The sequence below is a fragment of the Mytilus edulis genome, chromosome 13 (genome assembly GCF_963676685.1).
Source record: "Mytilus edulis chromosome 13, xbMytEdul2.2, whole genome shotgun sequence".
Taxonomy (NCBI): domain Eukaryota; kingdom Metazoa; phylum Mollusca; class Bivalvia; order Mytilida; family Mytilidae; genus Mytilus; species Mytilus edulis.
This window is the reverse complement of record NC_092356.1, coordinates 31,371,146-31,443,234: the sequence shown is the minus strand read 5'-3', so window position 1 is coordinate 31,443,234 and position 72,089 is coordinate 31,371,146. Positions and strand designations below refer to the sequence as shown.

The following is a 72,089-nucleotide window of genomic DNA, read 5'->3' as shown; positions in this document are numbered from 1 at the left end:
CAAGTTAGTGACTTTATTATGTTTGCAGTCTAAATGGAACGTGTTACTTTCAGTCCGGATACCATCAGTCTTCCGAAGTAGAAGATTCTTTATCTGCAAGCCGTAAATTATTTCTTTAATACGGCACGAGGCAGACAATCGTTTTCCCTATACAACGAATGCAATTAAAAAATGTAGATGACTTCAACTTTGACAATTACTTTATAATAAACTGTTCCTGTATTTAATGTTTAACGTTTTGATAGATTGATAAAAATATCAATGAATAATCGAAATACCCTGAAAAATGTTATTATATTTTGTAGTGAAAAGGTTTAGTTCAACCCAATAGTTCCAAGCATTGCAAGAAATGCTCCTATGCTAGCAACGTCGTTCTATAACGTTAGTTATAGTTCCCGCCAAAAATCGACAATAAGATTGTTTCCGTTTTAGCGGATTTAAAACATCGGTGACCCCCCATTTTTATTTATGGTTTTAAAATCTCCCCTGAAGCTGCAACTTATGCAGAAGTTTGAAGGAAAAAACATTAGTAGATTTTTTTTATTTCAAGAAAAATCTATAAGAAATCGGAATTAAAAACGGCGGGAAATGTTCAAAGGCCTTGAAAAACAACGAAACTGAGAAAAATAAATGTGTATAAGGTAAAAGTTACAATTGACTGTTTTAGTTTTACCAGTAAAACATCTTTTTTTCAATAATTTTGCCTTCAAATAGCAACTTAGAGCGCTATTTCTATTTTTCGGTATAACGCGATTCTTTACTTTTTGATGACGTCATATCTCGAAAATAACATCGGTGACACCAATTTGTTTTTCGCCTAAAATATTGTAATAAGTGTGATATGTCTACATGCAAAATTTCAATGATTTAGTATTAGTAGTATAAATAGTATGCTAATTTATTGCAAAAATTAAAACCCTGACTATACTGATAATGCAAAGGAATATAAATAATGCAGAATAATATACGAATGATTAAACAGTTTAATAGCATAATACACCATATTTGATGTTTATGAAAATAAGGAGATGTGGCATATTTGCCAATGAGACAACTAAGATTGAACTATATATATATATATATATAGGCGTAAAAAATAATTTTCACATGTGCAGATATATATATATTCATTAAATAAAATAATAAAATAAGTAAAAAGTAAAGGATGAAATCGATAGAATGGAACTGTTAACTTTTTACTTATTCTATTATTTTATTTAATGAATATATATATATATATATATATATTTACAGATCTAACATTGTTGGGTTGATGTTTAGACGAGTTGTATATATACATTATGTACACAGCCATGTATCACCATCATTGATGGCGATCCGATGGATACATCTGTTGTAGGGTTGTCACTGACTCAGACGTACTTATATATATATATATATATATATACATATATCCATCAAAATTCAGATGAAGTGGATTTAAGTTATAGGCAACCGTACAGAACGTCCTTCAACCATGAGAAAACCCCTATACCGTATAGTCGGCTACAATAAGCCCCGACATACAAACTATGAAACAATTAAATTGAGAAAACCAAAAGCCTTATTTCTTAATAACCCCAAAATTGTTAAATTATGTACGAGGAAAATAGGAATTTGCAATGTAAAAGAAGTTATATGATAATGGAAAGGGGAGTAAAGAATTAGTATCAACTTCTTGAAATTTGACCCAAACATAGTCTTTTTTAATAAATGATTTATTAGCCGATATATCCAACCTCAGATTGAATAACTGTTGTCTCAAATGTCTGCACAAAAGTAATGTATAGTAACTTTTCTCGTTATCCGATAATTCAGTGAACAAATGCAAAGACGAAAAAAGAATAGAATAACTTGAATATAAAATTAATGCTATATTTTGCAAATTTGCTTTAAACCACTCCTAACTATATGTATACTATAAAAATAACTCTCATTAAGGATGGGGTCAATTGTAATTTAACTAGACTTTAAATTTCCAAAAAACATAACAAATTAAATTCTCATAAATTAGAAGTAGAAAATATTTTAAATTCGAGTTATTCGTTCTTCAATTCCAACTAAAAAACTTTTTATAAATTCTGATAAACTTGAAATATATTGTATTGTAAATTTACTTCAATGTGAATTAATTTTCAAATCGAATCAATTCAGTATTTTCTGACAAACTTGTAGTATAATTTGCCTTAAATTTCAAGTATATTTCTAAACTTCAGTAGAAAGAAATTTATTGAAAAATTAAATATTAGTAAACGCATGCGTTCATGCAGTGTGTTACCTTTGAAAAAAAAAATTTGGGGTGTTTGTTTCCTACGTCAATAATTCATTTTCATGTGTGTTCATGTTTCTTGATTAACCTTCATTAGGTATCGATAAATCCCTGTTATGTGATGTTGTCATTATAGTGTTATATTTAATATTGCCATAAAAGCGCAAGGTTTTGCTAGCCACAAAACAAGGGTCAATCCACCATTTTGTCTCAAAATGTCCTGCACTAAGCCATGCAAACAGCAGTTGTTTCTGATAGTTAGTTTCTATGTGTGTTGCATTGTTGTTTTGTTTTTTGTTGCACTTCAATGTTTCGTTGTTTCATAGTTGATATGTTCACTCAGTTTTAGTTTGTAACGCGAATATGTTTGCTTTCAATCAATTAATGACCTTTTTTAACAGCGGTATCCTACTGTTGCCTTTATTTAGTCGATGTTGGTACGCAAACACGGATAATAACTTCTATGTCTACAAACACGATTCTGAATAAATGCACATGTAAACAAAATATTACATGGTTTTCCCTTATACATGTACTTTCTAAAACGTAAATTATATAATCATTTAGAGTTGTATTCATCGTGTTTTCCTATAAGATTGACAAGGTTTAATTACCTTCTATAGTATCCTGTAGGCTTTACTTCCTTATCACAGCATATGTAAATAACGGGAACGCATGTCATACTCGACAGGACATCCAGAGACAATCAAGGTAAATCAAATGTATTTCTGCCTTTTTGCAATTTTGAATTTGGTGGATGGAACATGAAATTAGAACTAAGAACAGATCTCATTTAGATAACACTATCAATTTTGTGACTTAATAATAAAATACTAAACCGATAAACAAAAACATAATAAGATAACATTCAGTTATTATTTCCGAATTATCTTTATGATTGAGGTTGTGAGACGAAATTTAAGAACACATGATCTATTTCTTATTTCTGGTTTTGAATGCTTTGAGAAGAGCTAAGTCTTTAATAGATTGTTGAAAAATATTCAATAAGGGACCAACAAAAGACAGTTATTGTTTTATTCCATATTCCGAGAGAAGAAAATGTATTTAATGACAAGCATATATCGAAACAAATTTTACATGAAACATTTTACCATAACGTTGCATGTAAAAACGCGTGACGTTTACCGCGCTGAATAACACTTAATCAGGTGAATATGCGTTTTTATTCAAAATCCAATTGATGTAGAGAAACCTACTAAAATAATACCAATCTTGTATTTTCTTCTTTAAAAAAATCAAATGAAGAAGCAAAAAATAACTTTTCCAAGAAATCAAAGATCGAAAAAATATTTAACTAAAGGCAAATGAATGAAAAATAAAGAATAACTCTTCCGAGAAATCAAATATCGAATAGTATTCCATATTGGTATTATTATTATGTCGGCCTCAGTGAATATAATTTTTCAAAAGTCAATAAACCGCATATTAATTTCATCAAAAGACAGTAATTGTATAATATTTGATTTTTCGGAAGAGTTATTCTTTTTTTTCATTTATTTGTTTTTAGTTGAATATTTTTCAATCTTTGATTTCTTGGAAGAGTTATTTTTTGTTTCTTCATTTGATTTTTAATCAGAAGATTTTTGATCAGAAGAAACAACCACAAAACTTAATTTTTAACTTTTAACTTAAATATTAATTAGTATTATAATTTTCACTGTTATTAATATATGTTAGATGAGTCATACAAATCTAATCTTGAATTTCATCCTAATTCTCTTAATTTTCGGACCACGTTTTAAAAATTTATATGTGACGTCACTTTGGGCGGTGCATTGCCTATGGCTTAGAGGGCTGTGATTTTGTAATGTATTCGTTTTTTATCCTATAGCTAGTCACCACTTCAGTTCAATCAGGTATATCTATGATATAGTCATTTTATAAAATATACTGTTTGCAAAACTATGTATTGTTCTTGATAATAATGATATTTTTGTCCCAGGCGGATAACCCTGGCCTCCCAACTTTTTTGGAACTTTTGGTCCTCGGCGATCTTCAACTTGGTAGTTGTTATGGTTTACAAACTTTTTACACCTGAGCATAGTTTTGTGTGGACGTAGCGCACGTCTGGTGTATAAACATATTTTTTAACCTGTTACCTTTGGATGGCTATTATTCGTTTGTTTTCCTCGTCCTATATTTTCTCCTATTAATCTGTTTATTTATTGTAACCCTGTCGTGTAATGTTGTCATTTTAATGTTATAATTAACACTGTCATTAAAGCAGGAGGTTTGGCATGCCACAAAAACAGGTCCAACTCACCATTTTTTCATAAAATGCCCTATACCAAGTCAGTAAAATGGCCATTGTTACATTAAAGTTCGTTTCTGTGTGTGTTACGTTTCGGTGTTGTGTCGTATTTCTCTTATATTTGATACGTTTCCCTCAGTTTTAGTTTGTAACCCGGATTTGTTTTTTCTCTATCGATTTATGAATTTTGAACAGCGGTATACTACTGTTGCCTTTTTTTTTTTATTCATTTGATTTTTTTAAAGAAGAAAATACAAGACAAATTTATCTTCATTCTCAAGACTAATGGGGTTTTTTTGGTGATAGAAAATTTTAAATTGTGTCAAAAAAGTTACACAAATTTAGTTGTACCGACAATCACAGAATTGCTTTGCGAAGAACATAATATCTATTTTTTTAATAGTTTAATTTTTAGATTTATGTTAATGCAATGTCACAAAAACGAAAAATAAATGCAAAGTTACGACTTTACGTGTGTATTTTTAGTGAAGTAAACATTTATCTATTTTGAATGGTCTTTATCTTGCATTGTATTGTATAAGTACTTTGTTTTGTAAATAGATGGAGCATTTCAAACTAGCCATCCTTGTCATAACCGTTTTCATTGGATTAACACATGGTCCTGTTAATGTAAGTGGTTTTGCTGGTGGTGAGGAAGTTATAGTTGTCGAAGACGATGGTGGTGGATTTGGCGGTGGTGGTGGATTTGGCGGTGGCGGTGGCATGATGGGTGGTCTTGGTGGTGCGCTAGGTGCCCTGTTAGCATTACCCCTCCTTTGTAAGTACTAGTAAACAAAAAAGTAAAATCACAAAAATACTGAACTCCTAGAAAAATTCAAAATGGAAAGTCCCTAATCAAATGGTAAAATCAAAAGCTCAAACACATCAAACAAATGGATAACAACTGCCATATTCCTGAATTGGTACAGAAAACATTTACTACTTATTGTTTTACGTTCGTTGATACTTTTTAATAAATTATGTTATAGCTAAACTCTGCAATGAAAGTTTTATCATGAAGACATGTTCTGTTTAACTATTGGTAGAATTGTATGCTGGAAAACATTTATACGGATTGATATTTTATTATTTTTGTTTGAAAAGTACATGATGAATAAAATTGAGAATTGAAATTGGGAATGTGTCAAAGAAAAAACAACCAAAAAAACCAGGAAACAGCCGAAGGCCTCAAATGGGTCTTCAACACTGCGAGAAAATCCCGCACCCGGAAGCGTGATTCAGCTGGATATAAAATTGTCCACTAATTTCTGTTATTGTTTTACAATCACAATAATGTTAATTCGCCTTTTCAGAATCTAATGCATTCTGGGTAATATTTTCAAAAACGTACACCAACTATTGTGATTGGTTTAAAACATTCCAAACAATGGAAATTAAACCAATGCATTAACGTTATTTTCATCTTGGGGTACGAACAATGAGATTACCCATAGTCCTTTAGATTCTGAAAAGGCGAATTGACTTTCTAATTGATGGTTTCAACAGAACTTGATAATGATTATCATGATGTCTACTGTCATACCATTTTATCATCTATGTTCTAAACTTTTAATGGATAATAAAACCATGTATAAAATGTGTAATATTCTGGTTGATGAAAACTGATCTTTGATATGTTGTTCATACGAAAAAAATACTTTTATTTTTTATTACTTAAAAACAATTAGATAAAAGCATAAAATGATAATAATAATAATGATTATAATATAAACAAAAATATTTATACAGTTTGTAGTCACTCAAAAGTTTTTAAACGCCTTCATTTTTGGTTAGTGTTAATGTTTAAACATATCTTCTCCCAAATATTCAAAAGGAAAAATATCAGTTTCTACTTTAAAATTTCTACTATTTATTACTTTGTTATCGAAGGAAACTTGCGAATATTGACACAGGTTTGCAACAAGAACGGGAATGTGAACAATGCACTAGAAATTAAGAAAACCATCAGGTTTATAAAATTTCGATATTTTTAATATTCTTTGATACCTAAAAAATGCTTTTCTCTGGAGTAGCAAGAACAGAAAGAAAATTACCAAAATTGGCTTAGTTCAGCTTCTGATTTAAAAAAAAACAAATTACTGAATTAAAAAGTTTACGTCTGTTTCAAAAGGATATATAACTAGCTATATTTTAATCATAGTATACGCTAAAAACTTTCCCCAAAGTAATAAATTTTGACTGCCTCTATCAAGGCTGATAGTAAAACAATACTTGAGATACAAAAAGCATATTTTTAGTAACCTTAGGATTGTTAAGAACATATCAATTAAAGTTTCAATTAATTTTTATTATTTTCAGTTAAACATTAAATGAAAATATCACCGTTTTTAAAATTAGTTTACAATCATCGTCGGACATTTTCACCTCTATGCTATTGTAAACTATGGTCAATCGGTTCAATAAATTTTAATGTTGAATGGTTTTATGTGATATTCGTTTGACGTGGCTCGGTACTTATACATCTCGTCAATGTGTTTGTATTGTCTTTCATTTTTTAGTGGTGTTTTTTGTATGATATTGTTTTATTTTATGTTATTATGATATATTTCTTTTATGAATTACAATATACGTTGAACCACAAACGTCAAAATCATTCAACCGCGTAGTGAAATTAACTATTTGTGGATTCTAATAAATTCTATATATAACTTTTGGACTAGTTTAAATCTCAGTCTATTTCTGAAATTTATTATTACATACTTTTGATTTTTTAACCCTGTATGCTAACATTGCCTAGGTAAATTTTAAAATTGTTTGTATGCACATTGAACGACAAATCTATGTGACGTATAAAATTTTCTGACGTCAGACACACAAATCAATGAATGTGTTTGTAGATAGATGTTTTTGTGTTCTGTTATTAAAATTGTTCCTTTTAAAATTGTTATACGATGATGACGGATGTACCCATATTCTGACTATTTTATTTATTGTGTCTGTTTAGTTAACGCATCAATGTAAATATTGATGAGACTGTCATCAAAGTGAGAGGGTTAACGCTATAAAACCAGGTTTAATCCACCATTTTCTACATTTGAAAATGCCTGTACCAAGTTAGGAATATGACAGTTTGATGCGTTTTGTTATTTGATTTTGCCATGTGATTATGGAATTTCCGAATTGATTTTCCTCTAAGTTCAGTATTTTTGTGATTTTACTTTTTTCAATACTTGCCTAACCTTGTCCTACGAGAGCTCTATTCTAGCCCTGGATTGGAATCTTATTTAAAACAAATTAATATAACGAAACTATAAACATATGTTAAACAACTAGGAGGTTTGGATAGGTATAAAACCAGACTTAACATATCATTAAAATAAAATACCTGTACTAAGACAAGAATATGGCAGTTGTTTTACACTTGTTCCGTTGATTTTTAGCGTTGTATTTTGTTATTCCTCTTTTTCTAATTTGCTTTGTATTGCATTATTTTGCCATAGTAGTATATCAAACATATTTATTATTTTATTGCAGTAGCGGCTTTGAGCGCAGCACAAGCACCACCAGCAGCAGCAGCAGCAGCAGCACCAGCACCACCAGCAGCAGCAGCAGCAGGTACATATTATACTTATTTGAAAACACTTGAAATGTGCTATCAAAATCTTTGCAAAGAATTTATTTTTTATTTGTTTGGACAATTCGTGTGACAAATGTACATTTTTTCCAAAACAAGGAGAACATCATACAACATCCTTGTAAAAATAAGGAGATGTGGGATTATTATTAAAGAGACAACTATCCACCTAAGTCCAAATGGAGTGCAATTATAGGCAACCGCACAGACTTCAACAATTACTATATCGTATATCGTATAGTCAGCTATAAAACGCCCAACAGGAAACATATGAAACAATGCAATTGAGAAAACTAACCACCTAATTTATAGAAAAACAATTTAAGAAAAAGAAATACATGAACCAACGTCAACTACAGGCTCCTGACAACCCGGTTCAGATGCAGGCAAACAGACCTGCGAAATACAGTATTTGATTCAATATTGGCCGTTCTGCATACAACAGGTTCGTATGCAGGCAGACCTGAAAAATAAAATGTATACATTAAATGTAGACTTTAGCACACACCATGTTCGTATGCTGACATAAAGAATTGTTTTACATTATCATATCGGGGCCTTTCATAGCTGACTATGCGGTATGGGCTTTGCTCATTGTGGAAGACCGAACGGTGACCTATAGTTGTTAATGTATGTGTCATTTTGGTCTCTTGTGGATAGTTGTCTCATTGGCTATCATACCACATCTTCTTTTTTATATTACTGATATTTTGCAATTTATGAATTGGTTTTCTATTTCAGCTCCTGCTCAGCAGATTGTTGTTCAGGTTCCTGTCCTTGTCACGACTACCACACCTGCACCTGTGCCGCCTCCTGGCGGCAATGGCGTTGGCCGCCGCTAATCTTAGATGTGTATATGCAAAAAGACATGTTGTGTGGACCAATCATGTGCTTTTGTATGTTAATATAAATCAATAAAGATGTGTTTATTATTGCCTTGTTTTTCTGCCAAAATAAAATGACATAGTGTAAGTATTAGGCTACTGACTTTAACTGTTAACAAAACTTTAAACTTTTGAAAAACTAAGGCTTTTCTACCTCAGTAATAGATAACCTCAGCTGTATTTGGCAATTTTCTTTTTTTTAGAAATATGTGGTCCACAATACTCTCCAACTTCGTACTATATTTGGTATTTTAACATTTTTTGATTCGAACGTTACTAATGAGACTTTTATAGACGAAACGCGCGTACGGCGTTAATAAAGCAATCCTTGTATCTATGATGAGTTTATTATGGCACCCTCAACGGAGTTGGGGTGACGTATTGTTATTCTACGTTTCTTTTTTTCTTATTATTATTTTTATTTTTCTTCCACGCTTTTTGTCCAGGCCATATCTTGGCACTGTATGATGGAATGGTCATGGAACTATACCATAATGTTACCCAGCATATGAACTTTTGCAAACAGGGTATGGCATCATCAAGATGGCTGCTGTTGCCATGGAAACTGATAAAATGTGAAAAAAAATGCAAATTCTAAATCTTTCATTATAAGACCTAGCTGGATGAAACTTTATGGTAATGTTCCTTGGTATGTCTAGATGTTGTTACAATATTAGGAAATTCCAAAATGGCCGCCATTGTCATGGAAACAGGGCGAAAGTTTAACATTGGCCCTATGGGAAAACACATTGAAGCTGCATTTCCTGCAACAATATAAGTATCAAACCTTCTACAACTTCATGGATATGTAACATGGCATGTCCCAAAGTGGCACCTGTCTTTGGAATTTTGGAAATGGTACCCGTTACCATGGAAATAGCAAAAATTTCAAAAAAATCAAAATGCTCCAAAATTGATGAAACTTTACAAGAATATTGATAGACAACTGTAGATGAGCTCTTTGACTTTGGAATTTTCAAAATGGCTGCCGCTCACCTGGCAATGGGGAAAGGGTGCCATCCGCTATTGCTTGCAATGGCAAATCTAGTTTAGTTTATTTTTGTGAAGCAATTTTCTATGCATATAAATGTTGACTTTCTATCAAATCCGGTAACAAACAACTGATTTTTTGTAAATTCATAAATTATTGCGTGCATTTACTATTGCGATTTTGACATTGTGTACTAAAATGCGATTTTTTTTTGCGATATTGTAAAAAATCCTGTTTAATTCGTATAATTTTTTTTAAATGCCAGTAAAAATTATTGCGATTATAGCCCTATCGCATTTTTTTGCGATAATTAAAACATCGCATTATTTTTTTAAATAACAGTAAGTTAACCCTGTGTATAAATGGGATTCAATTATATTATGCAAACCATACGCTAATGAGGTAGAAGGGTGAAAAACGTAAGCTTTGAGAATAAGGGTCAGTATTAAGGAAGGTTGGAATTGTCACTCGGTAAGTATTTTTGTCTTTTATTCTCATTTCTGTCTAATCATTCTCATTTCTGTCCAATCATTCTCATTTCTGTCCAATCATTCTCATTTCTGTCAAATCATTCTCATTTCTGTCTAATCATTCTCATTTCTGTCTAATCATTCTCATTTCTGTCTAATCATTCTCATTAATCAATCTCATTTCTGTATAATCATTCTCATTAATCATTCTCATTTCTGTATAATCATTCTCATATCTGTCTAATCATTCTCATATCTGTCTAATCATTCTCATATCTGTCTAATCATTCTCATATCTGTCTAATCATTCTCATATCTGTTCCATATGTGCTTAGCAATACTTCACTTTATATGCCATATTGAGTGTAGTTTTACATTGTATAGAACAACGGACCGAATGTTTATTGACAGTCAAAGACTGTAGTGAATGAAGCGATGTCTTAATGAGATGCCAGAAGAAACTGAATGACTACTGTAACCCAACTTATTTTTGCAAGTGATTTATTTCCCTAACTTACGAGAGGAGAAAAATACCGCGAATATAAATCATCTCGAATTGGTAAAACTTTTGATTTTTCTCTATCTTACGGCATCAAGTAAATTTGAAAATCAGGAAATTAAATCGCAGTTAAGTGTACTAAAAGGGTTAAGGCAAAATAAACTATTGACGAAATAAGTTGGTTTACAGTTTATGTTACTTTGTATGACTATGTATGTCCATGAACAAACTAGTAGCTTGTTTCCTAAACGTTCCTTTATGAAGATTTGGAAACAGGCAATGCAAAGCTTTTTTTCGAAATATATATAAACTAAGGGAATTAAATGACAAATACGCCTTTTTACTTTTTGGAATTTTGGATCCTCAATGCTCTTCAACTTTGTATTTATTTGGCTTTTTAACTATTTCGATCTGAGCGTCACTGATGAGTCTTATGTAGACGAAACGCGCGTCTGGCGTATAAAATTATAATCCTGGTACTTTTGATAACTATTTTAACAGTTGATACCAACGAGAACAACTGAACTAAATGCTACGACGTTTGACAGCAACTGATAAAATAATACGTTACTTGAACGCCCGATAAATGCACATGTAAGCTTCTCATACGCTCGTTGTGAACACGATACATATATGATTAACGATTTGAATGCGTCCAAAATTATTAATGCATTGGCAGCGTACATGGATTTTGACCACGCTTGGCGTACGTCGCTGCTATACGCTGATGTGTGACGCAGGTATAAATCGAGAATCGTATCTTTTTAAAAAGACCAAATAAAGTAAAACGTTTTATAGCATTGAGTACAAAAAATTCCGAAGGGTTTTGCCTTTTATAACTATAAAAATATATCAGTGAATCGAGAATATTTCTGTTTGAAAAAAACTCCAAAAACATGTATGAATAATTGTGGTCCATTCATTAATAATAAATTTTAATTAAAAAAATCATAAAAAGTTCCTAAAAACAAGATTTTTTTATTTTTTGGTTAAAAAAAACCCGTTGCCATGGCAACAAAAAGCCAAAAATATCCTTTTTCCGGGTCCACCGTTTTTGTAAAAAACTGTGAACTTTAGGATTTTTAAAACTATTTGCATTATAATGAGCTAATAAAATTGGTATGTCCCCGAACTCGTTTTTACGGAAATGGGCGTTATGTGTTCATGTTGTCATTTTTGTAAAACACAAAAATATTTTGTTTGTTGATCACCAAAGGAGAAAGTCATCTTTAATAGCATCTTTTTACAAAGAATCATTTTGTCTTGTAACACTTTGGGACTGACCATAGTCAATGAGAGAAAACAGTGATCAACTTAGGGATGACATCAAAAGATCAATGTAGGATAAAAAAAAACTGAATTCAAATAGTTTGGGGTGGGGGGGGGGGGGGGGTGGGGGGGGATAAAAGTTGCTGCAAGTTTTTATTAATTTGACATCGATTTTACATATATCCATATTGGTCAATCAAATTTTTCCCAAATTAAGTTAAAAGGGAGGAGGGGGTCAGTGAACAAACTATGTGAATTAAGTTTTTTTTTTTTATCCTACATTGAACTTTTGATGTCGTCTTTTAACTTTTATGCCCACAACTATCAGTCGGAAGGGGAGGTGTTTAAATTTGGTCATACTTGTGTACTAATACATGTACAAGACTCTGAGTTTGAATGAATGTGTCCATGGGACATTGATGATGCCCCCTCTTGCATAAATATAAACCATTATAAAGCATTACGTATAAATTTTATAACATTTGGTTGAAGCAAACTAAAGGTAGAGAACAGAAACGAAAAATTCAGAAAACGACCTCATAAAAATACTCCGAGCGTCGTCACTACTTTATTATGATCTCTTATATATATACGGAGAAAGACTAAAAACTAACTATTTCCCGGATTTTATAGTGAGTCCGTGCATGTGTAGAATCACCTGTTACCATTGACTGATATGCATAGAAGTTTGTTTGATTAGGGGTTGTAAAATGTCCGGTGGCAAATACTTCAGGTATGTTCAGGACGACACAATACAATAGGTGTGTCTGAAAGACACATTTTTAATGCATCCATAAAAAAAAATACGATTAGAAACATTCCGTCAGTTGTAAAAGTGATTGATAAAATAACATATATTTCGAATGATGTAAACGTGTGGGTTGTGTGCGTATTTGCGGATAAACCTTGCAAACTGTACATTTGAAAGACCAAGTCAACATTCTGTCATTCGTAAAAATTATGCAATAAAAATATCTGAGAATATATATATATATGCATCCTCTATAAGTAAAACACATCAGTGGCGCATTATATATATTCCAACCATTTTAAACGAAATTGACTAAAAGTGTCACAAAAGATGTGCCGTTTTTCACTCAATCCTGCGTTTCTATGATTTGTATTAATTTATACTTTATCAAAAATCGGAAACGGCGTGCATCAGACTTACAAATTCAATGAAAGAGACAGCTTAACAGTCAGTGAAAAAATTATCGGGGTTCTTGAAGCAGAATAAACAACACTTCTGTCTTGTGAAAGGACAGGACGGGGACAAGCCATCAAAACACAAGATAATAGATCGATTTCTGTTGAAATGAGCTTCCCATACATTAGTTTTTTTTTAAGGTTTTACGGCGGGTGACAAGAGAAAAGGGACGGGAGAAAGGAGAAATGTGTACCCAGTCCGACCCCTCATAAATCTAGAACTGTTAAAGTGACGACATCAAAATTCAAATTTATTCTGTGTTTTTGTGGTAAAAAGCATTATGCATAAGTTTTATATATCAGTTGGTTGAGGCAAACTAAAGTTAGAGAACGGTAACCAATTTTGTAAAAACGGACGTACATTCGGATGGACGTACAAACAGACAAGGATAAAACTCAATACCCCCTTGATACGGCGGGGGCATGAAAATGTACATTTATGAAATAAAATAAAATTCCGCGAAACTTTATGAATGGTTTTTTGCACAAAGACGTTACGTGACGTCATATAAAAGAAAAATAACAAACTGAAGGTCATAACGTTACTTGTACGATTCAAATTTTGATAAAATTACATCAAAACGGCGATTTTGAGGTAGGTGTTGTTTTATTTTCGATAATATTGTAGTTATCGAACATTAGTTAATCGAAGCAATTCAAAATGGCGGATCCCTCCTTTTTTCAATTATTTGAATTCGAGTTATCTCCCTGTGTACGCAAACCTTACCTTAAGCCTTCACATGGCTTAACAGATATTTTTTCCCGACTTTTCAGATGATGTTAATATCAAAATGATCACTGATGACTAAAATACATTTACTAGTGACAAAAACATGAATGTTAGTACTGATAAAACTATACAAATTAACTTAATTTACGTTTTTTGATTGAGTTAAACCTTCCAAATGATATTCAATCGTGTGTTTTTCTATGTTGTGATGTTATACTATTGTTTCGGAAAAATGGAGAAAGTTTTGTACCATTTGAACGTTTAATCCCGCTGCAAATGCTTGCACCTGTCCTAATTCAGGAATCTGATGTACAGTAGTTGTCGTTTGTTTATGTAATTTATACGTATTTCTCATTTTTCGTTTTTTATATAGATTAGACCGTTGGTTTTCCGTTTGAATGGTTTTACACTAGTAATTTTTGGGCCCTTTAAAGCTTGTTGTTCGGTGTGAGCCAAGGCTCCGTGTTGAAGGCCGTACATTGACCTATAATGGTTTACTTTTTTAAATTGTTATTTGGATGGAGAGTTGTCTCATTGACACTCAAACCACATCTTTCTATATATATTTAGGGATGTACTTAGGTTAGATTACTTAATCAAGAATATAATAGTGATACAATAAACTGGAAGAGCATTAGACTCACTCGGAAATTCACCTTATATTTACATTTGTATTGTCAACGTCTTCAACCAAAAGAAAGCGAATCAAGATTCTGCTCAAATTTTGTGTTATTTGGCTAAATATTTTACCTTGTATCGTAGGGAAAGAAAACAAGAAGTTCGAACAGCGGACAAACATTCCATAACCTCACTCATAAAAAATAAGTTGGATTGACAGGTTTAAAAGAGGGACGAAGGTTAACAGAGGGAGAGTAAAACTCATAGATAGAAAAGAGACTGACAAAGTAATAGATAAAAATAGAAAGACAAGCAGACAAATGATAGTACAGAAGACACAACATAAAAAACTAAAGACTAAGCAAACAAACTCCACCAAACCCTGGTTGTGATTTAGTTTTTATTTTTATAAAACGTCAATCTTTTCTTGTGTAGACGAAACGCGCGTCTGGCATATTAAATTATAATCCTGGTTCCTTTGATTTACACCACTGGGACGTACATCTGCTGGTTGACGTGACGTCCCCGAGTGTATCACCAGCCCAGTAGTCAGCACTTCGGTGTTGACATGAATATCTATTATATGGTCATTTTTATAAATTTCCTGTTACAAAACTTTGAATTGGTTCGAAAAACTAAGGATTTTCTTTAACCAGGAATAGATTCCCTTTGCCGTATTTGGAATTTTGGGTCCTCAATGCTCTTCAACTTTGTACTTGTGTAGCTTTACGACTATTTTGATCTGATGATGAGTCTTATGTAGACGAAACGCGCGTCTGGCGTATTAAATTATAATCCTGGTTCCTTTGATTTACATCACTGGGTCGTACAACTGCTGGTTGACGTGACGTCCCCGAGTGTATCACCAGCCCAGTAGTCAGCACTTCGGTGTTGACATGAATATCTATTATATGGTCATTTTTATAAATTTCCTGTTACAAAACTTTGAATTGGTTCGAAAAACGAAGGATTTTTTCTTTTACCAGGAATAGATTCCCTTTGCCGTATTTGGAATTTTGGGTGCTCAATGCTCTTCAACTTTGTACTTGTGTAGCTTTACAACTATTTTGATCTGATGATGAGTATTATGAAGACGAAACGCGCGTCTGGCGTATTAAATTATAATCCTCGTACCTTTGATAACTATTTTCATGAGATTTTTGTAAAATTACAAATAACCTTTACATTTTATATATAAACCCTGTCTGTATATCATCTTATTATCAACCAACTTTCAAACCTAGCATATCATATAATTTTTGTTATATTTTTACAAACACATATAAACTTATAAATAAATGATACGTGTTTTTTTTTCAACCATTCACTCTTTTGAAAGTTCTTTCGAACAGAAAACAGACTAGGTTTGTTTTCTAATACAGTACCACATTGGTGACTGTTTGAAACCACATGTCTCACTGTTTATTTGTGTTTAAAAAAAGAAGAAGATATGGTATGGTTGTCAATAATACAAATCTTCTAAAAATACGCAGAATATATCGGTCACTGCGCGGCGTTTATCAATGCGAAAATCTCGTAACATATAACAAGCTATCAAAAGCCGATAAATGGCAGATGTAAAAAAAATCAAATGATAAAACTAACGTCCTGATTTAAAGAAATATTATATACAGAAACAAATGACAACCACTGAATTTCACGAGTTCTGATTTGGGACAGGCAAACATAATCTGGAGGGGTTGAACATGTTTGCTGACTCCAAACCATCATCCTAACATGATACAGTGGTATAAAAGCACAACATCAAAGCCAGTCTACAAATTGATCAACTCATCAGATTAATAGAAATAAAAATGCATCCAACTAGAGAATTCGCCGTTTCAGAATTAATGAATTCTGGGAAATATTTTCACAGTGTACACCAAAACGTCTTGATTGGTTGAAAACGTCCAAAAACAATGAAAATTCAACCAATGCTGTGACGTTATTTTCATTTTGGGGTGCGAACAATAAATTTCCCATAGTCCTTTAGATTCTGAAACGGCCAATTAAAACAACAGACATAAAGAACAGAACTTAGAGTACCTGCAATTACTGAAAGCTTGTTAATCATAGATCTCCGACAAACATATAAATCAGGGCACATCTAATATCCAATGATTGTTTTTATAGATACGTCACTTAAAAGTATAAAAAATCATATGATATATGTGTAGTTATGTAAATGTAGGACCGTGAATATTCGAAGGAAAATAGCAAAATAGCAATACCTATAAAACAATATTCAAACATCTAATTGCAGTATTTGATTGGTAACGTTTAAAAAAGACAACTATTTGAAGGATTAATTTGTTTACCTGGACAGTATTTACATAGACGTGCTCGATAAACAGCATCATAAAAAATCATTTTATGCTATCCGTTTGTTATAAGTTTTCTTCAAATACTGCAAACTTTTGTGTATCTACGAAATCTTTTTGTAAAGGTTTGATATTATTTGTAGTAACGAAATCCTTGATTAATTTCATCGAATCCCAAAGACTTTACTACAGATACTTGGAACACAAACGAGTTAAAAAATATACACTGTAAGGAGGATAAGAGAAAATTTTAGGTCAACAATGAAAATTAACAATAGAAAAATGCCAACTTCCAATGTGTCACCTTTAGATAAGAAATACACATAGTGCATAAAGCCTACAGGTGAATGACTTCACCTTTATGTACAGCAATACGCATGCAAACTTCTGTGGTTCTTCGTTTGTTCATCATTGAGAAATTCACGATTTTTTAACATTCTGGGAGTTTCACTTGTAGCAACATAATATACGAGTTCGTCTACAAAACGAGAAACGAAATTTTTGAAGAGTAATTTTTAACAACTTGGTCAATTTCTGTAAGGGAAATTTTAGTTCTGGACTAATTTCACACACAGATCATCAAACCATCTCATTGAAATAAGTTTAAAGCTGAAAATAAAAGCGAATGTTTCTTTTAGATATGTGATACCATGATAAATGATGCAAAATACTAACACATAATAATTAATCTAGATGACACTCATAAAGAAAAAAGACTGACAACAATATGGATATAGAGTTGTCTCATGTAAACTTATCTATTGACGTAAAGTACAAATCTACGAGAACTGATAGTCATTGAAATTCGATTCAAAGATTATTACAACTATTGAATACAAGCCAATTACAACTATTGAATAAATAAAGGCAACAGTTGTATGCCGCTGTTCAAAACTCGTAAATCTATGGACAAAAAACAAATATATAATCAAAACCAAATACATGAATTTGGGATAGAAAAGTACCGTGACACTTCTTATAGTAATGTGCATTCACACTCAAATATAAGAGAAAACAAACGACACAACGGAAACACAACGTTAAAATGTTACACACACAGAAACGAACTATAATATAACAATGGCCTATGAATAAACTATTCATGTTTTTACGGATTAAATTAAGCAGCACACATGCAGTGAATTTATTCCAAACCAAACTTCACAAAAAAGGAGTGATTTCTTAATCCCAAATGACAACTTCATTTCTATATTACAAAATCTAGGAAAACTGCAGATGGATTATATATCTCCTTTTTGGTACGACATTCCAGTGTTTACATTTCCTATCATTATTTTTAATTCCTAGTCATATGTGAAATAAAATCTGTTTACATTTCCTATCATTATTTTTAATTCCTAGCCATATTCGAAATAAAATCTGTTTACATTTCCTATCATTATTCTAAATTCCTAGCCATATGTGAAATACAATCTGTTTACACTTCCCACGGTGGGTATGGTTGTCCTGCGAGAGAACGTTCTGTGCTGGTGATTTGGTCCTGTCAGGTGCTGGTGGGTCCTGATTCTGTGCTGGTGGGTTTGTTTACATTGTATCAAAACGACTGTTTTGTTGCTTAATTTTTCTCTGATGCGTCATAAGTACCATGCAAAGTATATTACAACATATTATATTGCAAAAGTCGTGCAAGTTCGTTAAACAGAATTGTCCTGACGCTGTGCTGGTGATAAGAAAAACGGTCCTGGTTCTGTGCTCCTATGTCCTGATTCTGTGCCTTTATATTTTAGTTAAAAGTGGCATATATTCAAGATCATTGATGCTGTACTGTTATTGGCTAATTAACTGTTGTCTGCTTTCTTGAAATTGACATTGTTCTGAATCTGTTTACTGTTATTATGAGAGAAAAAATACCCCTATATTTTTTTTTTAAATTAACTGTAATCTTATTTATTGGCCTGTTAATGGAACCCTTCTTGCACCCTTTAAAGATCAGAAAATATGATAATATTTTCGGGATTACGATCATTTTGCAAGATCACCAAAATACGTTGTAAATTATACAATACTTATATAAAGTAGATGATGTGGTATGTTTGTTGTCAATGGACAAAAATCCACAAGAAACCAAAGGAAGTATGTGTAAACAACCATACGTCATCGAACGACCTTCAACAATAAACCATAAAATAAAAATGTAAAAGGTTTTGCATAAAAATGGAGAGCAAAAATATGGAACAAAGGACTTTCTGAGCGCTTGAATCATATGTCTTTAACAGCATAAAACACATTTGTTTGTGAACAGTTTAGTTCTGACTATAAGAATGACAATAGTATTGCGGGTTTGTTTGTGTTTTTTTTTTTTGGGGGGGGGGGGGGGATAAGTTAGAGCGAGATTGCAGTGAAAGTTTTAAGCTTGGCATAGTTTCTCGTAAGATTTAAAAGTTGAATTTTAAAAGAAAAATGTATCTTATAGCTATTAAGAATCACTTGCTGTATCTGTAAGATTTTTTCAACATATTTTTTTTGTCTGAACGGTTATCAGGTATATTTTTTCGAAAGTTCGATAGAATTTTATGAAAGGGCAGACTAGAATATGTCAGAGAATGAAGACGAGATAACCTTTGTACAGAGATTTTTGCTATGTTTAGCATGGGATCAACACAAGGGTACATTATCCTTAAAGATCTATTTAAAAGTATTTGAAACTACCGTTTGCTTTGTTAATTGTGCCTTCAATTTCAAAAATTAAAATATCTCCTAGCTTCATACTACCAATTGAGTATAAAACAAGTATATAAGTTTAAAAACGAAATTCTTAGATAAAACACCTACATTTAACTTTAAAAGGTCATAACAGTTTAAAACAATACAAATCTACACACACAAACAACTGGCTTAATTTCAACTGGTTATCAACCCGAATCGCTATAGGATCACATATAAGCTCACCTGTGTCGTGGGGTCGTGTGAGGTTCATGTATTGTCTTGGCGTCCGCAATTACAAAAACATCTTTTCTTAAATTATTTGACCAAATGTTACCAAATGATTTTTCAAGAGTGAATCTAGGAAAAACAATATTCATCAACAAACATGACCACTGTCTGTTAAAATGTATTCGAGTTTTCAGTTACAGCCGATTCCATTGAGTATTAGGCAAAGGTAATATCTTTGGTTAGCTTGCTTGTTAGCTAAACCGTGAAGTCAATGTTAGGTAAGTTATACTACCCTCCTTTCGAAGTAGCCTGGTCCTACAGACAGAAAGATGTGTCATTTGTCGGACTAGTCTACTCTTAAAGTAGGGTAGTTTACATAACCCAACAATGACTTTTCTGTTCAGCAAGCAAGATAACCAACGATTTTCCCTTTATCTACACACTCATTGAAATCGGCTTTAATATTGCAAAAGTTCAAGCAATTAGGGCAAAACTTACCGAGTAAAAAAATCAAAATGCCAATGTCTATCTACCTTGCACATTTCAGAAAATTCAGATCAGATAACGGAACTGGGTCCAGCAACATTTATAAGCAATTTAAGATTTTGACCCTCACAGTTTCCATTCACCACAAATATTCTCGTTACAAAGAATCATTTTAAATACAAAAATACCAGTTGCAGCCTTTTGTTTATCTATTAATATATGTATACGGATAAAGTTATGAAAGGCAGCAGGGTCATCAGGGTGAGGAGTCCATGTCATCTGAAATAAATGCTAAGCATGGATCTAAAAAGCGACAGATACTCATGACATTAAAAAAACTCTCTTCTTTTCGACTTTTTTCGAACAAATTGACACATAAAATGAATTATATAGTATTGTGGAATTTTTAACTTGTGTTCAATTCATTGGTTACACCTTTTACTAGGATAACAATCCTGTCAAGTATGAGCTGGGAAAAATATTTCAGAAAAGAAGATGGAAATGTAAAGTTTCCTTGCATCAGGTGCAACAGCATACGAACAGCTAACATGCCTCGTCAGGGTGGAAGCTAAAAAGTCCACGAAAATTTGATTTAAAACCTTTATTCGTTCCAACAAAGTTATTGAGATTTTGTTGAGGATTTAACCATCTACGACAACAAGATTTTTTTTTAAGAATTTATAGCTCTTCTATGTAAACAAAATATTACATGGTTTTCCCTTATACATTGTACTTTCTAAAACGTAAATTATATAATCATTTAGAGTTGTATTCATCGTGTTTTCCTATAAGATTGACAAGGTTTAATTACCTTCTATAGTATCCTGTAGGCTTTACTTCCTTATCACAGCATATATAAATACCGGGAACGCATGTCATACTCGACAGGACATCCGGAGACAATCAAGGTAAATCAAATGTATTTCTGCCATTTGCAATTTTGAATTTGGTGGATGGAACATGAAATTAGAACTAAGAACAGATCTCATTTAGATAACACTATCAATTTTGTGACTTAATAATAAAATACTAAACCGATAAACAAAAAAAATAATAAGATAACATTCAGTTATTATTTTCGAATTATCTTTATGATTGAGGTTGTGAGACGAAATTTAAGAACACATGATCTATTTCTTATTTCTGGTTTTGAATGCTTTGAGAAGAGCTAAGTCTTTAATAGATTGTTGAAAAATATTCAATAAGGGACCAACAAAAGACAGTTATTGTTTTATTCCATATTCCGAGAGAAGAAAATGTATTTAATGACAAACATATATCGAAACAAATTTTACATGAAACATTTTACCATAACGTTGCATGTAAAAACGCGTGATGTTTACCGCGCTGAATAACACTTTATCAGGTGAATATGCGTTTTTATTCAAAATCCAATTGATGTAGAGAAACCTACTGAAATAATACCAATCTTGTATTTTCTTCTTTAAAAAAATCAAATGAAGAAGCAAAAAATAACTTTTCCAAGAAATCAAAGATCGAAAAATATTCAACTAAAAGCAAATGAATGAAAAATAAAGAATAACTCTTCCGAGAAATCAAATATCGAATAGTATTCCATATTGGTATTATTATTATGTCGGCCTCAGTGAATATAATTTTTCAAAAGTCAATAAACCGCATATTAATTTCATCAAAAGACAGTAATTGTATAATATTTGATTTTTCGGAAGAGTTATTCTTTATTTTTCATTTATTTGTTTTTAGTTGAATATTTTTCAATCTTTGATTTCTTGGAAGAGTTATTTTTTGTTTCTTCATTTGATTTTTGATCAGAAGATTTTTGTCAGAAGAAACAACCACAAAACTTAATTTTAAACTTTTAACTTAAATATTAATTAGTATTATAATTTTCACTGTTATTAATATATGTTAGATGAGTCATACAAATCTAATCTTGAATTTCATCCTAATTCTCTTAATTTTCGGACCACGTTTTAAAAATTTATATGTGACGTCACTTTGGGCGGTGCATTGCCTATAGCTTAGAGGGCTGTGATTTTGTAATGTATTCGTTTTTTATCCTATAGCTAGTCACCACTTCAGTTCAATCATGTATATCTATGAAATAGTCATTTTATAAAATATGCTGTTTGCAAATTAAAACTATGTATTGTTCTTGATAATAATGATATTTTTGTCCCAGGCGGATAACCCTGGCCTCCCAAGTTTTTTGGAACTTTTGGTCCTCGGCGATCTTCAACTTGGTAGTTGTTATGGTTTGTAAACTTTTTACACCTGAGCATAGTTTTGTGTGGACGTAGCGCACGTCTGGTGTATAAACATATTTTTTAACCTGTTACCTTTGGATGGCTATTATTCGTTTGTTTTCCTCGTCCTATATTTTCTCCTATTAATCTGTTTATTTATTGTAACCCTGTCGTGTAATGTTGTCATTTTAATGTTATAATTAACACTGCCATTAAAGCAGGAGGTTTGACATGCCAAAAAAACAGGTCCAACTCACCATTTTTTCATAAAATGCCCTATACCAAGTCAGTAAAATGGCCATTGTTACATTAAAGTTCGTTTCTGTGTGTGTTACGTTTCGGTGTTGTGTCGTATTTCTCTTATATTTGATACGTTTCCCTCAGTTTTAGTTTGTAACCCGGATTTGTTTTTTCTCTATCGATTTATGAATTTTGAACAGCGGTATACTACTGTTGCCTTTTTTTTTTATTCATTTGATTTTTTTAAAGAAGAAAATACAAGACAAATTTATCTTCATTCTCAAGACTAATGGGTTTTTTTTTGTGATAGAAAATTTTAAATTGTGTCAAAAAAGTTACACAAATTTAGTTGTACCGACAATCACAGAATTGCTTTGCGAAGAACATAATATCTTTTTTTTTAATAGTTTAATTTTTAGATTTATGTTAATGCAATGTCACAAAAACGACAAATAAATGCACAGTTACGACTTTATGTGTGTATTTTTAGTGAAGTAATCATTTATCTATTTTGAATGGTCTTTATCTTGCATTGTATTGTATAAGTACTTTGTTTTGTAAATAGATGGAGCATTTCAAACTAGCCATCCTTGTCATAACCGTTTTCATTGGATTAACACATGGTCCTGTTAATGTAAGTTGTTTTGATGGTGGTGAGGAAGTTATAGTTGTCGAAGACGATGGTGGTGGATTTGGCGGTGGTGGTGGATTTGGCGGTGGCGGTGGCATGATGGGTGGTCTTGGTGGTGCGCTAGGTGCCCTGTTAGCATTACCCCTCCTTTGTAAGTACTAGTAAACAAAAAAGTAAAATCACAAAAATACTGAACTCCTAGAAAAATTCAAAATGGCAAGTCCCTAATCAAATGGTAAAATCAAAAGCTCAAACACATCAAACAAATGGATAACAACTGCCATATTCCTGAATTGGTACAGAAAACATTTACTACTTATTGTTTTACGTTCGTTGATACTTTTTAATAAATTATGTTATAGCTAAACTCTGCAATGAAAGTTTTATCATGAAGACATGTTCTGTTTAACTATTGGTAGAATTGTATGCTAAAAAACATTTATACGGATTGATATTTTATTATTTTTGTTTGAAAAGTACATGATGAATAAAATTGAGAATTGAAATTGGGAATGTGTCAAAGAAAAAACAACCAAAAAAACCAGGAAACAGCCGAAGGCCTCAAATGGGTCTTGAACACTGCGAGAAAATCCCGCAGCCGGAAGCGTGATTCAGCTGGATATAAAATTGTCCACTAATTTCTGTTATTGTTTTACAATCACAATAATGTTAATTCGCCTTTTCAGAATCTAATGCATTCTGGGTAATATTTTCAAAAACGTACACCAACTATTGTGATTGGTTTAAAACATTCCAAACAATGGAAATTAAACCAATGCATTAACGTTATTTTCATTTTGGGGTACGAACAATGAGATTACCCATAGTCCTTTAGATTCTGAAAAGGCGAATTGACTTTCTAATTGATGGTTTCAACAGTACTTGATAATGATTATCATGATGTCTACTGTCATACCATTTTATCATCTATGTTCTAAACTTTTAATGGATAATAAAACCATGTATAAAATGTGTAATATTCTGGTTGATGAAAACTGATTTTTGTTATGTTGTTCATACGAAAAAAATACTTTTATTTTTTATTACTTAAAAACAATTAGATAAAAGCATAAAATAATAATAATAATAATGATTATAATATAAACAAAAATATTTATACAGTTTGTAGTCACTCAAAAGTTTTTAAACGTCTTCATTTTTGGTTAGTGTTAATGTTTCTAATTATTTAAACATATCTTCTCCCAAATATTCAAAAGGAAAAATATCAGTTTCTACTTTAAAATTTCTACTATTTATTACTTTGTTATCGAAGGAAACTTGCGAATATTGACACAGGTCTGCAACAAGAACGGGAATGTAAACAATGCACTAGAAATTAAGAAAACCATTAGGTTTAAAAAATTTCGATATTTTTAATATTCTTTGATACCTAAAAAATGCTTTTCTCTGGAGTAGCAAGAACAGAAAGAAAATTACCAAAATTGGCTTAGTTCAGCTTCTGATTTAAAAAAAACAAATTACTGAATTAAAAAGTTTACGTCTGTTTCAAAAGGATATATAACTAGCTATATTTTAATCATAGTATACGCTAAAAACTTTCCCCAAAGTAATAAATTTTGACTGCCTCTATCAAGGCTGATAGTAAAACAATACTTGAGATACAAAAAGCATATTTTTAGTAACCTTAGGATTGTTAAGAACATATCAATTAAAGTTTCAATTTACTTTTTATTATTTTCAGTTAAACATTAAATGAAAATATCACCGTTTTTAAAAATTAATTAACAATCATCGTCGGACATTTTCACCTCTATGCTATTGTAAACTATGGTCAATCGGTTCAATAAATTTTAATGTTGAATGGTTTTATGTGATATTCGTTTGACGTGGCTCGGTACTTATACATCTCGTCAATGTGTTTGTATTGTCTTTCATTTTTTGGTGGTGTTTTTTGTATGATATTGTTTTATTTTATGTTATTATGATATATTTCTTTTATGAATTACAATATACGTTGAACCACAAACGTCAAAATCATTCAATCGCGTAGTGAAATTAACTATTTGTGGATTCTTATAAATTCTATATATAACTTTTGGACTAGTTTAAATCTCAGTCTATTTCTGAAATTTATTCTTACATACTTTTGATTTTTTAACCCTGTATGCTAACATTGCCTAGGTAAATTTTAAAATTGTTTGTATGCACATTGAACGACAAATCTATGTGACGTATAAAATTTTCTGACGTCAGACACACAAATCAATGAATGTGTTTGTAGATAGATGTTTTTGTGTTCTGTTATTAAAATTGTTCCTTTTAAAATTGTTATACGATGATGACGGATGTACCCATATTCTGACTATTTTATTTATTGTGTCTGTTTAGTTAACGCATCAATGTAAATATTGATGAGACTGTCATCAAAGTGAGAGGTTTAACGCTATAAAACCAGGTTTAATCCACCATTTGCTACATTTGAAAATGCCTGTACCAAGTTAGGAATATGACAGTTTGATGCGTTTTGTTATTTGATTTTGCCATGTGATTATGGAATTTTTGAATTGATTTTCCTCTAAGTTCAGTATTTTTGTGATTTTACTTTTTTCAATACTTGCCTAACCTTGTCCTACGAGAGCTCTATTCTAGCCCTGGATTGGAATCTTATTTAACACAAATTAATGTAACGAAACTATAAACATATGTTAAACAACTGGGAGGTTTGGATAGGTATAAAACCAGACTTAACATATCATTAAAATATAATACCTGTACTACGACAAGAATATGGCAGTTGTTTTACACTTGTTCCGTTGATTTTTAGCGTTGTATTTTGTTATTCCTCTTTTTCTAATTTGCTTTGTATTGCATTATTTTTCCATAGTAGTATATCAAACATATTTATTATTTTATTGCAGTTGCGGCTTTGAGCGCAGCACAAGCACCACCAGCAGCAGCAGCACCAGCACCAGCACCACCAGCAGCAGCAGCAGCAGGTACATATTATACTTATTTGAAAACACTTGAAATGTGCTATCAAAATCTTTGCAAAGAATTTATTTTTTATTTGTTTGGACAATTCGTGTGACAAATGTACATTTTTTCCAAAACAAGGAGAACATTATACAACATCCTTGTAAAAATAAGGAGATGTGGGATTATTATTAAAGAGACAACTATCCACCTAAGTCCAAATGGAGTGCAATTATAGGCAACCGCACAGACTTCAACAATTACTATATCGTATATCGTATAGTCAGCTATAAAACGCCTAACAGGAAACATATGAAACAATGCAATTGAGAAAACTAACCTCCTAATTTATAGAAAAACAATTTAAGAAAAAGAAATACATGAACCAACGTCAACTACAGGCTCCTGACAACCCGGTTCAGATGCAGGCAAACAGACCTGCGAAATACAGTATTTGATTCAATATTGGCCGTTCTGCATACAATAGGTTCGTATGCAGGAAGACCTGAGAAATACAATGTATACATTAAATGTAGACTTAAGCACACACCATGTTCGTATGCTGACATAAAGAATTGTTTTACATTATCATATCGGGGCCTTTCATAGCTGACTATGCGGTATGGGCTTTGCTCATTGTTGAAGACCGAACGGTGACCTATAGTTGTTAATGTATGTGTCATTTTGGTCTCTTTTGGATAGTTGTCTCATTGGCTATCATACCACATCTTCTTTTTTATATTACTGATATTTTGCAATTTATGAATTGGTTTTCTTTTTCAGCTCCTGCTCAGCAGATTGTTGTTCAGGTTCCTGTCCTTGTCACGACTACCACACCTGCACCTGTGCCGCCTCCTGGCGGCGCTGGCCTCGTTGGCCGCCGCTAATCTTAGATGTGTATATGCAAAAAGACATGTTGTGTGGACCAATCATGTGCTTTTGTATGTTAATATAAATCAATAAAGATGTGTTTATTATTGCCTTGTTTTTCTGCCAAAATAAAATGACATAGTGTAAGTATTAGGCCACTGACTTTAACTGTTAACAAAACTTTAAACTTTTGAAATACTAAGGCTTTTCTACCTCAGTAATAGATAACCTCAGCTGTATTTGGCAATCTTTTTTTTTTTGAAATATGTGGTCCACAATACTCTCCAACTTCGTACTATATTTGGTATTTTAACATTTTTTGATTCGAACGTTACTGGTGAGACTTTTATAGACGAAACGCGCGTACGGCGTTAATAAAGCAATCCTTGTATCTATGATGAGTTTATTTAGTTTACTTTTGTGAAGCAATTTTCTATGCATATAAATGTTGACTTTCTATCAAATCCGGTAACAAACAACTGATTTTTTGTAAATTCATAAATTATTGCGTGCATTTGCTATTACGATTTTGACATTGTGTACTAAAATGCGATTTTTTTTTTGCGATATTGTAAAAAATCCTGTTTAATTCGTATAATTTTTTTTAAATGCCAGTTAAGATTTATAGCGATTATAGCCCTATCGCATTTTTTTGCAATAATTAAAACATCGCATTATTTTTTTAAATAACAGTAAGTTAACCCTGTGTATGCATGGGATTCAATTATATTATGCAAGCCATACGTTAATGAGGTAGAAGGGTGATAAAGCGTAAGCTTTGAGAATAAGGGTCAGAATTAAGGAAGGTTGGAATTGTCACTCGGTAAGTATTTCTGTCTTTTATTCTCATTTCTGTCTTATCATTCTCATTTCTGTCCAATCATTCTCATTTCTGTCCAATCATTCTCATTTCTGTCCAATCATTCTCATTTCTGTCTAATCATTCTCATTTCTGTCTAATCATTCTCATTTCTGTCTAATCATTCTCATTAATCATTCTCATTTCTGTATAATCATTCTCATTAATCATTCTCATTTCTGTATAATCATTCTCATATCTGTCTAATCATTCTCATATCTGTCTAATCATTCTAATATCTGTTCCATATGTGCTTAGCAATACTTCACTTTATATGCCATATTGAGTGTAGTGTTACATTGTATAGAACAACGGACCGAATGTTTATTGACAGTAAAAGACTGTAGTGAATGAAGCGATGTCTTAATGAGTTGCCAGAAGATACTGAATGACTACTGTAACCCAACTTATTTTTGCAAGTGATTTATTTCCCTAACTTACGAGAGGAGAAAAATACCGCGAATATAAATCATCTCGAATTGGTAAAACTTTTGATTTTTTTCTATCTAACGGCATCAAGTAAATTTGAAAATCAGGAAATTAAATCGCAGTTAAGTGTACTAAAAGGGTTAAGGCAAAACAAACTATTAACGAAATAAGTTGGTTTACAGTTTATGTTACTTTGTATGACTATGTATGTCCATGAACAAACTAGTAGCTTGTTTCCTAAACGTTCCTTTATGAAGATTTGGAAACAGGCAATGCAAAGCTTTTTTTCGAAATATATATAAACTAAGGGAATTAAATGACAAATACGCCTTTTTAACAGTTGATACCAACGAGAACAACTGAACTAAATGCTACGACGTTTGACAGCAACTGATAAAATAATACGTTACTTGAACGCCCGATAAATGCACATGTAAGCTTCTCATACGCTCGTTGTGAACACGATACATATATGATTAACGATTTGAATGCGTCCAAAATTATTAATGCATTGGCAGCGTACATGGATTTTGACCACGCTTGGCGTACGTCGCTGCTATACGCTGATGTGTGACGCAGGTATAAATCGAGAATCGTATCTTTTTAAAAAGACCAAATAAAGTAAAACGTTTTATAGCATTGAGTACAAAAAATTCCGAAGGGTTTTGCCTTGTATAGCTATAAAAATATATCAGTGAATCGAGAATATTTCTGTTTGAAAAAAACACCAAAATAAAGTAAAAAGTTTAACAGTATTGAGAACAAAAAAATCCGGAGGTGTTTGTCATGTATAGTTTAGGAAAATCTATTCTTGTTGCACCAATCCCTAGTTTTTTTTCTAAAATTAAAGTTTTGCAATCCATTTTAACTATATTGGTACGAATGCATGTTAAAATAGACTTACTGCCTACTTGTACAGGTGAAATTACTGCAATAGATACAATATAAGTCTGAAAATTGACTTAAGGTAAGGTTTGCATAAAACCTGGATTTTTTTCTTAGTGATATTACACCAATATGATATATCATTTTGTTCAGGGAGGAGTACCCAATCATTTAATGAAAAAAAATCAAACATCGCCCGACAAGTTTTTTCATGTGAAAAGCTCAAAATTCCGATTTTTGACGATTTTTAGGGAAAATTGTATTTGAATTCTTCTGAAATAATAATGTATGCGAGTGACTATAAAGAAATAAAACTGAACAAAACATGTATAAATAATTGTGGTCCATTCATTAATAATAAATTTTAATTAAAAAAATCATAAAAAGTTCCTAAAAACAAGATTTTTTATTTTTTTGGTTAAAAAAACCCCGTTGCCAAGGCAACAAAAAGCCAAAAATATCCTTTTTTCCGGGTCCACCGTTTTTGTAAAGAACTGTGAACTTTAGGATTTAACTATTTGCATTATAATGAGCTAATAAAATTGGTATGTCCCCGAACTCGTTTTTACGGAAATGGGCGTTATGTGTTCATGTTGTCATTTCTGTAAAACACAAAAATATTTTGTTTGTTGATCACCAAAGGAGAGAGTCATCTTTAATAGCATCTTTTTACAAAGAATCATTTTGTCTTGTAACACTTTGAGACTGACCATAGTCAATGAAAGAAAACAGTGATCAACTTAGGGATGACATCAAAAGATCAATGTAGGATAAAAAAACTGAATTCAAATAGTTTGGGGGGGGGGGGGTGGGTGGGGATAAAAGTTGCTGCAAGTTTTTATTAATTTGACATCGATTTTACATATATCCATATTGGTCAATCAAATTTTTCCCAAATTAAGTTAAAAGGGGGGAGGGGGTCAGTGAACAAACTATGTGAATTAAGTTGTTTTTTTTATCCTACATTGAACTTTTGATGTCGTCCCTTATTTTTTATGCCCACAACTATCAGTCGGAAGGGGAGGTGTTTAAATTTGGTCATACTTGTGTACTAATACATGTACAAGACTCTGAGTTTGAAGGAATGTGTCCATGGAACATTGATGATGCCCCCTCTTGCATAAATATAAACCATTATAAAGCATTACGTATAAATTTTATAACATTTGGTTGAAGCAAACTAAAGGTAGAGAACAGAAACGAAAAATTCAGAAAACGACCTCATAAAAATACTCCGAGCGTCGTCACTACTTTATTATGATCTCTTATATATATACGGAGAAAGACTAAAAACTAACTATTTCCCGAATTTTATACTGAGTCCGTGCATGTGTAGAGACACTTGTTACCATTGACTGATATGCATAGAAGTTTGTTTGATTAGGGGTTGTAAAATGTCCGGTGGCAAATACTTCAGGTATGTTCAGGACGACACAATACAATAGGTGTGTCTGAAAGACACATTTTTAATGCATCCATAAAAAAAAATACGATTAGAAACATTCCGTCAGTTGTAAAAGTGATTGATAAAATAACATATATTTCGAATGATGTAAACATGTGGGTTGTGTGCGTATTTGCGGATAAACCTTGCAAACTGTACATTTGAAAGACCAAGTCAACATTCTGTCATTCGTAAAAATTATGCAATAAAAATATCTGAGAATATATATATATGCATCCTCTATAAGTAAAACACATCAGTGGCGCATTATGTACATTCCAACCATTTTAAACGAAATTGACTTAAAGTGTCACAAAAGTTTTTATTAATTTGACATCGATTTTACATATATCCATATTGGTCAATCAAATTTTTCCCAAATTAAGTTAAAAGGGGGGAGGGGGTCAGTGAACAAACTATGTGAATTAAGTTGTTTTTTTTATCCTACATTGAACTTTTGATGTCGTCCCTTATTTTTTATGCCCACAACTATCAGTCGGAAGGGGAGGTGTTTAAATTTGGTCATACTTGTGTACTAATACATGTACAAGACTCTGAGTTTGAAGGAATGTGTCCATGGAACATTGATGATGCCCCCTCTTGCATAAATATAAACCATTATAAAGCATTACGTATAAATTTTATAACATTTGGTTGAAGCAAACTAAAGGTAGAGAACAGAAACGAAAAATTCAGAAAACGACCTCATAAAAATACTCCGAGCGTCGTCACTACTTTATTATGATCTCTTATATATATACGGAGAAAGACTAAAAACTAACTATTTCCCGAATTTTATACTGAGTCCGTGCATGTGTAGAGACACCTGTTACCATTGACTGATATGCATAGAAGTTTGTTTGATTAGGGGTTGTAAAATGTCCGGTGGCAAATACTTCAGGTATGTTCAGGACGACACAATACAATAGGTGTGTCTGAAAGACACATTTTTAATGCATCCATAAAAAAAATACGATTAGAAACATTCCGTCAGTTGTAAAAGTGATTGATAAAATAACATATATTTCGAATGATGTAAACATGTGGGTTGTGTGCGTATTTGCGGATAAACCTTGCAAACTGTACATTTGAAAGACCAAGTCAACATTCTGTCATTCGTAAAAATTATGCAATAAAAATATCTGAGAATATATATATATGCATCCTCTATAAGTAAAACACATCAGTGGCGTATTATGTACATTCCAACCATTTTAAACGAAATTGACTTAAAGTGTCACAAAAGATGTGCCGTTTTTCACTCAATCCTGCGTTTCTATAATTTGTATTAATTTATACTTTATAAAAAATCGGAAACGGCGTGCATCAGACTTACAAATTCAATGAAAGAGACAGCTTAACAGTCAGTGAAAAAATTATCGGGGTTCTTGAAGCAGAATAAACAACACTTCTGTCTTGTGAAAGGACAGGACGGGGACGAGCCATCAAAACACAAGATATTAGATCGATTTCTGTTGAAATGAGCTTCCCATACATTATTTTTTTTTAAGGTTTTACGGCGGGTGACAAGAGAAAAGGGACGGGAGAAAGGAGAAATGTGTACCCTGTCCGACCCCTCATAAATCTAGAACTGTTAAAGTGACGACATCAAAATTCAAATTTATTCTGTGTTTTTGTGGTAAAAAGCATTATGCATAAGTTTTATATATCAGTTGGTTGAGGCAAACTAAAGTTAGAGAACGGAAACCAATTTTGTAAAAACGGACGTACATTCAGATGGACGTACAAACAGACAAGGATAAAACTCAATACCCCCTTGATACGGCGGGGGCATGAAAATGTACATTTATGAAATAAAATAAAATTCCGCGAAACTTTATGAATGGTTTTTGCACAAAGACGTTACGTGACGTCATATAAAAGAAAAATAACAAACTGAAGGTCATAACGTTACTTGTACGATTCAAATTTTGATAAAATTACATCAAAACGGCGATTTTGAGGTAGGTGTTGTTTTATTTTCGATAATATTGTAGTTATCGAACATTGGTTAATCAAAGCAATTCAAAATGGCGGATCCCTCCTTTTTTCAATTATTTGAATTCGAGTTATCTCCCTGTGTACGCAAACCTTACCTTAAGCCTTCACATGGCTTAACAGATATTTTTTCCCGACTTTTCAAATGATGTTAATATCAAAATGATCACTCATGACTAAAATACATTTACTAGTGACAAAAACATGAATGTTAGTACTGATAAAACTATACAAATTAACTTAATTTACGTTTTTTGATTGAGTTAAACCTTCCAAATGATATTCTATCGTGTGTTTTTCTATGTTGTGATGTTATACTATTGTTTCGGAAAAATGGAGAAAGTTTTGGACCATTTGAACGTTTAATCCCGCTGCAAATGCTTGCACCTGTCCTAATTCAGGAATCTGATGTACAGTAGTTGTCGTTTGTTTATGTAATTTATACGTATTTCTCATTTTTCGTTTTTTATATAGATTAGACCGTTGGTTTTCCGTTTGAATAGTTTAACACTAGTAATTTCGGGGCCCTTTAAAGCTTGTTGTTCGGTGTGAGCCAAGGCTCCGTGTTGAAGGCCGTACATTGACCTATAATGGTTTACTTTTTTAAATTGTTATTTGGATGGAGAGTTGTCTCATTGGCACTCAAACCACATCTTTCTATATATATTTAGGGATGTACTTAGGTTAGATTACTTAATCAAGAATATAATAGTGATACAATAAACTGGAAGAGCATTAGACTCACTCGGGAATTCACCTTATATTTACATTTGTATTGTCAACGTCTTCAACCAAAAGAAAGCGAATCAAGATTCTGCGCAAATTTTGTGTTATTTGGCTAAATATTTTACCTTGTATCGTAGGGAAAGACAACAAGAAGTTCGAACAGTGGACAAACATTCCATAACCTCACTCATAAAAAATAAGTTGGATTGACAGGTTTGAAAGAGGGACGAAGGGTAACAGAGGGAGAGTAAAACTCATAGATAGAAATGAGACTGACAAAGTCATAACTAAAAATAGAAAGACAAGCAGACAAATGATAGTACAGAAGACACAACATAAAAAACTAAAAACTAAGCAAACAAACTCCACCAAAACCTGGTTGTGATTTATTTTTTATTTTTATAAAACGTCAATCTTTTCTTGTGTAGACGAAACGCGCGTCTGGCATATTAAATTATAATCCTGGTTCCTTTGATTTACACCACTGGGACGTACAACTGCTGGTTGACGTGACGTCCCCGAGTGTATCACCAGCCCAGTAGTCAGCACTTCGGTGTTGACATGAATATCTATTATATGGTCATTTTTATAAATTTCCTGTTACAAAACTTTGAATTGGTTCGAAAAACTAAGGATTTTCTTTAACCAGGAATAGATTCCCTTTGCCGTATTTGGAATTTTGGGTCCTCAATGCTCTTCAACTTTGTACTTGTGTAGCTTTACGACTATTTTGATCTGATGATGAGTCTTATGTAGACGAAACGCGCGTCTGGCGTATTAAATTATAATCCTGGTTCCTTTGATTTACATCACTGGGTCGTACAACTGCTGGTTGACGTGACGTCCCCGAGTGTATCACCAGCCCAGTAGTCAGCACTTCGGTGTTGACATAAATATCTATTATATGGTCATTTTTATAAATTTCCTTTTACAAAACTTTGAATTGGTTCGAAAAACGAAGGATTTTCTTTTACCAGGAATAGATTCCCTTTGCCGTATTTGGAATTTTGGGTCCTCAATGCTCTTCAACTTTGTACTTGTGTAGCTTTACAACTATTTTGATCTGATGATGAGTATTATGAAGACGAAACGCGCGTCTGGCGTATTAAATTATAATCCTCGTACCTTTGATAACTATTTTCATGAGATTTTTGTAAAATTACAAATAACCTTTACATTTTATATATAAACCCTGTCTGTATATCATCTTATTATCAACCAACTTTCAAACCTAGCATATCATATAATTTTTGTTATATTTTTACAAACACATATAAACTTATAAATAAATGATACGTGTTTTTTTTCTCAACCATTCACTCTTTTGAAAGTTCTTTTGAAAAGAAAACAGACTAGGTTTGTTTTCTAATACAGTACCACATTGGTGACTGTTTGAAACCACATGTCTCACTGTTTATTTGTGTTTAAAAAAAGAAGAAGATATGGTATGGTTGTCAATAATACAAATCTTCTAAAAATACGCAGAATATATCGGTCACTGCGCGGCGTTCATCAATGAGAAAATCTCGTAACATATAACAAGCTATCAAAAGCCGATAAATGGCAGATGTAAAAAAAATCAAATGATAAAACTAACGTCCTGATTTAAAGAAATATTATATACAGAAACAAATGACAACCACTGAATTTCACGAGTTCTGATTTGGGACAGGCAAACATAATTTGGAGGGGTTGAACATGTTTGCTGACTTCAAACCATCATCCTAACATGATACAGTGGTATAAAGCACAACATCAAAGCCAGTTTACAAATTGATCAACTCATCAGATTAATAGAAATAAAAATCCATCCAACTAGAGAATTCGCCGTTTCAGAATTAATGAATTCTGGGTAATATTTTCACAGTGTACACCAAAACGTCTTGATTGGTTGAAAACGTCCAAAAACAATGAAAATTCAACCAATGCTGTGACGTTATTTTCATTTTGGGGTACGAACAATAAATTTCCCATAGTCCTTTAGATTCTTAAACGGCCAATTAAAACAACAGACATAAAGAACAGAACTTAGAGTACCTGCAATTACTGAAAGCTTGTTAATCATAGATCTCAGATAAACATATCAATCAGGGCACATCTAATATCCAATGATTGTTTTTATAGATACGTCACTTAAAAGTATAAAAAATCATATGATATATGTGTAGTTATGTAAATGTAGGACCGTGAATATACGAAGGAAAATAGCAAAATAGCAATACCTATAAAACAATATTCAAACATCTAATTGCAGTATTTGATTGGTAACGTTTAAAAAAGACAACTATTTGAAGGATTAATTTGTTTACCTGGACCGTATTTACATAGACGTGCTCGATAAACAGCATCATAAACAATCATTTTATGCTATCCGTTTGTTATAAGTTTTCTTCAAATACTGCAAACTTTTTTGTATCTACGAAATCTTTTTGTAAAGGTTTGATATTATTTGTAGTAACGAAATCCTTGATTAATTTCATCAAATCCCAAAGACTTTACTACAGATACTTGGAACAAAAACGAGTTAAAAATATACACTGTAAGGAGGATAAGAGAACATTTTAGTACAACATTGAAAATTAACAATAGAAAAAGAGGTATTGTCCTTTAACTAATTTTTTTTCTAATTTTTGATAGTAAAAGAACCGAATGACTTTTTAAGAAATTCTAAATGTTGTGTTTTGTGTACCATTGCTTGTCTCTTTTTATTTAGTCGTTCTTAGCAATGGCGTCGTCAGTTCATTTTGGATTGGTTTTCTTGTTCTTTGGTATCTTTTGCCTCTCGCTATTAGGTTTGACAATAATTAATCTCTCTAATTGGCCGTTTCAGAATCTAAAGGACTATGGGTCATTTCATTGTTCGTACTCCAAAATGAAAATAACGTCACGTCATTGGTTAAATTTTCATTGTTTATGACATTTTTAACCAATCAAGACGTTTTGGGGTACACTTTTGAAAATATTACCCATGATGCATTAGATTCTGAAACGGCGAATTACCATTTACTACTGTTAACTAAAAACAACAGGTTATGATTAAAAGCAAATTGTTTATGCTAAGGCATCTGGAAAAAAAAACAACATAAAAAGCAAGCATTTTTCAATAATATAATTTTTGTAAGGTGTAAAGACTATATGAAATGTAATTTCCAGAGATCTTTTTGTGTAAAATAGGTATTTTCTGCATAAAGAAACTGCAACATAAAAGACTTTAAATGGTGTGACAAGTTACAGAAAAATTAATCTCATTTCTTTTCTCGAATGTTTACCCACATTTAAAAAATATCATAGCTATACATATCCATGATTATGATATTGACATGGGAATTGAAAAAATGGCTACCATAACCGCTTCCTTTATGAATTACGGATATTGAGCCAAATGAATCAATATCTTATGCGAACAATTATATCTTTGTTTATGATGTCAAAAACAGCACAGATAATCGAAATACAATGACAATTCGTAGCAACAACATAAACAACACTGTATGTGTAATCGTTACCATTCTTTGAAATACAAGAATAAAAATGAATTTGAAATAAGAAAACCAGTGAATTATGAAACATATCGAACATTTTGCTGCAGGGTTTTTAAACAAATCATCATGCCAACTTCCAATGTGTCACCTTTAGATAAGAAATACACATAGTGCATAAAGCCTACAGGTGAATGACTTCACCTTTATGTACAGCAATACGCATGCATAAACTTCTATGGTTATTCGTTTGTTCATCATTGAGAAATTCATGATTTTTTTTAACATTCTGGGAGTTTCACTTGTAGCAACATAATATACGAGTTCGTCTACAAAACGAGAAACGAAATTTTTGAAGAGTAATTTTTAACAACTTGGTCAATTTCTGCAAGGGAAATTTTAGTTCTGGACTAATTTTACACACAGATCATCAAACCATCTCATTGAAATAAGTTTAAAGCTGAAAATAAAAGCGAATGTTTCTTTTAGATATGTGATACTATGATAAATGATGCAAAATACTAACACATAATATTTAATCTAGATGACACTCATAAAGAAAAAAGACTGACAACAATATGGATATAGAGTTGTCTCATGTAAACTTATCTATTGACGTCAAGTACAAATCTACGAGAACTGATAGTCATTGAAATTCGATTCAAAGATTATTACAACTATTGAATACAAGCCAATTACAACTATTGAATAAATAAAGGCAACAGTAGTATGCCGCTGTTCAAAACTAGTAAATCTATGGACAAAAAACAAATATAACATCAAAACCAAATACATGAATTTGGGATAGAAAAGTACCGTGACACTTCTTATAGTAATGTGCATTCACACTCAAATATAAGAGAAAACAAACGACACAACGGAAACACAACGTTAAAATGTTACACACACAGAAACGAACTCAGGCGCGGATCCAGAGGGGGGGGGGGGTTCCGGGGGTTGGAACCCCCCTTTTTTTGGACGATCAATGCATTTGAATGGGGACATGTAATTGGAACCCCCCTTTGTCCTATCATTATTCTAAATTCCTAGCCATATGTAGGTATGGTTGTCCTGCGAGAGAACTTTCTGTGCTGGTGATCATGATTTGGTCCTGTCAGGTGCTGGTGGGTCCTGATTCTGTGCTGGTGGGTTTGTTTACATTGTATCAGAACGGCAATAAAACGACTGTTTTGTTGCTTAATTTTTCTCTGATGCGTCATAAGTACCATGCAAAGTATATTACAACATATTATATTGCAAAAGTCGTGCAAGTTCGTTAAACGGAATTGTCCTGACGCTGTGCTGGTGATAAGAAAAACGGTCCTGGTTCTTTGCTCCTATGTCCTGATTCTGTGCCTTTATATTTTAGTTAAAAGTGGCATATATTCAAGATCATTGATGCTGTACTGTTATTGGCTAATTAACTGTTGTCTGCTTTCTTGAAATTGACATTGTTGTGAATCTGTTTACTGCTATTATGAGAGAAAAAATACCCCTATATATTTTTTTTAAATTAACTGTAATCTTATTTATTGGCCTGTTAATGGAACCCTTCTTGCACCCTTTTAAGATCAGAAAATATGAAAATATTTTCGGGATTACGATCATTTTGCAAGATCACCAAAATACGTTGTAAATTATACAATACTTATATAAAGTAGATGATGTGGTATGTTTGTTGTCAATGGACAAAAATCCATAAGAAACCAGTGTAAACAACCATCGAACGACCTTCAACAATAAATCATAAAATAAAAATGTAAAAGGTTTTGCATAAAAATGGAGAGCAAAAATAAAGAACAAAGGACTTTCTGAGCGTTTGAATCATATGTCTTTAACAGAATAAAACACATTTGTTTGTGAACAGTTTAGTTCTGACTATAAGAATGACAATAGTATTGCGGGTTTGTTTGTTGGGTTTTTTTTTTGGGGGGGGGGGGGGGGGGGGGGGGGGGTAAGTTAGAGCGAGATTGCAGTGAAAGTTTTAAGCTTGGCATAGTTTCTCGTAAGATTTAAAAGTTGAATTTTAAAAGAAAAATGTATCTTATAGCTATTAAGAATCACTTGCTGTATCTGTAAGATTTTTTCATTTTTTCAACATAATTTTTTTGTCTGAACGGTTATCAGGTATATTTTTTTCGAAAGTTCGATAGAATTTTATGAAAGGGCAGACTAGAATATGTCAGAGAATGAAGACGAGATAACCTTTGTACAGAGATTTTTGTTATGTTTAGCATGGGATCAACACAAGGGTACATTATCCTTAAAGATCTATGTAAAAGAATTTGAAACTACCGTTTGCTTTGTTAATTGTGCCTTCAATTTCAAAAATTAAAATATCTCCTAGCTTCATACTACCAAATTGAGTATAAAACAAGTATATAAGTTTAAAAACGAAATTCTTAGATTAAACACCTACATTTAACTTTAAAAGGTCATAACAGTTTAAAACAATACAAATCTACACACACAAAAAAACTGGCTTAATTTCAACTGGTTATCAACCCGAATCGCTATAAGATCATACATAAGCTCACCTGTGTCGAGGGGTCGTGTGAGGTTCATGTATTGTCTTGGCGTCCGCAGTTACAAAAACATCTTTTCCTAAATTATTTGACCAAATGTTACCAAATGATTTTTAAGAGTGAATCTAGGAAAAACAATATTCATCAACAAACATGACCACTGTCTGTTAAAATGTATTCGAATTTTCAGTTACAGCCGATTCCATTGAGTATGTAGGCAAAGGTAATATCTTTGGTTAGCTTGCTTGTTAGCTAAACCGTGAAGTCATTGTTAGGTAAGGTATACTACCCTCCTTTCGAAGTAGCCTGGTCCTACAGAGAGAAAGATGTGTCATTTGTCGGACTAGTCTACTCTTAAAGTAGGGTAGTTTACATAACCTAACAATGACTTTTCTGTTCAGCAAGCAAGATAACCAAAGATATTCCCTTTGTCTACACACTCATTGAAATCGGCTTTAATATTGCAAAAGTTCAAGCAATTAGGGCAAAACTTACCGAGTAAAAAAAATCAAAATGCCAATGTCTATCTACCTTGCACATTTCAGAAAATTCAGATCAGATAACGAAACTGGGTCCAGCAACATTTAAAAGCAATTTAAGATTTTGACCCTCACAGTTTCCATTCACCACAAATATTCTCGTTACAAAGAATCATTTTAAATACAAAAATACCAGTTGCAGCCTTTTGTTTATCTATTAATATATGTATACGGATAAAGTTATGAAAGGCAGCAGGGTCATCAGGGTGAGGAGTCCATGTCATCTGAAATAAATGCTAAGCATGGATCTAAAAAGCGACAGATAATCATGACATTAAAAAAAACTCTCTTCTTTTCGACTTTTTTCGAACAAATTGACACATAAAATGAATTATATAGTATTGTGGAATTCTTAACTTGTGTTCAATTCATTGGTTACACCTTTTACTAGGATAACAATCCTGTCAAGTACGAGCTGGGAAAAATATTTCAGAAAAGAAGATGGAAATGTAAAGTTTCCTTGCGTCAGGTGCAACAGCATACGAACAGCTAACATGCCTCGTCAGGGTGGAAGCTAAAAAGTCCACGAAAATTTGATTTAAAACCTTTATTCGTTCCAACAAAGTTATTGAGATTTTGTTGAGGATTTAACCATCTACGACAACAAGATTTTTTTTTTTTAGAATTTATAGCTCTTCTATAAATATATGCAAAGCAAACCATTGATCAAATTGCTTGCTATGATTGTTTGGATGTTTGTAAATGACAGGTAAGTAGTCTGTTTACTATATACTAGAATTTGTTTGGACAATAAACATTAACTATAATTCCTGTCAGTTTGTATTTGTCCAATCAAATCCCAGTATGTATTGAAACTCCGCCTACCTCAAAACATCCAAGCAAACATGGCAAGCAAGTCAATCAAAGTTTTTTTTTTGCATGCTTTTATAGAAGAGCTGTACTATATAATGCAAAGAAGCGTTTAAGTCTTTCGCCAAAAAATACTATCAATTTCTTTTTGTCCTATGTAAACTTCCGTACAATTTCCTTCCATTCATGATCATTAAATTGAACTGTAAAATATTTCTTGGTACCTTCCTAATTCCTTTATAAGTCTTATGTATACATAATTATGACAATAACTGTTGTGAGCACAAGATTTACTGCACACTTTTAAAGTTTTGCTTCATCAAACATTAAAATGTGAACTTAAGTTTTGAGACTTTTTTAATCGACACGATTGGAATTTTTGTATATGGGAACATGGTTTATCTATTAGTTGAAAATGCGGCTTTGAACTAGCTTTCAGTACCTGCGAGCATTCGTTGTTCAATAATGTGTGTCTTTTCGTTATTATTTTATGTGATAAATTGTTGTGTTGGTACACCACTATAACAAGGGAGGAGGAATGAGAAGGGTTGGTTGAGTGGAAGTGGGGAGGGGTATGCGGATCGCTAACAAACATGTCTATGCAGCATGGGCTTTGATCATTGTTGAAGCATCAATGTAAGGGGCATTTAATATCTTAATAAAACTATTCTTATTTTAGATACTATATATTGTTATCTGATATTGGACGAAAGATGTTGCCCTTTTATGTAATTATGTAATTAAGGAATGACTGTAATATTTATTCTGTCTATGAAGAAATAACATAAAAAAATTGGTGCACACTGAATAACGCGCGTATTTTTAACAGTGTGCACCACATTTTTTTTTTATGTTATTTCGAATAGACAGAAAAAATATTACAGTCATTTCTTATAATTTAATTCTAAATTCCATTTCATTCCGTAGAAAACCACGAAAAAACGTTGATGACGTCACGGTCACAAGACATGACTAAATTATGTCTATGGGATGATAACAAAATAACGTCAGCCAATCAGAAGACGCGTTACATTCTAAATTAAATTATTACAAGTTACGATCATTTGAAAACACATATTAAACACCCAAATGGATGCACAAGAGCTAAAATAGGAGTCATAGATCCTATTGACAACAATTATCTGCCCACTTTTATTGATTTTGTAACATTTGTTACAAATATGACCAACTTCTTATCCAAAACACCAGCACCGTATCAGGACCCACCAGCACAATGACAGGACCCACCAGCACAGTATCAGGACATGAATAAATCGAGAAAAGGCTAAATTTTAATAAACTGCAATGTTTTTTCACAAAATAGTTTTGCCGTGTGGATTGCGGCATGGAAAGCGGACTCTATGAGCATTTTTGTTTTATTTTTTCAGTTCTAGATTTTCTGAAAATTAGCACTTTTATGTTACGCTTACTGAAACAGTTTAGAGGGTCAACTTTTTAATGGTTTACATATGAACCCATAAGAAACAAAATTGAAAAATCTCAACTGTTTTCTTCCATTTTTTATGAGTGAAAGCGTCAAAAATCATCATTTTCGTCCTTGTTTACATTTTTTCATTGATCACCAGCACCCGTCAGGACCGAATCACCAGCACAGAACGTTCTCTCACAGGACAACCCTACCCACCGTGCTTCCGAAGATCATGATATCACACCCGGTTTTGGGTTGTGCTTCCGGTCTTATGTTTTTCATATTTTGTTGTATACTGATGTTTGTCATTTGGTGATTTTAGTATTTCTGTTTTGATAAAAATTTTGTCATTTATATTCGACATTGAGTTAAGATGTCCCTTTGGCAACTTTCTCCTTTATTTTGTAATGACGTCATTAATAGTCAGATTAATATATGACCTTGTACAATGCAAAATTTAAGTAAGGATTCGTAACTCCAAACGAATAGAAATGTACTTATGATAAAATACAAAATCAATTTTAGTACCTATACCAAAACAAGGTGAAGTATTTATTACAGTTTTGAACTGATGATCGTTAAGATAACATTTTTTTCAAGTTTACTTGGATCGCATCCAAAGTTACGGGTTTTATTATGTATATAATAAGTCGCAGGTACAACGTTTAAATGATTACCTTTTTGTTTTGTTTTCTGATGTTTTGCGGAAACTTGTCATTAGTAAAAATGTACAGCAAAATACGATTTTCAAATGCAGAAATGGTAAAATGACATCTTTAAAATCGGAGACTACAGAATGTTGTGTATTTTGATAAAATAAAATATGATAAAAATTTGTTATTCTTTTTTATAAGATCTACAAATAGGTAAAGCGTATTGTTATGCGTTTACTTTTCTACATTGGCTAGAGGTATAGGGGGAGGGTTGATATCTCACAAACATGTTTAACCCCGCCGCATTTTTGCGCCTGTTCCAAGTCAGGAGCCTCTGGCCTTTGTTAGTCTTGTATTATTTCAATTTTAGTTTCTTGTGTACAATTTGGAAATTAGTATGGCGTTCATTATCACTGAACTAGTATATATTTGTTTAGGGGCCAGCTGAAGGACGCCTCCGGGTGCGGGAATTTCTCGCTACATTGAAGACCTGTTGGTGACCTTCTGCTGTTGTTTTTTTCTATGGTCGGGCTGTTGTCTCTTTGGCACATTCCCCATTTCCATTCTCAATTTTAAAGATAACAAAAGTTTTCAAATCATCATTATACGAGTGAAAACCATAGCAAGAAGATTTTTATCCCTTTTTGTATTTTGTTTTGAAACTTTCAATGATAGAGAGAAAATGTTGCAAGATTAGATTTACGAATGATTTAACTTGCCGAAATTGTCAGATTTCAAAGAAATATTTGCCTTGCAAGAAATTAATAACGATTTTCTTTCCTTTAACATTTTTTTTCTTGTTTGTTCATATCTATTGATAACTTTTATAATACATCGGCAAATTGAAGTCGACGTTGGTAGGTAAGAAATTTTACTAGCTGATATGTTTACAAACAAGTTGCAATGAACTGTTAAACAGAATTACATGCCAATCCCTTTACTTTGCTATAACGTAAGTTATATAACCAATTCAGTTACGTATGTGTCGTGTTGTCCCCGAAATGTTAAAGGTTGAATTATCTTCTAAAGTATCATGTAGACGTTACTTCCTCATCACTGCATATATAAATACAGGGAACGCATATTGCCTCTAAAAGGACAACCGGAGACGATTAAGGTAAATAATTATCAATTTTGCATATTGATATGTTAACTGTTTACAAAATTATTAATTTTTTTAAACACTAAAGCTTTTCTATCTCAGGCATAGATTACCTTAGATGTATTTGGCAGAACTTTTCGGAATGTTGGTCTTCAGTGCTCTTCAACTTCGTACTTTTTGGCCTTTTTAACTTTTTTTTTATTCGAGCGTCACTGATGAGTTTTTTGTAGACGAAGAGCGCGACTAGCTTATATACAAAATTTAGTCCTGGTATCTATGATGAGATTATTTGCAAATTTAGATTTGGCCAATAGAACCTGTATTTAGAACTAAGAACAGAGCTCATTCATATAACCATATTTATTCAGCGACTAAATGATTAAATACTACAACAGCAACTACATTTAATAACTTTTTGTTATTTAAACCGAACTATCTTTATAGTTGCGTTTGTACGAAGAAATTTTAGAAGAAATGATTTTTTTTTAAATTTTCGATTTAACGTATATAATTAGATTGTTAAAAATAGTAAATGAATGACCAACAAACCATTGTTTTTCAAATACGACTCGAGCATAATTCAGCTATCCATGTTGTTCGATCGTGAGTTGAATATATTTCAATGTTTGAATTCTTGGTTAAGTTAATATTTTTTGTTTCATTTGATATATGTAAAGAAGATATTGCTTAATTGTGGTTTTTTCAATTTACAAATCCTACTATATATCTGATCAAAAGACAAAAAATGTCAATATTTTCTCAATTTTTCTCAATTAGTTCAATAGAAGAGTATGTTTGAAAATTAAAAGTAATGTTTTAGCAACTATCAGAAAACATATTAATAGTCATATTAAGTGTTTAAGTAATATTTTTCCGACGTAGTCGGTATAGTTTCGGTTTGTGCCCTTTGAACTTAAGGACGCTTAACTATGGCAACAGAATACGCATTCTCAAAAATCCTTTCTGTGATTTGACAAAATGCTGTCATGGTGGGTGATTTAGTTGTGTTTGATAAAACGTCTCGTTAATTATATCGTGATGGAAAGCAAGTGAAAAACTATAAATATTTGAACTAGATCTTACAAAGATTTATATTTCTATTAAAATAATTGTTCTCCAATAGCTCTTTGCATCCGTGACAGTTGTTTATTCGGGACAATTATATAATTTGTAAACTTTGTTGTACGAACGCACATGACTTTTAGAATGCACCTACGCATGTGAGATGTCCGCGGGGTTTTGATGAATGTAAACAGAAAGATACGAGGACCGAGAATACTGAACACAAACAGAGAAACCGTTATTTAATACCCCAGTCCCACTAGGCCACGATCGCACTACGATCTGTGAAAAAAATGCAAATTTTGATGATCGTAGTGCGATCGTATAGATCGCAGTAAGGTCGTATCACGGTCGTGGTGAGGTCTTCAAGATCGTGAAGAGCGTGGCCAACTTTGAACATGTTCAAAACAATCGTGGTGCGGTCGTGGCGAAATCAGGTCGTAGTAGAAGCGTAGTGAGAGCGCAGTAACATCGTAGTAAGATCGCAAAGGTCGCTGTACCATCGTAGCGAGAGCGTAGCGATAGCGTGATTCTATTCGGAGAGACTGTGGTACGATCGCAGAGCGACGTTATCACGACCTCACTACGACCATCACGTTCTCACTGCGACACAACTACGCTTCCACCACGACTTTACCACGCTGACCATAGTACGATTCTAGCACGCCCTTGTCGTCCTCATCACGCTCTTCTTACGACCTGACTACGTTCACACTACGACCATCATTCTCATTGTCATTTTCACATAAAATATATAAAAAAGCTCCCTAGATTTTGTTTGTTTGAATGTAATTATCCATTTTTCTCTAACGGCTTAACCATGCTTCTCGTTTTTATATAGATTAGACCGTTAGTTTTCCCGTTTAAATGGTTTAACACTAGTAATATTTTGGGTCCTTTATAGCGTGCTGATTGATGTGAGCCAAGGCTCCTTGATGAAGGCCGTACCTTTGCCTATAATGGTTTACTTTTATAAATCGTTACTTGGATGGAGATTTGTCTCATTGGCACTCATACCACATCTTCCTATATATATTGATACATCTATGTCATCTCTGCTATCGTTCACTAAAATATCGTCATTGAGCTTTATGGACCAGTAATAGGTTGTAATTTAGGTTGGATTGGTCGATCCGACATCTCTGCTTGATCAGGATTCGTTACTTTACTCCCTCTGTCTCTACATCAACTCCTACCACCATGCCCACGTGTTCTGGTAGATTTTGGTGGCATGACTGTATATATAGTTTCCGAGAAATCTACCTTTAATCAGAAATAGAAGGAATTGAACTGTATTGATATGGAACACGATGTTGACGTTATTGCTGAGAACGTAGTACGATCGCGCTATGAATGTAGTATAATCGTGGTAAGAACGTGTTATAATCGCAGTAAGATCGTGTTGCAATCGGATAACTCGTGGTATGGTCGTAGTGAGAACTTGTAGAGCGTAGAAAGATCTTGATAAGCGTAGTGAGGTCGCAGAATAAGCGCGGTGAGAACGTGGTATAATCGTAGCGGGATCTTTGTAGAAGCGTAAATTTATTTTAGATCGATGTGAGCGTGGTGCGATCGTGGTCTAGTGGGACTGGGGCTAAAATGGTATCTTTGTGCTTCTGGGGCCGGTTGTTCAACTTGTCGTTAAGTCTAACGCTGTCGTTAAAATATGCTAACGCTTCGTTAAAATTTAACGTATGGTTAATCCTGTTGTTCATCTCTACGTTAGATTTAACGCAACGTTAAACTGTCGATAACTTCTATAAAATCTAACGCTGCTATAGACCTTCGTTAAATACTTAACGAAGCGTTTTAATTGATAAAATGGCTGCTCTGTTAATGGTACCTAGGCAAAGAAAAGAGAGTTTCATACAAAAAATGCCAAAAAAACTTCAGCCATGAAGAAAAAAATATATTGAGTAAAAAGGGACACAAAAAAAGAAACTAATTATTAAAAGGATACTAATTAGGGAGCTACCATTTATTGTTTGAGGGGGGGGGGCTAGTATGAAAAATGCCTTTTTATTTTTCACACTTTCATACATAAATTGTCATCCTGCCTCTTTTTTACTCAAACTCTTGTCCTGACTTTTTAAATTTCATACAAGCGACACTATCCCCATAAAAATTAAATGGAAGCTCTGAAAAACTAGAGACAATTGTTACAGAAAGAGCCGCAGTTAATAGGGATTATAGTGAACCTGTTATTTAAGTAGCTATCGGTATTGGTTTTTTTTTAGAATGCTGTGCAAATAATCATTAACATGGTATTTTTTGTTAAAGTGGATATCTGCATGGGTAATTTTCCAGGAGACAATATTGTAGATAGGAATACACTTCTGAAACAGTTTTTTTTTTTTAAATTGAAAGATATTTTCCTGCCCATAATTATGAAATTAAATTTCAGGTCAGAATGAAACCAGAAAAAGTCTGTCGAGTGTTTGGTGCTTGTGCTGTTCTACATAACATAGCTTTAACAAGGAATGAACCTTTGGAAGATGTTTGTGGTGTACATGTTCAGCAAGACCAGCCAGTGCAAGTTCCGAATTTTGAAGGAGAACAGGATGGTAGACACATTAGAGAGCATATCGCAAGAGTTTTCTTCAACTGAAATACATGATTAATACACAAGAGTCTTTATTTTTTCATCCAATATAAAATTGTGATAAATAATACAAGTTATTTTTTCTCAAAACACATGCATTCGACATGTCAGTGAATTGAAGGCTTAGCAAATAATGAGTTCATAAATACACTTGCGGTAATATGAGTTATTGGCACTACGAAGTGTCAGTCGTCACGCTATTTTAAACATCATCTCATTGTTAATTGTACACTGAATGACATTTTACCCCAAGGCTTGATTAAGGTATACATTTAAGGTCATCCTTTGGAATTTGTTCGTCCAATCAGTGAAACCCTTGTCGCAAAGTGGGTCTTCCATAGACTGTTGGGTGTGTAAAAATGCCGGCACATCTGGTTGGAAAGGGGATGTATAATCTGATTGCGTTGTACATGTATGGATAAGTGTAACGCCATGTATATAACAAAATCGTGTGAGGGGTCTGATTATACATATTGTACTCTTTGTTAATTTGTTCTCATCATGAACATGCATGAAATATTTGCCACTGGATGTAAAGCAAACGATATGAACGAATATAAACATACCAAATAAATGCATAGCCAGAATTAAAACAAGAGTACACACGCTAAAATATCTAGCCTTCTTTATTAATCATTGATGTTATGTGGATAGTCCTTAATATAGAATAGAATAGAATAGAATATTTTTATTTCCAAAATTACAGGGCCCATAAAGGGCATAAAATCAGATACGATTGATTTAAATAATAAAGCTATATTACAACTGTCACATAAACTTAACATTAACCAAGAAGACTAAACATCGACCAAATGAACCATGAAAATGAGGACAAAGTCAAATGACACCTGCCAGTTGTACATGAACACCTTACAGTCCTTCCATGCACCCAATATACTAGACCTATTGCTGATAGTATCTGAGATATGGACTTGACCACCAAAACTTAACCTTGTTCACTGAGCCATTAAATGAGGTCGAGGTCAAGTGAAAACTGTCTGGCAAAGAATTGTTAATTGATAAGAAAAATAAATATTTTAATTCATTAAAAGTTGAGAAAATGTTAGTGGAGTATTCTCTTTGTCTTGTTTCATTAATTCTAGCAACTCTATTTGAAGGTCTAATTTCTTCATCTCTTTTGTCTGCTTTTCCATTTCACCCTTCAAATACAGTACCTGAAATAAAAATGATACATGTAGATCCATATGATTATTTTAACATATATCTTTATATGTGTCTGTATACCTTACAACTCTTGTGGAATTTACAGAAGTATTGAATGAAATTGAGATTTCCAGATAAAGTGTATGACCTGTTGGACCTATGCTTTGGCCAGCAGCTGGAAGACCATAAATTTTAAATATTTATATTAGAAGATTTTCATAAAGATGTTGATTTTGTGTAATTTAAGATCGATACACGGTCTCACATCATTGCCTATACCAGTGGTAGATCCAGAACTTTTTGTAAGCGGGTACTGACTGACCACAAAGGGGAGGGCATTGACCGGGCCCCTAGTCCCCTGGATCTGTATCTGTATGATACAAACTAATCGATGGGGACCCAAAAAGTCAACTTTTCTTAGTGTTGATAATTGAATTTTACCTTTTTATTTTCCCGAGTATAATGACAGTCTTCAAACTAACACCGAGCCATTCATTATAAGACAATAATATGTTAATCGATTTTTATTATTTTGGATTATTTCTTAAATAAATGCAAATGTGAAATTTTACCTGAAGCCCATAAACATCATCAGCAGTTGCTTTCCTTTTCTTTGGATTTTCTGCTTTCTGTGCTGTTAGAGTCCCCAGCTCAACTACTGCAGCCACTGGGCGTGGCACCTGGATATTTACAGCCGGTAGAAGCGATATTAGTGGTAATGGCTGAAGAATGGATTCAGATCCAGATTGGGAAAGTGGTTGGCTTGGAGGGGTATCAAACAGGTCCTGGGAATTACTTGCACTCTCCTCTGGCAATGCTGCTGAGTTGTCATCTAGAAAATATAATAAGGAGATTGTTATTTTTATAATTATCATGATGATGAATAGACGTGTGTCTATTGTTAAATTTTCTTACTTAAAGAGAGTTTTTTTGTCAGACATTCTTTCTTTGCTTTCATTGACCTAGCCTGACAAACCATATGCATCAATGACAACCAAAACGAGACGGTCAGTAACAAAACTATATATCATAAGACAACTTCTGTTCAATTGTAAGGCAGTATTGCACAATTTTAAATAATTTTCTAGCAAATCTATTGGTTTTGATGAATAATGAATATTGGTGTTTAACGCTGCTTTCAGCACAATCGTGCTATTTCGTTGAAGTCAGTTTTTATTGATGGATGAAGCTGGCGTAAACACCCGACATTAGGTAGGGTATCCAATCCTTTGTCAATTATCATCAAGGATTAGAGGGCACCTGCCCATGCTGGATTTAAACTCGCAATCTCACTCGCTGTCAAAAAAATAATCTTTACATTGCTTATTGTTAAATGAAAATTGCTGGCCCATCTACATTTTACAGTGTTGATATTGCGTCCCCTTCGGTATATTTGACAAAATAAAAAGGACCTATTCCAGTGGCACTTCTGTGCATACATTTCTCACTGTATAGCCCTCCCCCTTTTTATCCACATTTTTTTCACTCATATCCCACAAAGTTTAACACCATCTATTTAGACAATATACGTATAGTGTCTTGAAATATGAAATTTATTTGTATGAGGCTTAGAAACGGGAAAATGCGAGGTTCTACCGAGCATTTTCCCGTTTCGTGCCGAATACAAATAAATTTCATATTTCAAGACACTATACGTATATTGTTTTTATACTGAAATCGATAAAAAATAAAAAAAATAATAAAAATATGAAACAAATATTATTAAAAAAAAGTGTTTGGAATTTCCCCCTTGGGGTACCATTTTGGGGTATTTCCCTATGAGCGTAGTCTAGGCGGTAAGCATTGACAATTTAAGGAATTAGAATGAATTTAATTAATAACATTTGATAAACATGGTATATAAATTACCAATTTGAAGACATAACAGGTTTAAATTCATAAAAGTTTGACCATTGTTACTACACGTTGTCATGGTTGTGACGTGACGTTGTAAGTAGGCGGGGCTTATAGGTGAGTTGAGGTCATTGACGTATAAAGCTAACGTTTATACGTATAGCTTTATCTGTATAGTAAAATAGCTGATTGCAGTATAAATATATTTATTTTCCAAATCTTGAACGATCAACAAAAGATGATTATTAAAATTGTTAAAATCTTGGCCTTTACGAGCGTATGCCACGATCGAATTTAAGGTACGGGTTAGCCAGGGTCCGAGAAACATCGTCCTGTCGGCTACAAATCAAAGGGAAATAACAGCAAGGAGGTTCTTTCGTGGATAAACAAAAAATTTGAACTGAACATGTATTGTTCCAAACTATCATTACAATATTGTCAAATGACAATATTTGAAATCATCCATCGCTAGAAAAATGTGTGTCATGAGGTAATAAGGCTCAAAAACAAATATGTTCATTAGCATGCTGAGCGTCTTTCAAGGTTAATATTTAGGACGTAAATACTAGAATGCAGACGACATAAATAATTGACCAAATGAATTGACATACTTATTATTCACTGAGTAAAACTGAATATAGCCGAATGCCATTTAAATACTAAGCTTACACATTATTAAAGATTAATAAATCAGCTAAATGCCTGTCAAATTTTGATGACATGGTATAAATAATCGGCGATTTTTTTTAACACAAAGTTGCATGAAATCGGAAAGAATAATTAATAGCATTTAATTTTAAATATTTATTATTTTAACATATTCACAAAAGAGTATAGATTAGTTACTGATACATACCAAGTACACTTTCAACTCCTTCAAGACCTTTGAAAGAAGCTGAGTCTTTACAAAGGTCTATTGTTCTTTCAATGGCCAGACTCAGTTTTTTTGGCTGTGGACCACCACCAGTAGCCCTCTGCTCCTTGTTACGGTTGTTAAAAACCTTCTTAGCCACCTTCTTGGTGTTAGCCCACTTGTCTTTACAGTCTTTGGGAGACCTGTTGGCAACACCCAGAGCACTGACCAAGATGGAAATCCTGCTCCAGACAGCAATCTTTCTGGAATTGGTTATACCATCTCCAAACTTTTCATTAATCACTTTGTAATTCTTTTGCACTTGATCTTGAATTACATTTACTTCTTCTTGGGTGAAGTTAGGTTTTCTGTCCCTTTGTGTTTTAGCAGAAGACTTGTCAGCCATGTTGAAGTAAATATTAACAAACCAATGCATTGTGGGTAAAGAGAATAATCTCTAAACTTTAGTTAAATATTTAACGAGTGGTTAAATTATTTAACGTCATCGTTAACTAACGACGGCGTTAAACCAAGTTGAACAACACCATTTTAACCATGGGTTAAGTAACGATACGTTAGAGTATTTAACGACACGTTAAATTTAACGCTTACGTTAAGTTAACGACAAGTTGAACAACCGGGCCCTGAAGGTTATCAAAATGATAGTTTTAAACATATACTCAAATTTAGATACGTCGGATATCTTTTTTAAAGATAGTTCTTGTTTAATATATATATATGATGTAAAAAATGTAATTTGTATTTTACAACTAAGCACTACCCTGAGTGATTAGTGGATTGTAACAGGGAACATCAGGAGGAGCTTGCACTCCTGAAGGATATTGTAACAAGCCAATATTTGAAATAAATATTTATTCATGTTGTTAAAAAAAAAAAATACAGAGGGGGGGGGGGGGGAAGAAGATATTGCATGGAACTATATTTTTTCTTAATATGTCACTTCATCATGTTGTACATTCGCTAAGAAGAGTACTGTTTTAATAGGGCTCTTCACGGTTAGTTCGGCCATATTGGATAGGGGGCAGATTTTTTGGAAGGAGGTGGAAATGGTATGAAAGTGTGGGAAATCCTATGTGTGTTTCCAAGCAACAGCTCTGTTTTAATGATGTTTTCCCGTATTTTTCACACCATTTTTACCTCTATTATGAAAATCTGCCCCCTATCCAATATGGCCGAACTAACCGTGAAGAGCCCTATTGTTGAATAAAGTGAAATAGTGCCCATTTTCATGAAATTAAACTTAAACATAGTTGTGGATTAAATTAACTATGAAATATGTATAACACTAGGCATACTTTGTTGAATAATAAAACACGCGAGGAACCGTCTTCTCAGAGTTCGAAAAGTAACAGATTTTTTTTAATTTTTCAAATTAAATTTCATTTTGAGTTTGATAGTTTTTTTTATTCATTTTTTTTATGATTAACAGAATTGTTTTTGTAACTGTTACAATATCTCTACAATTCCTTTTTAAGGAGGTATATATATATGTTTGTAATATTCTTTTTTAACGTTTATTGTTAAACAATGATAATGCTATCTACATCTGTTGAAGAAACATTGGTTTCGTTAATATTGATTTAAAAATCCTGCAATCTTGGTTAAGATACTGGTACTTTTTTGTATGTGTGTTCCTATGCTCAAAGAGAAAAGAAAGATATCAGAGGGAAATTCCAATCCATATGTCAAAAATAAACAGACCACACCAAGGTTTAAAATAAGACCCATAAACAAACAGTTATTGTTTTAAATGTATAAATGCCAATGCTAATTAGTTTATGTTGTGATTAGATGGATTTTTTTAAACTGACCATCCTTGTCATCACGGTTTTTATCGGATTAATACTTGGTCCTGTTCATGGAACTGTTGTTATCGATGTACCCGATGATGGACTTGGTGGCCTGGGTGGCCTTGGTGCGTTATTGCCGCTGTTATTATTATCCCTCTTAGGTAAGTACCAATATAACAAATATTCACTACTCACTTTTACCGTTCGTTATTGTCTTGGTATATCTAAATTCTGCAATAAAAGTTTGATTTTGAACGTATGTTCTGTTAAACACACGGTTAGGTTTTATGTTGATAAAAGTTTATACGTATTGAAATTTAAGGAAGTTCGCTTTTTAGTTTCAAAATAATTAACTTTTCAAAACACTAGTTTATATTGATAGGGGAATAATAGAGGAATGAAAAAAAAAAAGCAAAAAAATATAGACCAATGTGCTTGTTTCAAAAGAGGGACGAAAGATACCAAAGGGACAGTCAAGATATTAGCCATTGCAATTTTGGCGGGAATATATTTGCTCTTGACTTTATATAGCTTTATCACTGACGAGTTTAAGTTCTCAAAACTTTAAACAAAAAAAAAATAAAAAAATTATAAGACTTTTACAGATGGCTTATCATTATACACGTAAAAGATTTATAAAAAGAAAAATAGGGATCAATGGGCAAATTTATTAACGGCATTCAAATGGATAAGACCAGAGGACTCCGAAAAATCCCCAAAACATGACAAGCAAACTTCCTTAACATTTCTGGTTTAAAAAGTATATGATAAAGGTCATCAAACTGTTCACTATTTTCTCTCATTGTTTTACAGTCATAAGAACATTAATTGACACTCTTAGTTTTTGATATTATACCCATATATGGATATGTAATTATTCTGGTGAATGGAAATTTATCTCTGATATGATTGACATTAAGTTTGTTTTTATTAAAGGAATCAACTGGTATGTTGTTTATATATATATATTTTTTAATTTGATCGGACATTTTTTTTTATATATCACTAAATATAAATTTGAAAATGCCTGTACCAAGTCAGAAATATGACAGTTGTTGTCAATTCGTTTGATGTGTTTTATCATTTGATTTTGCCATTTGATTAATGACTTTCCGTTTTGAATTTTCCTCGGAGTTCAGTATTTTTGTGATTTCACTTTCTACCATTTGAAACGTTTCTTGTGATTGGAAACTTAAAAGAAATTTCACTATTGATAAGTTTATTTCCAACACTGGGTTGATGCCACTCCTAATGGAGTTGTATTGCATTACCCGAGGGTATCACCAGCCCAGTAGTCAGTACTTCTGAGTTGAGATTAACTATCACTGATATGGTCATAATTATGAATGAATTTTTTTACAAAAATTTGATTTTTTTTTTAAATACTAAGGCTTTTCCACCTCAGGAATAGAATACCTTAGCTGTATTACCTCTCCTTTAGCAAAGATATTATGCAAATATTGACACAGTAATGGAATCCAGAACGGGAATTTTTACAAAGCTCTGGAAATTAAGAAATTCACACAAATAAACAAAATTGTCTATATAAATGTTTGCCTCATTTACATTTTTGACTTTTTCTCTTTTGTAATCAGATCATGCTTTTTTTCTTTAATATTTCAGATTTTTTTTTCAAACAAATTACAAATTTGGATTGATTATGTCTGTTTCAAATCGAAGTACAATTAACTATTTTTGAATCATATTTCACGTTAATTTTTTTGAACTTTTTTTTATGACTCTCTCTTTCTATGATTGAGGTTCCAAACTCAATTACAGTCAAACCTGCTTTAGAGACCAATTGTTTTAAGCGATACCTGTGTAAGAAGATCATTATTTTAAGTTTCCTCTGCAGTGCATTTCATATGGACTGAACATGTATTAAAAGATCACCTGTCTCAAGAGACCACTTTTTTGCTCTCCCTTGGGTGGTTTCTTAAAAGAGGTTTGACTGTATATAAAATTTATGATTGTTAAGAATATATCAATAAACGTTTCAACTTACTCATAATTATTGAGAGTGTAGCATTGAATGGATACATCACCGTTTTTTGAATAAAAAACCTAGTAATAATCATCATTGGACATTTTTCACATCTCTGCTTCTAGTATTGTAATCTCTGGTCAATCGGTCAAATGCTTGCCTAACATTGCCTAAACGAGAGCGTAATTCTAGCCCTAGATAGGAATATTATGTGATGCAAGTCAATATAACGAAATTATAAGCATCTGTAATGTAAGTGGGAGGTTTGGAAAGCTATAAAACCAGGTTTAATCCCCCATTTTCTTAGGAAAATTCAAGAATATGGCAGTTGTTTAACACTTATTCCGTTGATGTTTAGCGTTGTATTTATTAGTTTTTTCCCACTTTTTGATTTGCATTTTATTGCAGTATTTTGTATTCTTTTTTATAATTTATCAAACAATGCCTAAAAAGATCTGACATATGCTACAAGTCGTTTAATGCGTAGCATACACAAATTTTAAAGTTCCGTAATCTGGTTACAGGCATGATAATTTATTTCAATCTGATTTGTATATTGATCTGTAATTTGAAATTTTCAATATTTACCAGTGAACATATCACAAGGCATCTCGAAACAATATTTCGACAATTTATAGATATAGGAAGATGTGGTGTGAGTGCCAATGAGACAACTCTCCATCCAAATAACAATTAATAAAAGTAAACCATTATAGGTCAATGTACGGCCTTAAACAGGGAGCCTTGGCTCACACCGAACAAAAAGCTATAAAGGGCCCCAAAATTACTAGTGTTAAACCATTCAAACAGAAAAAACAATGGTCATATTATATATATTTATGTACCGTTTAGACATACACCAAGCAGCCATATTATCATAAAGCCTAGAAACGTCAAATTATTAGTTATGTTTCAAAATGTTGTCGCTATCCTGATTTCAATTTAAAATTTTCACAAAAATTAATTATTTTTTATTGCAGCTTCCGCCTTGTTTCCGGCAGCAGCAGCTCCAGCACCAGCACCAGCAGCAGCTCCAGCAGCAGGTATGTATTAACCTTACCTGACCCTCGTGCCGGGCCCACGTGCCGAGCCCACGTGCCGGGTCCACGTGACGGGACCACGAGCCTAAGGGTAGCAGTTGTGATCACGTCGGAGAAGGGCTTGTTTTTTTGTATTCGTTTTACTTGCAGGTTATAACTGTTAAAGTTTTCAAATCTTAATGGAAATTGATTATGAGAAAGTCTATATCATTTACATAAAAGATAGTTTCACAAATTAAAATACATACTTTTCACAAAACTATTATTAAATAATATTAGACGTTCGTGTAGTACATCTTTGTAAATATTAAAAATTTGCCAAGATTTCTGAAATTGCGGTTTTTGGCATTTCTTCAGACATTTATTATTTAATTAGAAATGAGCCACAATTTTGCTAGAACCTTTAGAATACATATATTCAGATTTCAAACTTTGAATTAAAGAAAATATTTGAAATATATTTATTGAAATGCATCCTATGTTTCTTTCTGTAATACTCTTCCTAATTAAGATAAAAACAATGAAAAGATTGGTGTAGTTTTTCATGTTTTTTCGGGTCATGAACTCTGATTTGTTAATGACTCACAGTTTACGATGAATTTATTTGAGCCTTGGACTTGAGTGTTTAGTCAATTAGATTATCAATGTGAAAGATCACGTCGTCTACCTCAAACAAATACGGTCTACCGTACGCCCCTGAAGTCCTTCTTATTAGTCCATAATATATTTTTTTCTAGGAAAATGAAATCCCCTTTTTAATCTATTTTTTTTTAAATTCATTACATGAATTTGTTTTTTTGTAATAAAAAAAAGAGAAAAATAAATGTACTCAAATTACCTATTTACGTTTTGTTATAGTTTTGCTTTGAAAGTTTGATGCAAATATTTAGGAGAGGCACATTTTGGGAAAATAACAAAAAAATAATATAAATTATATATATTTCTACTAAATTATTCAGATATTACAATAACACACACTTCACCACAGTTGAAATCTTATTAATTTTGTGTCAGAAAACGTAATATTCCCAGTAGAATTTAGGACATGGACACTTTGTCACCGAGAACTGTTTTTTTAATCTGATAACTGACATTTACCAGTAATACTAGTAAATTTTGATACCACGGACTTTTTATTTTAGCTATTTGCGTCCGCTAAGACATATGTTACCAAATATGATTATAAGCTTACAAAATCATTTCATTCACAAATTTCAATGGTTTATCGTCATCTTTAAATGTCTCTATTTCTGTGCTCAGTAGTTTCCTTGGATAGAGGCAAAATACACAAATTTATCCTTTATTTTACTGATGATTCAGAATATATTATTTTATTTTCTATTTAAGCTGCTGCTGCTGCTGCTCCAATAGTAGTTCCTGTTGTTGTTGCACCTGTTGTTGTCACCACTGTAGGTACTACTGTCACGATGCCAACCACCACAGATCAATGAAAAAAATAAAGATGTGTGTATAATTGCTTCGTTTTTCTGCACAAATAAAACGAGAAAGCCGAATGTGACCTATCGAATTATACTTATTACTGGGATAATTCTAACATGGATAACACGACAGATGCCACATCTGGAGTTTGACAGCTTGTCCTTCCTTAGTACCTCAGATCATTCCTAGTTTTAAGTGGGGTCTTTAGTTCTTTATGCTGTGTTTTGCGTTCGTTTACGTTTGTTTTAGCCATGGTGTTGTCAGCTTATTTTCTTAATTTTCTTTATTTTTTTTTGGTTTTTGACGCATGCCTTTTAATGTTTCTGTGGTATTCGACGCCTCTCATTTTCATTGGATACGTTGTACAGCTTTACACTATTTTGTTTCCTTAATTGGAACGTCCTTATCACGTGCCAAAGTTTCTTTGAAACAAGATTCAGCATTAAGAAAGATTGAATTGTCAATCAGTCAGTTGACCGCGCTGGTCAATTTTGTCGTTTAGTCTTATTTCTGTCTTATCATTCTCATATCTGCTCCAAACATGTTGCTCAATAATTCAATTACTGTGGATTCATTTATTTTCTAGGGTACTAACTTTCGTGGTTTGCCGAAATTATTCTCTTTCATGCTATGTAATTTCCTGCTTTTGCCAAAGTTTGCATACAACCTGATAGAAAATTAATACTCCGTCGCACATGTAAATTCATGGTTCAACTGTACCCCCAAAAACCCCGAAAATTGGCATCCAACAAATCATAATGCATCCACAGTAATATGATTTAGAAAGTGTAGTATTATACAGTATAGAACAGAAAAGATACGTGATATCAGTACTAGAAAGTCCTCCTTTAGTGACAGCCAACGATGGGAAAGAATGAAGTGATTGCTTAATGAGTTGCTTAAACTGCATGACTTCTATAACCAAACATATTCGCGATTTATTTCCGCGACTTTCTCAAGTAGAAAACAACCGCTAACATGTATAAATCGGCGCAAATATGTAAAACTTAGATTTTTCTTTATCTAACTGCATCAAGTAAATTTGAAAATCAGGAAATTAAATCGCGACAAGAGAGCTTAACACGAAATAAGTGATCGGCGAAAATAAGTTGGTTTACAGTTAATGTGACTTTGTACCCCTTTTATAAATTGAAATTGAAATATGTTTGCTTACATTTGATTGATAAGTTTTTCCTAAGCTATCATCACATGTTAAAATAATCTTTTCAGTATTCTATTTTCTTATTATCTATATAATATACTTAGTTTTGACTGCTTAAAAGTGTAGTCATTTTATTGATAATTCAGACACAAACTTTAGGTTCTTCTTCAATGTAGTAGTAGTAATATTTTAAGCATACCACATTATGTATGTAAGTGCCTGTAACCAAGTCAGGAACCTGCAATTCAGTGGTTGTCGTTTGTTTATGTGTTACCTATTTGTGTTTCGATCATTTTTTTAATATAAATTAGGGCGTTAGTTTTCTTGTTTGAATTGTTTTACATTGTCATTTCGTGGCCTTTTATACTGACTATGCGGTATGTGCTTTGCTCATTGTTGAGACCGTACGGTGACCTATAGTTGTTTGTTTCTGTGTCATTTTGGTCTCTTTTGGAGAGTTGTTTCATTGGCAATCATACCACATCCTCTTTTTTATATTCCTAAAACTAGTAACTCATAAAAACTCCAGAACCTAAATATGAAGAAGCTTTTGGAAATCAACGGAAAAGGAATAGAGTAAAAAACCTACAATTTTAACACGGAACTAGATCACTTCCATTCCTTCAAATTTTGTGTATTATAAAACCTTATGGTCAATAGTTTGCACTCAACTGATATAATTTGACGAATAGTTTCAGTTAAAATTCCGCGACATGTAGGGGAGAATGGGGTAAGTGGACACATTAAACGTATACACACGTTTCAGCTCGCTGGGACATGCATGCTATTTTTCATCTGCGTTCCAATAAATTCTGTGTAGACCTTTTTTCATCTTTGTAGGCATTTCTTTCATTTCCTATCACGGGCTTGATTGAGATCAAGGACTAGATCAAACAGCGAAAAATGACCACTTACCCCATGTATTGGGGTAACTGGTCATATATGAGTAAGTATAAAAGAAGTGTTCACAGTCCATGTTCTTGAGTTAATCGCCTCGATTTCACCTTTTATTCCTAACTCCTATCTCTGTCAGATTGATTGATCATAAAACAATGTATTTGCGCCTAACTTCCGACTGCCAACTGCATGATGCTTCTATTAACCAATATATTAGCTTTTAATACAGCATGTTACTTCTTATTAATTCAGTGTCTACCTTTCCCTCTTATAAATGGTCTGCAAATATAGAAATTCAGAAATTGTGCTTTCATATTTTATTCATTGTCCTTTTTTTGGGAGGGTATGTGTGGAATAATTTTCGAATAGTGTAAATTTTGATTGGTTTTAGATTTTTCTTTTTCCTTTTTGATGGAAATTTAAGTCATGCTTATTTTTGTTTTTGTGACTTCTTGACATATCCAGAAGGGAATAATACTTCCAGTCATGATTGCTGCGTTCTAAAATCGACCAACTCTCTTCCCTATTTTTAATGGTATGCCATTCTATTCTGTTGAATTTGTGTTTGTGTTCTCGTCCTGATTATGCATGACACGTTTGTAACTAGATGTCAATCAATCAATCTTTCAAATACATAGATATAGGAAGATAACAATTTATAAAAGTGAACATTTATAGGCCAAGATGAGGCCTTCAACACAGAGCCTTGTTTGTATAGTTACAAGGAGGATTTAAAGTCTATTGTTTGGTTTGGAGTATTATGACCTGGCTGCTTACCCTTTTGGAGCACCTGAAGTCGCCCAAGTTTTTTTTTCGGGTCGTGTTTCTCATTTGTTTTTAGTTTTCGATGTTATACGTTGTTGTTTGTCCTTGTGTGTCTTGTCTTATTTAACGCTTCTTTGTGTTCTTCTTTGCCTTACTTTTTTTTTTTTTTTTTTTTTTTTTTTTTAAATTATACATACTTTATTGAAAACTTTCACATTTGTTAGTTTGATACAAAAAGTACCGGAAACATTAGATTGTATATTTAGAAAAATTGTTAGTAATTGTTAGTACTCAAAATTACAAAATATATATACAGTATATTATTGTGTATCAATTATTTCAATATTGATCAATAAAGTGAGAATTTTATTTAAGAGAGAATGTGAGAAGAGAAAAGAAAATAATAAATAATTAAAACACAAATACAAAACAAAAAACAAAAAATAAAAACTAGAGAAAAAAAAATAAAAATAAAAAATAGAAAGTCCTTGAAATTTGGAATTTGGCAGCAGTATTTTTTTTGGCAACAATTAAATAGATTTGGCAAAGTTGGTTTTCCATTGTAAATAATTCATACAAACACAAAATAGATATTAGAGAATGTATATGCATTTTAGGCAACAAAACAAGAACAAAAGACAATAAACAATAAACAACATATAACAGTATATTAAATAAAAACATATATGATGGTGTGAAAAGGCTAAAATAAAATGCACAATAACATTACATAGGGTAATGCTAATTAAGTTGCTTAAGTGTAAATTATTCTAATAATGGAAGCCAGGGGTCCCAGTAGAGGTTGGCAATGTGAAGAGGCTTTGTTTTAAAAAATATGTTCTTTTCTAGTATTAGATTTTCTTTTAGATAGTTTTTCAGCCCTGCAAAATTTACTTGATTTTCACACAGTTTTGTTCTATAGATAAAGAATTTTGATAAAAGTATTATTAAGTTTTTTATTTTATTATTTTCTGTTTTTCCTAAATTTCCAAATAAAATTATATCCATGTTAAATGGAATAATTATTTGTGTTTGGTTATAAATCCAGTCCATGAGTCTTATCCACAGATCTGCTATTTTATGGCATGTCCAAAATATGTGTTCAATATCTTCAGTAACTTCACTGCAGAAAGTACATTTATCGCTTTGTTTTATTTTTATCTTAAATAAAAATTTATTTGTGCCCAATATTCTGTGTATTATTCTATATTGGAACCAGTGGAGTTTTGAGCTTTTTGTGGAGTAAAAAGACATATTATGCACAGTTTTCCAATCAAAATTTTTGTTGAGTGTTAAGGACCATTTTTCTTCACATCTAAGTTTAGTACTGCTTTTTTCAAATAAAACATTATACATATCTTTCGAGCCTTTTCTTGATAAAAAAAATATTCTTATATTATTTGGCATAATTGGTCCTAGTGTTTTATAACAATTGTTTATAGATATATAGTTTTTTAAAGCCTTCTTATATGATTTTATTGATGAAATGACCCCATTATAATTAAGAAAGTTTGACTTAATTTTATAAATGTTTTGGAATTGTTGAAAAGTCATTAATTTCCCTCATCGTTTAATAAATCATTTATCAAAAAGATCCCTTTATCTATCCAGTCTTTATAGAAAATGGATGTTGTTCCTATTTTTATGTTTACATTATTCCAGAGCGAATCTGATAAAAACTCCTCTTCATTTTTTGGTATGAATTTATTTTGTAAATCTGTCCAAGCTTTAAAAACTTCTTCCCAAAAAGGGTTTTTACATCTTTTTGTTGGGCCTAAATAAACAAGGTTTTCAATACTAATTTTTTCAGTACTTTCTAATAGCTTATTTAGTTTTGGGTTGTTTTTCAACAACCGTCTTATCCAAGTTAGTTTCAATCCTTTTATATATTTGTCAATATCTATCATTTTCAGCCCTCCTAATTTGTGTTCAGAACATAATATTTCTCTTTTTATCTTGTCAGGTTTGTTTTCCCAAATAAATGAATAAATTTTGTCAGTTAGTTGTTTTAAAGTATTTTTGCATGGTGCTTGTAATGTTAAAAACAGATGGTTCAATTTTGAAATAATTAGTGTCTTAATGATAGTTATTTTTCCAACTGGTGTTAATGTTTGTTTAGACCAAATTTTTATTATATTTTCAATTTCTTTAATTCTTGGACCATAATTCAACAGTTCCATTTCATGCAAATTGACAGAAAAGTTTATTCCTAGTAATGTAAACCTACTGGAACCCCATTCCAATCCCCATTTTACACACATTGTGTCTTGACTATATTTTTTTTTGCCTATCCACACCACCTTTGTTTTGTCCAAGTTCATTTGTAGACCAGACATTTCAGCATATTTTTGGAGTAAGCGAAGAGATGCATCTAGAGATTCAGGTGTACCGTCAAGTATTATTGATGTGTCATCTGCGTATTGGGAGATAAGATATTCTGTGTCATCAATTTTAATTCCTTTAATTTCTTTGTTTTTTCTGATTAAAATTCCTAGAATTTCAGCACATAAAAGAAAAATATAAGGTGATAAAGGATCCCCTTGTCTACAGCCTTTTTGAATCTGAAAGAAATCTGATAAAAAACAGTTTTGGGATACTGATGAGCTTATATTTGTGTAAAAAGTCTTTATCCACAGTTTTATAGAGGGTCCAAAATTGAAAAAGTCTAATACTTCATTTATGAATTTCCATGATACCGAATCAAAAGCTTTTTCAAAATCTATGAGAAGGAGAAGACCTGGCAAATCATTTACCTCTGTATAGAATAAAATATCATATATGAGACGAGTGTTTTCTCCAATATATCTTCCAGGAATAAAACCTGTCTGATCATTGCTAATAATAATGGGTAGAACAGATTTCATACGTTCTGCTATACAACTTGATGCTAGTTTATATGTTGTATTCAAAAGACTTATTGGTCGCCAATTTTTCATAAACTGTCTAGGTTTATCACCTTTTGGTAAACAAGTAATAATACCCTGTTTTTGAGTTATTTGCCTTACTGCTCTTCAATGTTTGTTCCAGTTATTTCGTCTTCTTCTTTTCCTCCCTCTCCCTTTTACTTTGATCCTTTCCCTCTTGAACTCTGTTTTTCTCTTCTTCTTTTTGTTTCAGTTCATTTTAAAATTCTCTTACTGTCAGACAGTAGCCTCAGTTACTCGTCTGGTCTTTTTCTCTGTTCTTTCTTTGACGACTTCAGGGATTCTTAGAATTTCCCTCTCATAGTTTCCTTCAGAACTTGGCAGAGACAGGTTGCTATTAATTAGTGGTTGTAGTTACTCGAGACTGGTTCTGCTTATTGCTAACACAATGGCCATTCTCTGTTGATGCTCCAACCTCGACATCAAACACGGACGTCTTTGATGGTCCATATGCCTCAATTGGGATAGCATTCGGTTAAAATGGATATATCCCAGTAGCTCTGAAGCCACTTAATATATTCACCAGATTCATTTTTTCATTAAAGGCTTGCTTGAATAAGCCACAAAAATCGTAGCTCGTGACTATTCTTCCTTAATTCTGCCTCAGAAAAGCATAGATTGTACGACCTTTTCAGCGGTCCAAATACGTTTCTATCGAGTGGCTGTGTCCAGTGCGTTGTATGCGGAGGAAGACAGAACATTTCTATCTGATTAGATACGGCTGTTTCCAACAGATCCACTGTAATGTGTGAAGAATGTTCATCCAGTATGAGCAGAACAGGTCTCTGAGGAGGAAGATTAGGTATAAACGGCTTTTGAAACCAATTATTGAAAAAATCTGAATAAATAAATGAACTCTTACTGCATGCAAATAATGTGTTTGCTGGTGCATTGCCCATCAATGCTTGGCTTACTCTTTGTCCCTTAAAGATGAGCATTTGTGGTAGAACTCTTGCCTCTGCGTTCACACTGCATTACGCGGTTACATTTTCGGCTCGTTCTCCGCTTGTTTTGGAATGCACACTCTTTTTGCCTCTTTAACCAACAACCTTTGATGGATCTCATCCGCATTAAAAATTTGCTGTGGCTTATCCTTAATCTTCAGTTTATCCAGGAAACTTCCAAGCTTTTGAAAGTAAGCTGAAATGCCAATTGGATTCAGCAATGAACTTCGTGTTGCGCTAAGACCCTCTGGTATGCGTACAGATAAACATGGATGTCGATCTCTAAACCCTTGCCACCAATCATAACCGGCACTTTTCTTAACATTGTTAAAACAATGTTTTCTCCCCGACCTCACGGCTATCTCGTAAGCTAGCTTTCAGACATCTGTAATGGTTTAACCAAACCCTCTTTCCTCCATTCTTAGTATATGCCCGACCAGAGCTTCTTCATCCTTTATAGTAAGTACTGTGGGTTTTGTTGCTGGTGAATCCAGATCCATAGTTTTCAGTCTCCGAAGTAGTATTGTTCTTTGTATATTATACATATTTGATGCTTTTAATTTAGACATGCCCCCACTCTTTACATGGCGAACCGCTTCTTTTAGACCCTCTTTTGACCAATTTCCTTGTTTTGGAGTCCATCCTTTTTTCTCTCTAGCCATTTTGCTGAAATAAAAAAAGATGTATAGGTTGTATTGCTTTATATGAGTGTCTTATACGCTATATATTAAGAACTATTAAAGACTGGCGTCGATATGTAGACTTAAAACCAAGAAGATTGCGTGAAACAAATATTGTTTACAAACCTTGACTAGATCAGATTCTCGACCTCTTTGGGATGTATCCAATCCAACATGTTATTGACACCCCCCATTTTTTCTTTAGGATTTGTTCATATGTAGTTAAAAATCCCCTTGAAAACCTTTTATAACCTTTAAGTAAGATATCATAAAATTTGATGCAAAACACAAAACAATAGAAAAGTAAAGACACATACCAAGTATGTTTATTTTTTAACAACACGAGTTGTCCACTTTCCCCAGGGTAATTGGGTAATGGAACACCTCGGTTGTTATTGTGTTTGTGTGCACTGATCTGCTATAGGATATGTTTTAATGAATGCTATGACGTCATATTAAAAGCTACTTGCAACACGGCACCGCTTCTTCTGTTTCACTAAAGGAACAATTTTCCGCACAGATAAATAAGTCTTTGGGTTTGAATCGTTATCCTTGATATCCAAGTTCGATCAAGTCAAGTTATTTTCAACGGAACACCACAAACATTAATTGTAAAAGACAATTTTGAGAACGCACATATTCGGCGGGTATACGACATGTACGCCGCCATATTGCAGAAGCAGCATGTTTTCATTCAGCTAGTTGTGTATTTTTTAATGCCATTGTAATATCAAAAGCATCATTGAAAGTCTCATTAGAACTACTAATTATCTATCACTTCCATTATCGCAACCAGCAAAAAAAATGATATGAATGAATATTTACTGCTATGGTGCATTGACCTTTAATTTAACTATTCTTTGACTTTGTCCGTTGATGTCGATCAGCTACGTGTCAGACGGGAGACAACTCGCATTAAGACAGCCACCAGAAATAACGCGTTGACCACTTACCCCACATGTCCACTTACCCCAATATCCCCTACGATTCGCCAAATCCGTTTAAACTTGCTCCTTCAAATTATCAGAAAAGACGAATGTCGATAAATTTTATGCAGTGCATAATACGCCAAAAAAAAAAAACCCAACAAAACAACAGTGACTGAAAGTGTTTTTACGATACTGCTTTTTCTAATTTTAAATTGGCTATTGACAACGATTTAATGGTGAAAAAAATCATTCTTTACGACAACGTCAAACTCAGAGATCGAAAAAACAACAACAAAAAAGCTGACAACGCCATGGCTAAAGAAGATAAAGCAAACAGACAAATATAAGTACACGAGACACAATATAGAAAAAAAGGCTAAGCGACACGAACCACACCAAATACTGTGAGTTATCTCAGGTACTCAAGTCTAAACTCATAGATTCCTATAGAAATGTTGTTGTCCTACAACCACAACTAAAAATCTTCTATTGAACCGGTTAAGATAAAACGTGGTATTTATGAGAGATTTTTGACACTGAACGAAGATGCCATGTCCATGATGAATTGTGACCTTGTCTGAACTCGAAACGGAAAATCTATGTGCTCAAAAAATACATTTGTTTTGAGTAGAAGCTTTCTTGAACCGACCTGTGTCCATGCCAGGCAAGTGAATTGTTTAAAAATACACGTCTTATGATGGTTAATGAAGTAGATCAGGTTTGCCACATTTGGAGCAGGATCTGCCTACCCTTCCGGAGCATCTGAGATCACCCCTAGGTTTTGGTGGGGTTCGTGTTGCTTATTCTTCAGTTTTCTATGTTTTGTCACATGTACTATTGTTTGTCTGTTTGCCTGTTTCATTTTTAGCCATGGCGTTGTCAGTTTATTTCGATTTATGTGTTTGACTGTCCCTCTGGTATCTTTCGTCCCTCTTTTGATTTTTAAAGTGTTTTGTACTTGCACACACTATCCCATGTCAGTGAAGTGTTGACGCGCCATCAAACTAGTTTAACCCCTCTACATTCTGTATTGGTTTGTCTAAAATCATCATCCTATAATGCAGTTGTTGTCGCTTTTTGTATATATTATATTATTTTTGCATTTATTTGTACATACATCAAACCGTTATATTTTTCGTTTAAATTGTTGTACATTTGTCATTTCGGGAATTGAATAGTTGCGTTATGAGTTTTAATCAATGTTGAAGGTCAAACGGTGACCTATACTTGTTAACTTATGTGTCAATCGGTCTCTTGTGGAGAGTTGTCTCAATGACAATTGTACCAAATCTTCTTTTTTTGTTTAAATAGAACATTTTGTGATACGTTGCAATGTAAAAAAAGGGGAGATAGGTACAGCACTAATCATGTAATAGACATGAAGTAAAAGTTTTGCTACCAGCTTAACACAGTGGCTACTTTATTCTTGGTAGAATTCTACTATCTGTCAACCCCGGTGTCGAGTTACAAAGTAAGTAATTACTGGTAGCGTAGTTGGCACAATGATCAAGATAATGGTAGCGTAGCAGGCAAAACAGCTAAGGCACTCGTTAAACTTGATAAGGCAGCTCAGAAACTCATTATTAACACTGACTTACTTATTACATATACAACAGATAACAAGATTTATTTACGCTTTACAATTAATTATATACAAAATATCCAATGCTTTTACAAGTATAAATCACATAAAGCCCACCACAGAACTTTATTATAAAATATTCAGAGACCCCCCCTTTTTGGTACGTTAATCGTTTGTCAACACCATAGTAAGCGTAGGAAAACATCTAGGTTAGTTATAGTTTGATCCATTTATTCAATGGAAATGCATACAATAGCAAAGGTACATGTATTGCATCGACTGCAGCGTATTTGGTTTGCTCTAGTAATTTTCTTTGTATCAGGAGTGACTGCCCTGCTAGCGGGCCGTAGTCTCCTTGAAGATTGTTGTGCACTCTCTTTTATACATCTGTCCCACTAGCGTCTCGTGTCCCTATGGAGATGGTGTGCTAATTACGTTATGCTGATTGGATGCTGATCTCAGGTCATTAGTTCACAGACGTCAATAAACAAAGTGATGCAAATGGCGGCGAGCGGAATCTTGACATTCTGTCGAGTGGGGGAATGCACAAACGGGACATATCTAAGCTTACTCTTAGCATGCATGGGCCCCGGATACAATATTCATGCCTTATCCTAATAAAATAACAAGGTAATAAAGCGGGAGTGTGTGAATAAGGATAATAATAAGGTGGGAACAGTCTTGCAGTCAAGGGTCAAACAGTGAAGACGAACTCTATAACCATTATTCACAGAGACCTTTCTAACAATTTCCACCTACAATAACAATAACATTTTAAACAATGTTCATCAAATGTCTTAGTATACGCGTTGGCTAACAGTAAACGAAGATCGTGAAAATAGAAATGAGTGTTTACTGAGTAGCCTGAAAGAGTCGTATGTACAAACCTACAGCTTACTACATAAACTGTAACAATATTAATGATTAAGGTTTATGTATAAGAACAAAAAATAATAAAGCCAAAACAGTATGGTTTGTATTGAGGTAGAGATAAAGAAATAGAAAAAAAAATGTCAAAAGCTTAATCTGAGATAGGGAAATGATTTCATTTCTTACAAATTAAGAATTTATAAATTCTTTCATAAGAAATTCGCACCTTCACCGTATTGTTTTCTATTTGAGTGCTTTTTTTATATTAAGCGCCGATATTTTCAAAGAATTTTGTGAAATTATAAAAAAACTTATCTAGTAGCATTCGATATTTCGATATTTAGCGGAAGGCTTGATTTCATTCCTTATAATTTAATTTTAAATTCCATTTCAAACCGGAGTAAATCATATTTTATCTTTTTTTATAAATAGATATAAACTTATTAACTTTTTGAATCCACCCGTTTCCAACAAGCTACTAGGAGATAGTCTAGTCGATTAGATAAAATAAAATTAGAAGACGTGGTCTGTTTGCCAATTAGACAATTATCCAAAATATACCAATTGACGTAGATTTGTTAGCTATTATAGGTAATCGAGCAGTCTTAAACAATGATCAAAATTCAAACCTGATAACAGATTAAAAAGGCACCAACATATAAAAAATGAGAAAACATTCCAAATTAGAAAATCAACGTCTGATTTATAAGCGAAGAAAAAAATCCCAAATTGAATATGAAATCACGTGATAAAAACTATCCAAATGGTACCAATTGACGTAGATGTGTTAGCTTTTATAGGTAATCGAGCAGTCTTAAATAATGATCAAAATTCAAACCTGATAACAGATTAAAAAGGCACCAACATATAAAAAATGAGAAACATTCAAAATTAGAAAATCAACGTCTGATTTATAAGCGAAGAAAAAAAAAACTAAAATGAATATGAAATCACGTGATAAAAACTATCCAAATGGTACCAATTGACGTAGATGTGTTAGCTTTTATAGGTAATCGAGCAGTCTTAAATAATGATCAAAATTCAAACCTGATAACAGATTAAAAAGGCACCAACATATAAAAAATGAGAAACATTCAAAATTAGAAAATCAACGTCGGATTTATAAATGAAGAAAAAAACCCGATATACATATGATATACACAGTGAATTTTCTTTCATAATTTTTCAACAGAAAAATCACGTGATAAGCAGGTTTTCGCACCCACGGTAGATCTATAACCTGATATTAACGTTCCCATTCGCAATGTTCAAGTAATTACCCGATTTATGCATAAATCCCCTTGATATCAACATAATAATACAACGAACATTTTACAGAGCAAGATCATGTCTTGACCAACATCTAGACATTGGCAATGACGATCCATTGAAAACTAAACTTTAAGACAAAGAGATGACCTCAGCTTCAACATTGTTAAATTTACATTTCTATGTTAAATATTCCAGCTGCGCCTGCTCAATCGTAAGTTTTCTATGTTGTGTTTTGTTAACTTTTGTTTGTCTGTTTTTTTTGGTTAGCAATGACGTCGTCAGTTTATTTTGGTTTAAGTTTAAATGTGCCTTTGGTATATCGCCTCTCGTCTCCAGGTAAAGCAATAGCTAATCTTTCTAGTCATCATTTCAAATGTTAATAAAACAAATAGTGGTAATGATTAAACAGTTATCAAAGGTACCAGGATTATAATTTAATACGCCAGACGCTCGTTTCGTCTACATTAGACTCATCAGTGACGCTCAGATCAAAATAGTTGTAAAGCCAAACAAGTACAAAGTTGAAGAGCATTGAGGACTCAAAATTCCAAAAAGTTGTGCCAAATACAAAAACAAATTATTTATTATAAGACATCTGGTACAAAACCATTGAACCAAGCATTTTTCAATAACATGATATACGTAAAGTGTAAAGGGTATATTGATTGTATGGAAATGTTTTTTACTGGTGTAAAAAGAAAAATATTGACGTATTATGCTTGCAAGAAACACATAGCTCTAGCGAAGTCGAAACGAAATGGAAAAACGAATGGAAAGGGGACAGTTTTTGGAATCATGGATCAAGTAATTCAAAAGGGGTAGAAATTCTTTTTTCAGGAACATTTAAATTTGAAATCTCTAAAAACGGCCAAGATAGTAATGGTAGAACAATTTCTGTACATGTTAAAACACCAGGAAATAACGGGATTTTTATTTACAATATTTATGCTCCCAATTTGGCTGGTGACAGAAAATTATTTTTTGAAAAAAATATTTTTATTGATAAAGGTAATAGAAATATCGTTCTTGGGGATTTTAACTGTGCTCTTATAAAAAACTTAGATCGAAAACCGGTGCCTTTTCGAGAAGACATTGGATCGCTTGAATTAAAAACATTTGTCGAGCATAACGAAAATCGTCAGTTTTTTATGTTGTGTTTTGTTAACTTTTGTTTGTCTGTTTTATTTTTGTTAGAAATGACGTCTTCAGTTTATTTTGGTTTAAGTTTGAATGTTCCTTTGGTATATCGCCTCTCGTCTCCAGGTTAAGCAATAGCTAATCTTTCTAGTCATCATTTCAAATGTTAATAAAACAAATAGTGGTAATGATTAAACAGTTATCAAAGGTACCAGGATTATAATTTAATACGCCAGACGCGCGTTTCGTCTACATTAGACTCATCAGTGACGCTCAGATCAAAATAGTTGTAAAGCCAAACAAGTACAAAGTTGAAGAGCACTGAGGACCCAAAATTCCAAAAAGTTGTGCCAAACACAAAAACAAATTATTTATTATAAGACATCTGGTACAAAACCATTGAACCAAGCATTTTTCAATAACATGATATACGTAAAGTGTAAAGGGTATATTAATTGTATGGAAAAAAAAATTACTGGTGTAAAAAGAAAAATATTGACGTAATATGCTTGCAAGACGGATTTGTAAATGAATTTTATAAAATATATTGGTATTTGATAAAGGACGACTTTGTGGCGGTTATTAAGGAAATCTTTGCCAACAATTTGCTCTGTGAATCTCAATATAGAGGTATGATTACGCTTATGTTTAAGTCTGGGGAGAGAGAAGACATACAAAATTGGCGTCCTATAACGCTCTTGAACACGGACTATAGAATTATTTCCAAAGTACTCGCGGAAAGGTTAAAAAATGTATTACCGCAAATAATTGATTTCGATCAAAAAGGGTTTGTTTAAAGGGCGCAAAACTTTTCAAGGCAATAGATTACTA

General features: G+C 32.6%; 4 protein-coding genes across 4 annotated transcripts; 3 read left to right on the top strand and 1 right to left on the bottom strand.

Moving 5' to 3' along the window:
• The first annotated feature begins 2,863 nt into the window (after positions 1-2,863).
• LOC139500243 (cuticle protein 79-like) lies at positions 2,864-8,978 on the top strand. Its single transcript, XM_071288984.1, has 4 exons — positions 2,864-2,980; positions 5,103-5,319; positions 8,037-8,117; positions 8,878-8,978. The coding sequence occupies exons 1-4, from the start codon at positions 2,945-2,947 to the stop codon at positions 8,976-8,978; spliced, it is 435 nt and encodes a 144-aa protein (XP_071145085.1). The 5' UTR covers positions 2,864-2,944.
• A 12,358-nt stretch (positions 8,979-21,336) lies between these two features.
• On the top strand, positions 21,337-27,515 carry LOC139499984 (cuticle protein 79-like). The gene is made up of 4 exons (XM_071288655.1): positions 21,337-21,413; positions 23,539-23,755; positions 26,484-26,561; positions 27,322-27,515. Exons 1-4 carry the CDS (start codon positions 21,378-21,380, stop codon positions 27,423-27,425), a joined length of 435 nt encoding a protein of 144 aa, XP_071144756.1. The 5' UTR covers positions 21,337-21,377; the 3' UTR covers positions 27,426-27,515.
• A 16,681-nt stretch (positions 27,516-44,196) lies between these two features.
• On the top strand, positions 44,197-58,160 carry LOC139499983 (glutaconyl-CoA decarboxylase subunit gamma-like). The gene is made up of 4 exons (XM_071288654.1): positions 44,197-44,301; positions 53,634-53,793; positions 56,597-56,659; positions 58,004-58,160. Exons 2-4 carry the CDS (start codon positions 53,634-53,636, stop codon positions 58,105-58,107), a joined length of 327 nt encoding a protein of 108 aa, XP_071144755.1. The 5' UTR covers positions 44,197-44,301; the 3' UTR covers positions 58,108-58,160.
• On the bottom strand, positions 48,971-52,466 carry LOC139501503 (uncharacterized). Its single transcript, XM_071290606.1, has 3 exons — positions 51,825-52,466; positions 49,687-49,946; positions 48,971-49,125 (listed from the first exon to the last, which is right to left on the bottom strand). Exons 1-3 carry the CDS (start codon positions 52,255-52,257, stop codon positions 48,988-48,990), a joined length of 831 nt encoding a protein of 276 aa, XP_071146707.1. The 5' UTR covers positions 52,258-52,466; the 3' UTR covers positions 48,971-48,987.
• Positions 58,161-72,089: the final 13,929 nt, after the last annotated feature.

Excerpts from the sequence above, each read along its gene's own strand:
- LOC139500243 (XM_071288984.1), top strand. The coding sequence starts at position 2,945 with ATGTCATACTCGACAGGACATCCAGAGACAATCAAG. Across the intron at positions 5,320-8,036 it reads GTTAGCATTACCCCTCCTTT|TAGCGGCTTTGAGCGCAGCA; the intron begins GTAAGTACTAGT and ends ATTTTATTGCAG. Across the intron at positions 8,118-8,877 it reads ACCAGCAGCAGCAGCAGCAG|CTCCTGCTCAGCAGATTGTT; the intron begins GTACATATTATA and ends TTTCTATTTCAG.
- LOC139499984 (XM_071288655.1), top strand. The coding sequence starts at position 21,378 with ATGTCATACTCGACAGGACATCCGGAGACAATCAAG. Across the intron at positions 23,756-26,483 it reads GTTAGCATTACCCCTCCTTT|TTGCGGCTTTGAGCGCAGCA; the intron begins GTAAGTACTAGT and ends ATTTTATTGCAG. Across the intron at positions 26,562-27,321 it reads ACCAGCAGCAGCAGCAGCAG|CTCCTGCTCAGCAGATTGTT; the intron begins GTACATATTATA and ends TTTCTTTTTCAG.
- LOC139501503 (XM_071290606.1), bottom strand. The coding sequence starts at position 52,257 with ATGCATTGGTTTGTTAATATTTACTTCAACATGGCTGACAAGTCTTCT. Across the intron at positions 49,947-51,824 it reads AGGAGTTGAAAGTGTACTTG|ATGACAACTCAGCAGCATTG; the intron begins GTATGTATCAGT and ends TATATTTTCTAG. Across the intron at positions 49,126-49,686 it reads ATGATGTTTATGGGCTTCAG|GTACTGTATTTGAAGGGTGA; the intron begins GTAAAATTTCAC and ends TTTTTATTTCAG.
- LOC139499983 (XM_071288654.1), top strand. The coding sequence starts at position 53,634 with ATGGATTTTTTTAAACTGACCATCCTTGTCATCACGGTTTTTATCGGA. Across the intron at positions 53,794-56,596 it reads GTTATTATTATCCCTCTTAG|CTTCCGCCTTGTTTCCGGCA; the intron begins GTAAGTACCAAT and ends TTTTTATTGCAG. Across the intron at positions 56,660-58,003 it reads AGCAGCAGCTCCAGCAGCAG|CTGCTGCTGCTGCTGCTCCA; the intron begins GTATGTATTAAC and ends TTTCTATTTAAG.